The sequence below is a fragment of the Cryptomeria japonica genome, chromosome 5, assembly GCF_030272615.1.
Source record: "Cryptomeria japonica chromosome 5, Sugi_1.0, whole genome shotgun sequence".
NCBI classification, from domain to species: domain Eukaryota; kingdom Viridiplantae; phylum Streptophyta; class Pinopsida; order Cupressales; family Cupressaceae; genus Cryptomeria; species Cryptomeria japonica.
Window position 1 is genome coordinate 28,523,383 of NC_081409.1, and position 72,089 is coordinate 28,595,471.

The 72,089-nt window shown below is 37.6% G+C and overlaps 1 protein-coding gene across 1 annotated transcript; it reads right to left on the reverse strand.

Annotated features, from left to right (window-relative positions):
* Nucleotides 1-8,008: 8,008 nt before the first annotated feature.
* On the reverse strand, nucleotides 8,009-38,962 carry LOC131033668 (APO protein 2, chloroplastic). The gene is made up of 3 exons (XM_057964934.2): nucleotides 38,727-38,962; nucleotides 9,366-9,739; nucleotides 8,009-9,229 (listed from the first exon to the last, which is right to left on the reverse strand). Exons 1-3 carry the CDS (start codon nucleotides 38,847-38,849, stop codon nucleotides 8,398-8,400), a joined length of 1,329 nt encoding a protein of 442 aa, XP_057820917.2. The 5' UTR covers nucleotides 38,850-38,962; the 3' UTR covers nucleotides 8,009-8,397.
* Between the last annotated feature and the right edge of the window lie 33,127 nt (nucleotides 38,963-72,089).

Genomic DNA, 72,089 nt, shown 5'->3' on the forward strand with positions numbered 1-72,089 from the left:
TAGAATCAAACACAACTTGTTAAAATCTAGCTTAGATTGAAAACTCCATTTTCAAGAAACTTATGTGCACAACGAAAACGAGGAACTAATCAACAACAACTAATCATATGCATCCACAAAGAGAGTTCATGATTTGAGAGATGTAGAGGGGAAGGAAAGGCATTGATCACAAAAACAAATGGTTAAAAATGGCAAAACAATACAATAAAAAAGGCTTTCGCATGTTTAAGAAAAAAATGCAATAAACACTTAGTGACAAAGTAGAACATAAGTCAAATGCATTTTTGTAAAAATATGAACTCATTTTAAAGTTCCCCTTTGTTAATTTTTCAAAAACCAAAACTTGAGACACAATTTGCAAGTTTTGCTTATTTGCCATAAAGGTCTAAGCTTCCGCTTAGTTATACAAGCAAAAAAAAAGGAAGTCTATGAACAATTTGCAAAGATTGTTAAGTGAGAGCAAAAACTTAGTGCGTATTTAACAAGAGGTGGAGGTTAAGATGCAATTATGACAAAGTAGAATATAAGTCAAATGCATTTTTACAAAAATATGAACTCATTTTAAAGTTCCCCTTCGTTAATTTTTCAAAAACCAAAACTTGAGACACAATTTGCAAGTTTTTATTATTTGCCATAAAGGTCTAAGCTTCCGCTTAGTTATACTAGCAAAAAAAAAGGGAGTCTATGAACAATTTGCAAAGATCGTTAAGTGAGAGAAAAAAATCAGTGCGTATTTAACAAAAGGTAGAGGTTAAGATGCAATTTTTGCAAATTGCATATTTGCTTGAAAACTCCATACTCCACAATAAACTAAAACATTCACTTTTGATCCTTGAGACTCAATTTTTGCAACACTTAGAATCAATCCCAAGGCCTTAAGGATGGCATCATCCTTTTGACCCAAGGCGTGGAGAAGAATTCAAACGAAGGATTTTTCATGACTTGAACTCAATTGTGATGGACTTTGAAAATTTTGAGACTCCATGTAAAACAAAAGTGGAGATTACACTTCTCAAGCTTCAACAAGAAGTTTGCTTGATGTTAGGCTAAAGTTCATTAGTATATTGCCAAACAGTTTCTCCTCCTTTTATTACATGCTTACTTCATGGTCTGGAATTGTTGTGATGTAATCACACACAACCCCATTGCAAATGTGAACTCCCTCTTTTTTTTGCTTTTTAGGTTAGGGTTTTGGTCTCCAGTCTCTAAGACTAAAAAATGAGTCAAGTTTTGTGAAATTTGGGGAAGTTATCAGAGTAAAAAAATGAAGCAATGGTCAAAAGGACGTTTTGATGGTATAGAAAGTCTCAAATAGGCCGAAGGAGTAAAATAGCAATTTCTCGAGGTCAATTCTGACAACTTCCTATTTTTAGGAGTTTCTACTTTTAGCTTTTTTTCTAAATTTAGAAAATTTTGTTTTGGCATTTTGGGGCCAATCCAGGAACCTTCTTTTTTGGCCTATTTTTTTTCTAAAAATAGAAAGTTGTTTTTTTGCTTTTCAAGGTTTTGGATTGTTTCAAATTCAGAACAAGTGACAAGTCAGAGGAATTCATCCAGAATGCACCAGTTACGAAATAGTTTCAAATCTAGAAGATGCATTCCAAAAAAGATAAGTTGAAGATCATGGCGAAAGGCTAAGTCTGGAGTTAAAATCAAGAGTTCACTGTTCAAACTCCATAATCATTTGTTCATGGCAAAGAAATTTCAGTCAATATGAACTCTGCCATAGCATGATTAAATTCTTGTTTATGCTTGTGTCAATTATGCCCAAGAAGAGGTAATAGGGGTGATTGGATGTGGAAGAAAGGTTTGGAATTTTGTTTAAGTATAGCAACATCATGACAAATGCCTATCAAGAGAGCAAGTCCGCCATTGGCACATTGAAGTCTTCCCAAGGCATGGTGAAGTCCACCCTCAAGGGGGTAAAAACTTCCTTGCTCACTAGCATAGTCCACCCTCAAGATGGTATAGTCTTACCTGGTTAGAGGCAAAGTCCACCCCCCTCCCCTTGGTGATGTTTCCAAACCCTAAGTGAAGTCTTCCCTTGGCATCTGAAAATGTTCCTCAAGCCATCATCAAGTCCACCCTAGGGATGAGTATCAAAGTGATTAAGTATCGAGGGGTAAGAGTGTTGGTTAAGTATGGCAAGCATGGTGAAGGTTCCTTGGCAAGACCCCAAGTCCGCCCTAACTAGGTGGAAAACTTCCTAAACCAAGAACCAAGTCTGCTCATGTCAAGATAAAATGTTCCTTGACTACACACCAAGTCCGCCCTACCAACTGGAATCAACTTAGAATCAATGTTAAATCTGGTGAAAAGTGTTGGTATTTTGGAAGGAAGAAGGCATAAATAATTCTTAGTGTAGGGGGATTAAAGTGGAGATACATTGAAAATTTCCTAAAGCAAACATGAAGTTCGCCTCAAGCTAAGGAAAACTTTCCTAACCCAATGCCAAGTCCACCCTACCTAATGAAATACCTTTCCTAAGTGATGACCAAGTCCACTCATGGTAGACAAAGATTAGTTTTGAATAAAGGAAAAAGAAATTTGAACTCGGATGAGGTGAATAAAGCAAGGCAACAAAGCAAGAATTCAATCAAGCATGAAGAGATGATGAGGTGGATTAAAACCAATAAAGCAAAAAACCAGCACATGTGCAATTCACCCCACTTAGGAGAAATTCAATTTTTTTTGCACTTGGCAAAGTCAAATAAAGCAAAAAAGTTTGCCTAAGATGGAAAGGGGAAGATTGAGGAATTAAGGTGAATAAAGCACAAAAAAAGAAAGAAAAAATCAACTAACCATACAAAAGAATTTGCATAAGTCACGTGCGCTAAATTGGAAAGCAAAGAGTTTGAGAGCAAGAGATGAATAAAGAAAAAAGGAATTAAAGCCAAATTCGCCTATGAAGAAGGCTCTAGAAGGATGAAAAATAAGAAACTACAAGAAGCTTTAAATCCCCACAAAACAATAAAATAGGGAAAGTTCGATTTGGAAGCCAAATTGTGACTTAGTTCATTGCCTTCTAGAATTCATTAAAACAAAAAAAAAGTAGTACAAGGAGGAATTTGAATTCCCTATAAGATGTCAGTCTTGGTCATTCACTATTCACACTTCTTTCTTCATCTTTGGGAATTCAAACTTCTCTGAGCTTCTTTTCTGAGTTTTTCAGGCAATTTAGAAGTGTAAGTGCAAGTTTGCAGCTAGTTCAAAGGAAGAATTTAGGCATTGAAGTTCAAATCAAAGGCTTTTCTCTAAGATTTCTTCATTTCTTGTAGGTCTGAAGCACTTCCAAGACAAAATTATAAGATTTTGGCCTCCAAATTCCCTTCTTTCTTTCTAAATTCTCATTATCAGACAAATGCATGGCTTTTCCATATCAAAAATTTTGAATTTCATCAAAGGGACAGGGGTGCTTTTTGTGTTTTTTCTAACTATCATGCAAAGATGTCCTAAATCAAACTTAAATTTTTACAAAGTTGGGGGTTTTCAAGTCTGATTTTCATCTCTAAAAATTCAAATCAGAATGTATCCCATAATTTTCATAGTTTTCTAAGTTTGATTTTAAGTTTCTAGAATACCCCTGTATCTGATTTACAATTCTAAGTTCAAAATTAGACGTGAATTTCACTTATTCCTAGTTGATTTAGCTCTGATTTTTCGTTTCTCAGACCTTACTCAATTTGGTTTTGGGTTTGATTTCAAAGTTTAATAAGAAAATCAGAGTTATTGTTTGAAATATGTCAAGATGACACCATATTTGTCCCTCCTAACATGATTTTTTTTCTATATTTCAGATAGTAGATGTCAACACAAGAGGGAATTTCACGAAAAGTCCAGATAAAGTTCAACAACAAGAGCCCAAAGCTGGAATCCAAATTTCATACAAGGTGGAAGAAAGTCAATGACACTGACCTTGGCCATACTAACATTGAAGACTTCAGAAAGAGGATGTATGGGACAAATGATCGCTTTCCTTCATCACTTGCACGAAAAATGATGCGGAATGGGATTGTCCAAGCAACTAGATTTCCACCAGCAGTGCAATGTTGTGAGTTGATGGTAGTATGTGCGAAGAATTACAACGCTTAGGAGAGGCAAATTGTAGCTCTTGATGGCAAAGAGTGAGCTTAACTTGGAGAAGATGCAATCAAAGAGGCACTTGGCATTCCTAGTTATAATTCTACCATATACAAGACTAGGGGGGAAGCTTTGGCCATTTTTGAGGCCGATCCTATCACTTGCACCGAAAAACTCAATAAGTAATGGCTCTTGAAATCGAGACCACACTATCCAAAGTTCCAAAGAGACCCTCATGAAAGCCAACGATGCCTTCCTCATGTATATCACTAGGAAACGTCAAGGAGCTATCCATCAAAGATTGACACTTGAAGCAAAGGTGTTGATTATGAAGTTTGAGTCTTGGTACATACAATTCCCTAGATTAACATACCTGAGAATACAAGGATTCACAGGATGCCCTTATAAACTTCTCAAGTTTCCAACAAACAAGATGGTTTTGCTTGAAGTCATCAAGCAACTGGATACATTTGCAAAAATCCAGAGAGTTAAGCAGAAGACAGGAATTTCCTTTCCCCTTGTCATTAGTAGGATGCTAGAGTCATGTCCATCAGTCCAAGCAACATAGAATGCAAATGTTGAAATATAGTGGTACCCATTTTCATTCTACTGGTCAAGGTTTAACTTTGATCCCCATCACCATATCAAAAAGGCGAATGGGAAAAGGTATAGGCACAAAGTTGATCTTGAAGATTTCTAGGCAAATGCTAAAGATGAATATGATGTAAGGAAGAGAATGCTATCCATATTGCCAATCAACATGATCAGGACACTAGACCTCTTTCCAATACCAAATCAGCTGGAAGATGATGAAATCCTCACTCAGTCAGGCTACAAGGGAGAAAAAGACAAACCCCTTCCCATAATGAATTGGTCTACACCTAAGCTCGCTAATTTGGATACAATAATGAGACCAGTCTTGAAGTTTACCAATTGGTGGGTAGAACAACAAGTCCTCAAGTTGAAAGGAAAGAACATTATCTTAACATATGTTTTAATAAAGAATTTGGATTCTTGTTCTTCTGGAGGTGATGAGGCAACATAGGACATGAAGAGGCCCAAAAGTGGGAATCCCAAGAGACAGAAGGATGCAACAGAAAGTTCAAAGCAAAAGAAGCAAAAAACAAGTAAGGCAACTTCCACAATCATCATTTCTTTGGTAGAAGAAGTTGGTTCATCCACTAGTAGGGGCAAGGCTCCAGTTGTAGGGAATCGACAAATTGAAAGGGAAATGCCTCCTCCAATCCAAGAGGAAAAAAACATAGAACCTATCCAGTAGTAGGCCATTCATGATAATCCAATAACAATAGCAGATATGGACTTCAAAAACTTTGAAGTTGAAATTTTGGAAGAGGGTTCTCATGAAGGAATGATTTCCGCCCTCAAGGGAATTGGTGAGAGCGAAAAAAAATAAAGAAAATCAGGAGGACAAGGACATTGAGCAGCCAATAGTGCCAAGTTGGTTATTACAGAGAATGAAGAAAAAGACTATTGTAGAAGTCCAACTAGTGGATAATTCAACAAAGTTCTTAGCCAAACTGAACTAGCCTATAGAAGCAAAGAGGGAAAAGACATATTGCTTACTTCATAAGGATAGTACAGGATTCCATTCAGTGCAGGTGGTTGTCCCTAAAGTTGATTCCATTCAGTGCAGGTGGTTGTCCCTAAAGGTGATAAATCCAAAGAAGACATTGCACCTGAATATGAGGTGATGAATGTGGACATAGGTCCTACTACAAAGAGCGGGAGGTCCAAGAATTGGACATGTCAATCGGCAACATCAAGGAAAGGCTAAGAAAAGAAAAATAAATTTAAGGCAAAAAATGAACAATTGAAAGGTTACATCTAGCACCTGGTAAACCCAATCAACAAAGAAGCAACAATTGCTCCACCATTTATTCTCCCATGAGAGTCAATTGAAAATTTTGAAGGGATGAAGGTAGCATCTCAAGAGGCTAAGGAATGGATTGAGAAAATTGCAAATAGAGACACCAAATTTGTGGAAGAGCTAGCACAAGCTCATGGACAAGTCACTTCAATCATATTCAAAATTCAGTGCATAGCCAAATTTTGGGAGTTCCAGACCATTCGGAAGAAAACAATACCATGTTTGAAGGTGTTGAAGGGCATTCCTAAGACAATTTTAATCAGACAAAAGGTAGTTGATGCCAAGACATTTCATGATTTCAATGCATGGTATCATGCCTTGGTAGCCAAATGAGAGGTCTTGGAAAAGATGAAACATGATGTTACCAAGATTGAGGAGACAATCAAGGCTATCCAGGACAAGGTGTACATCATGATTGCTGATGTGCTTGAGCAAGAAGAAGTCTAAGACACAGACTCAGAGGTGGAAAACTTGAAAACCAAAGTTCAAAGCAACTTTTCCATTTCCTCAAATTTTGATTCAAGGATAACATTTCAGCAAGGCATCCTCTTTCTTAACCATTGAAGGTGGTTTTCGAAAGCTTGAACTTAATTGGATGACTACCTTTGCCACGTGATGATGGCATGGACCTGATGGAGTATAAACTTGACATCCCGCCACATGTCCCAATGGAAGAGTTGGGCCCCATACTGACCCTATTCGTTGAATTTGCTGCAAAGGAAAAGGATAAGGTATACCCGCTTCTAGAAGAAAGCTAGATTAGTTAGTTGTTCATTTCTTATTGTCCACTCTGGATAACTACAATAGTTTGCCCTAATTAGGTTATTTGAATAATCTTGGCCATTGATCTTAAATCAATCCGAGTCATTGCTTTGTAATAAAGGTGCCTATATAAACCCTTCCCCATTTCATTTATTTCAATATGAGAGATTGGAGAAATTGTTGTGGTGATACTTCATAAGTGCAAAGACAATTCGTTTTTCAATTGTTGGTGAACCTTATCTACTTTTGCGAGTTAGCAAGGTTTCTTTTCTCTCATTAGAGTGGAATTTATTTTCAAGTTATTAAATTGAATGAAGGATTTGATAGAAATTACTCAATGTGGAATAACGTGTTCATACTTTTGATGGTTGGATGATTTTCAATCATCATACAAAGTCAGTTTGAACTAATACTATGAAATTTAACTTCTATTACTTCATTCATTGTTCAAAATATTGGTGAATGGAAGTAGTATGAAAATCTTTTGAAATTCCACAAAAGATTGCACTGTTCTTGCTTAGTTGTTGAGTTTGGCAAAGCTAGAATTGGTTTTAATTCCGCATTTGCAATTTCCATCTCTTGAGTTCATAGGAATAGTTTAGGGTTAGAACTATCTTCCTCAACCCACATCTTTTGCCTTTTTTTTTACTAATCTAAGTATAAGTAGAATTTATTGAAAATTGTCCCAAAAAAAAGGATAAGTCGAAAATCAACATAATCTTTAGATTGATTAAAGCTCCTAGGACAATTTTGTAAGTCCCCCTTGAAATTACCAACATTTCACAACGAACCAACTAAGACTATCCGCATTGAATCGGGAACCTTGGAGTCGTCTTTGTGATCACACAAGCCATCTATTTAGCACTTAGAGGATTTTGATCAAGAGAGAATAGGATATCTCAAGGTATTTTATTCTGAGTTGTGTGTGCATAAAAAACACACCGATAGGAACATATCTAGATTTCAGTTCTTGTCAGTCACATCAAGTGGATAACCAACCCTTTGACAACTAAGAATGGTTCTCTCCTCCCTGTTACTTTAATATGTAAAATTTCTGCTTGGGAATAAAAACGGTTCCAGACATAGAAGTGTACGAGAGAAAAAAGCAAAGAATGGCATTCCAACTTCAGAGCCACCAGCAATGGTGAATAGCCTATAGGACCTTGCCAGTAGTTGAATCTAGAGGAATTGTTTATAGAAGCTCATGCATATTAAGGTTAAATCAACTACCCAAATCATATAATCAAACTTAAGAAAATCAAGAACCCAACAAACATATGATTCAAGTCTTGGTGCAGATGATAAATTACAAATAGATTTTGTTACATCAAGAATTGCTCATTCATCATAATATGCATTGTTAATAAAAAGCTTCTTTTAAGACTCTGAAATTTTAATTAACTATTGAGAACTCAACTTCTTAGTCAAACTACCAACCATTAATGTTTTCCCTGAGCTTATGTTATGATTCAAAACAGTTGCTTCTCATTCATCAACCGAAAGAAAATAAAGGATCTCTTTGATTGGCATGATGCCTGATCAGATGATTTATCTTGGTGTATAAGTTCTTGATTTACATTGCAAGGCTTTTCATTTCTGAGTAAATTGAGGAATCTATTTAAAATAACTGGACTGAACTTGCCTGTCAGGCTCTTACTGAAAATAAATTATGCAACCATTTCTATTTCTTTGTAGTCTGGAATCACAACATCCAGTCTCATCATGGGTTTGTATTCTTCAGGTATAGCAGCCCCTGCCTGCACGCAAAGCTCCACAATAGCAGGTGCCTGACCATAGAATCTCCTCAGCTCGTTCCTAAAAGGAGGTCCATGTGGATCAGGAACATGCCAGACATATTTTGGAGGTATCAGGTCCTCAATAGTTGCTGTTTGCCAGCCATGCATTCCATCACGCTGCTGATGCTTATATTCCCCGCAAAGCCGAGCTCTATGCCCGAAGGGACCAACATGCACTTCTGGACAATAACCACATACCTTAACAGGATATTTTTTCATCAGTTTATTAGCTCCCTGTCTCATGGTAAACCATGCTTGAAGGGTTTCTTCTGCTAAATTCTTAATTTCCTCTGAAGATGAGTATGCTGTGCTTGTTTGTTGGGTTGGCTCATATAGATCTAATATATCTGTTGATTCTGTTTTCTGCATATTATTGGCCGCTTCATCTTCATTAGGATCAACCATTTCCTTATGAAAATAATATATAGGTTCCACCCTCCTCCTAGTTGGATACTGAGGTAGATCTGAACCTGCTTGGATGCAAAGCTCCACAACTGATGGTATCCTCTGTATTGAAAACCTTTCTTCATGGGTCACACGTCTTCCAAGACGATCAAATAGATGAAATGATTCAAGAGGGACAAGAATGTCCTCAATGTAAGAATTTCCCCATTCATGAAGGGAGTTCCGAGCCCCAAAATTGAAACCGTGACAAGTTTTGAAAGGATGACCAACAGGACCAACGTGCACTTCTGAGCAGTGTCTGCATTACAAGTACAAACTTACTGCAGACAAACAAAATTATAGAAAATAAAGAAAAGTAGTATTACTGATTTTAAAAGATTAGCTGAATGTCAATGCAAGATATTTAACTTGAACCCAATGTTAGGACATTTTACCTGCAAGAACGGACATGTACCACTTTGAGCAATTCTGAAATACCATTTATTAATCTCATTCTTGCTTCAAAAACTTGATGTGCAACTGGGATAAGCCCTTGCACTAATAAACCATTTCTTGGAGGCCCAAGAGGTCTCTTTGGCTTTCCCTTATTATTCTTTTGTCTTTCCCTTGCAGCACGCCTCAGTTCTTTCACAGGAACAGGAAATGGTTTCTTTTTAGTTACTGGCAGGGAATATGGAAGGTCCACATTTTGAGGATACTCCCCTGTGATCACTAATTGTTTATAGAACTGGTGAACTTTTGAATCCAATGACCCAAAGAGTACAAGTCTTAATGTAATGTTTTGGGAATTGCTTGATATGCCCCACTTCTGTAAAAGAAGAAAGCATGAAACTAAGTATACAACAGCGATGCTCAAATGAAAACTACAAAGAGAAAAAATGAAGAAAACACACCACCTAAAGGCATTACAATATTTTTGTTAAGTATTTTGTAACCAATTTAAATCTCTTGCTTCAAATGAAATTTAAAAGATAAAACCTAGTAATGGAAAGATAACATGCAGAATAAACTTAAAGGCCGTGTGAATAAGTATAAAGTTAATAGTAATTAATCTTATTCCCGTCCTGCTTGAATCAACTAGACCTTTTAGGCCTGTATTCTGGGCATATTACGGAAAGGACACCCAGAGAATTTTCAAGTCTCCTAGGCATTCTTGCCAGTGAACTGCCCTCATAAAACCCAGGAATTCTTCCCCACTGTCAATAGTTAGGTTTTCACCTATCACTTCCCCTTCAAGAAAGTGTAGTAGAGTGATACGTATATTGGATAATGCACTTTAATCAAGTGGGGGTGTTATGTTAATATGTTTTCTTTGTCTTTCACCTCAGCTTCCATATGTCTCTATTCCTCGTTTGAACTCACGAAGAGAATGAATAGGAACAATACAAGGGTAATGACACGCCATTACAGGCCTGGCTGTATAAAACAAGGCTGTATAAAACAAATGGCACGGTTTGGCTTGATGTAGGTGAGAAACAGTTATAAAATTGTTTGATCTACATGTTAGCAGAGATGAGGTGCTGGAGATGGCATGTACAATACTGATAATGGATCATATAGAAGATGGCAGTGATGATCTTGTAGATGATGCCTTCATGTGGATCTGCCATAAAACTTTCCCTTGGAAGAGTGTTATCAGTCATAACATTAATTGTTGGAAATGTTTAGAAAAGCCAATATTAATTGTTGGAAATGTTTAGAAAAGCCAAACTATCCAGGGGATTTCCAAGACCAGTGCAAACTCAACGATGCAAGGATATTACATGGAAATCACTATGCAAATTTCAAATTAAATTGTAATGATGATTCAAGGAGAAATTATCCAGTTTATATGCACTCCTTTTGCATCTTCAGACTTTGATCAGGTACCTAGTCAGAGCATGTTGACAGAACAAGCAGCAGGAGCTAATGAACATGCAGAGGCAATGAAAAACAACCAGCAAATGGAGGACATAAGATAAATAGTAGGATAGAGATTGTTAAAAAAAGATTTTGACATTAGCTATAGGAAAATGAAATACAAGTGATACAAGAAAGCCATGGCGGCAGATGCAAGAAAACTTGCAAAAGACAAGTGAGCGGAATTAATAAAACAAGTGATGATTAAAGTGGTTTTTCCCACTTTAATCAGCAGAATAGGAAAAGTGAATTAACATTTGAAATGTCTCTGAGGAGAAATGAGTTGCACTTGGATTTGGAGAATGTTGCACCCCTACAAACCTGTTAATGTCGGGGTCCTCCTTACATGTTTCATTGTGTTCTTCTGTAAAATTGTTGTGTACTAAAGCTCAGTGTCATGATTATCAGTTTGTTGCTTGTCCTATTTTGAGCCAAGTTTGTTGTTTCTAATGGTTGTGTGGACAATTTTCCATGGTCATGTGTGAAAGAGAAGACTAGGGGAGTCATGGTTCAAGGCCTAATGCTTGTCTAACTGTATATCAGTCCAAGAGAGACCATGATTCAACAGATATCTTTGTCTGAGACAGAAATTGTTCCAAGTCAATGTAACATGACTAAGTACTGTTCATGCGACATGAGCACTAGAGAAGCATGCTTCCAAAGGGCTTTTCACAGCAATGAGACATGAAGAGTGCACCTGAGATGGCAGAGATCAGGCTAAGGCATGCCTACCGGGAAAGAACAGAGAAATTGAAAGTTTTGGCTAGGAATCAAAAGAGTGAAGGACTCATGAAAAGAATGCCTAGATGTTTCATGCTAAGTGATCAAATGGTGGAGGGTCTATAAATGCATGCTTCTCAATTAGCTGCCATGCTTTAAGCAGCTAAGACAAGTTGGGCATGTGCTTGACATGTACAAACCTAAGTTTTGTATTGGTGTAATGAATCATACCACATGCTTCATCAATTTTTGCCAATTTTATGTGGTAAAAACTGATGAACACTAAGAGGGGGGGGTGAATTAGTATGCCAAAAATCTTTGCACTTAAACACTTTGCAAGACTAACAGTAAACCGGTAAAGCAGTTTAGCAGACAAACCGGTTAGCACACATGCAAACCAAATAGCAAATAATGCATTCACCCATAGAAGCACAAACACCATAACACAAGAGATTTTGACATGGAAACCCAAATGGGAAAAACCACGGTGAGATGGAACTCACAAGTAACTATTTGTAGAATAGGAACCAGACCGGTTAAGGTCATACAATGTTCTTTACCAGAACAGATCCTGTTAGGAATCTCAATCTCTGTTAGGAGATAAGTCCGATTAAAGACTACCTTGCTAGAGGATTTTAGATCCACAGATGTGAACCACCTTGTTAGAGGATTTACAAAAGGCTTTTGGGCCTACCCGGTTAAGGGCTACAGACTTGTCGAAGATGTGAGTAATCAACAAGTGAGTGATCTAGCAAATAGCACAGATTGCTTGGTTAGATCCTTGATAGCTCGTTCCTAATGCATTCCAGCATTACTTCAGTCTTCTACACATTCATACTCTCTAACTCCTCAACCACCTTAAACCCTAGCAACAACATCAACAGCAACAACAACCTAAAACCCTAGACATGATGTCCTTATAAAGGAATCTGATTTCATGTCGGTCCAATAGAATTACATTACAGTTTCCTAGGTTCAATGCATCTAGACATATTCTGTAACACGACACAAAAAGCACTGTTAAAGTGTCGACACCGTCAAATAATCAGTGGATGGTAGCTCATCACAAAATGCCGGTTGGTAACTCATCACAAAGTATTACCGGTTCATACAAAATACCGGTTCAAGCAAAATGCTGGTTGCCGGTTTGACAAAATGAAGACTGGGAAATATGTGTTCTGTCGCTTTGATCCTTCGTACCGCTTGAGATCCTCGAACTGCCTGGGGTTAACATACCGCTTCAGATCGGTAATCACTTTCTGCAAAACACCAATAGTCTAAAGACTATAATGCATCATACTGGTTGAGCTTTAATTAATACATACAAAAATGATCTCAATGCAAGTGTGTGTCCATCAATGACAATCACAACATAATCATCAAAAATGCCAACAAAAACCTTTCAAATATGTGCTTAAAACTCAGCAGATTTGTGCTCAGTTTCAAAACACTAAGACAATCAGAGAGTGTGCTTGTAGATGTTATGCTTAAGTGGCAGTGATTGGAGGAAAGCATGCCTGCGAAGATCACGTCAAGTTGAAATTGGCTGCAACACTCAAGGAGTGCACCAACCAGGGAAATAGTCAAGTTAATGTGGCAGCAGTCTTCATAAAGTGCACCTAACAGGGTTGGAGTGCTCAAGGACATATGAGAATTGCATTGAAGGGTTCATCAGGCATCAGGGTTTGCTGTGTATGCAAGGTTTATCTGTTGAATGGGACATGTTACATTTCTTACCGTTGCCTTTAACCAGTTTGTAATAATTTACGAGAGGTTTTTATAAGATTTGCACGGTCTTCTAAGCACCATGATTGTTTAAGACAGCTTTTTGCCAATTTCAGATCGTAATTCCAAAAGTCCAGGGTTTTCCAAAAGAATTCTCAATGAAAATTTTCAGATTTTGTGAAACTCAGCTATGGTTTTGCCGATCTTACAAACTGCATTCCACAATTTTTCTTGCTGGCTAGTGTTTGAAGGTATTTTATGTTGATTCATTGATAAAATCTAGGGTTTTCAATGGCATACTTTGACCATACAACAACAGTGTTTGACAGTCATTCAAACCACATATGTAGGACTTGCAGAGTACTCAACGAGTTTTTAAAAACGCACAAGTTTTTTTGCTCTACGAGTTTTTTAGCTAAAAACTTGCAGAGAAAACTCGCCGAGTTTTTGGCGAAAAACCGGCGAGTCTCTAGTAAAATCTCGTCTGCATAAAAAAAAGGGCCCAGATGCATCAAAAAGTTATCTATTTTTTTCTTCTTCAAGTCAGTCTCATCATCTACATGAAATACAACATTTAAGTATAAGTCACATTTCAATATGTTTTTTTCCTTTCTTATACTTTAAGTTATATTTCATGTATATATTGGGAGGATGATTGAGAGTGGTTTAAGATCTCTAGGAGTTATAATGCAAATTCTAGGTTTTCAAAAATCTTATAAATTTTTAGATTTAGTCAAATTTTAGTATGTTTTTTTTTCCTTTCTTATACTTCAAGTTATATTTCATGCATATATTGGGAGGATGATTGAGAGTGGTTTCAGATCTCTAGGAGTTATAATGCAAATTCTAGGTTTACAAAAATCTTATAAATTTTCAGATTTAGTCAAATTTCACTCAATTTATCTGCCTTGAATTATAAAGCTATCTCCCTCCCTATCACTCTTCCTCTATCCCCTCTCTCTATTGCTCTGTATCTCACTCTCTCCTCTCTCCCCCAAGATCTGGACCTATCCCTCTACCTCTCTCTCTCTCTCACCGTCAGAACCCCACAAGGGGTGCTACTCTCAACCTTGTTTTGGCAAGGTGGAGGAGCTACAGAGAACTCCTAGGACTAGACCCTCTAGCTCTACCTCTCCCCTAGTTTTCACTAGAGCTGGGAAGAGGAAGATGTAAAACTTTTGATGTAGTATTTACATTAAGTTTTACAAAAACAATTTGCTATTTTCATTTTGTTTCAGACTATCAGTCATCAACATTCCTCTAATATCCCCTTTGGGGCTTTGAGACAATTATGCTTATGGACTCAACTGAAATTGTATAATGTCTCTAGACAAGGTTCAATTAGTAGACCTTAGATGAATGTTAGATGTTCTTCTTGACAATATGTAATATCCCTTATCTGGTTATTTCATGTTTTGTCCTCAGTCCAATTCATTAAATAGAGATATTTACAACTTATATAAAGAAACAACCCAACTTGGATTGATGGTCACATTTAAGTTTATTAAAAGAAGATAGAATGTAATTGTCTATCACAATAGGTAACTACACATCAAATGTAAAATTCTGATTTAGTGAAGTCCGATATAACTATTGACAAATATGCTTAGTTGCTGTTCCTGAATAAAGGCTTTAATATTGTGTGCTTGCATGTAAGAGGCTATGCCTTGGTCTGTTCGTTGTATCTGATCTTAGTCTTTATGTCTCTGCGATAATAGTGGACGCTGTTTCTGCTTGTCAAATCCTTCTTTTCATGCGTCTATGCCCTTGCAAAATGGTGGATATATCACCTTCACTGGGCTGTCTTAACACTCTGCCTTTGAAAGAACTTGTGACTACCCTTAAATACTCCACAATAGGGCATGATGTGAGAAGTAGTGTCTCAACTATCACAACCTTTGCAACCATTGCTTGATTTGTGCCTCTTCCTCTAACTTAATTTGTCATTAGTTAGTTAACTTAATGCAAATCGAGGTTATCCTTCTTGAGAGCGATAGTAAAGAAGACAATCTCTATCTGGGGGTTGATCTGAAATTACTCCCTTGAAAGCAATTGTTTAAAATACTATGGGCAGCCATAAGGAGTGATTTATACCTTGGTCTGATCCGTTTCTTCCTTCCCTTTGCATCGATCTTAAATTGTTAACTAATTAAAATAGAAACGTCCCTGGGCCTGCCACACTTGGACCATACAATACTCTTTTTACTTGTTTTGTGTTGGAACTTGGACGGGGATGTTGGCATTTGCAATTTGTTGGCATTTTGCATAAGAGATTGCATTAATGATATGTTGTCATTGATGTCAATTGAACCGGTAATGGTATTCATGTTATTGCTGATATTGTTGTTTTTGATATTGGCTAGTAACCGGTAAGAAGATGTAGTAAACCGGTATGTTAAGTTTGTGAGTTGAACCGGTAAACCGGTGTAAAGGCTTAAACCTTTCTATGCATTGTACCCGGTAAACCCTATCAGTTGTTAAACCCTAACCGATCAAGTTTGTTGGTTTATTATCTGATGAGCGGTAATGATGGAGACACGTGTGATCATTGTATGAGGATAAGTTCAAACTGTTTTGGCGCGTTTGTTTTCTAGGGAAGGAACAAAGTGGATTGCATCTAATGCACAACGCGTGATGAGTTACAAAGTCCAATGAAGCGGTGATCATGGAGCGGTTGGAATTTTCTTGAAGAATGTGAAGAGATTGTCATGATTTCTAATGGTCAAGATTGTACCGACTTGTTTGTAATCTCGATGATGAGAATTAGGTTTTTGTTGTGTTACCGACCTAATTGATTTGTATTTAAAGTCGATGAAGTTGTTTGTAAAAGTTGTTGGCAAGATTGGCAGAAACGTGTTGAGTGTGTAGTTGCCTAACCAGTGAATGGATCTGCACTTTGAGTGAAGGCAGATTGAAGCTTAAAAGGTCCGATCAAGCAAATGTAGTGCTACTTAGACAGATCAAGAAAACTTGTTGTTTTCTAACAATTACAGCAGAAGTTAAATCCCTTAACCGGGTAAGCTCTAACAAGCTTGGTTACTCATTAAATCCTCTAACAAGGGGGTCCATTAGCTTGGATTCTTAAATCCTCCAGCGAGGTTACTCCTAACAGGGTATTGTGCTTTTCATCAAGGCATATTTGTAAAATCCTCTAACCGGATGATTCCTAACCGGAATTAGTTCCTAACAGAACTTATTGTAAAGCTTTAACAGGATTGGGTTCTAACAGGGTGAACTTCAGAAGAGTTCAGATAGCTATCCTTGTGAGTCTCATCTCACCGTGGTTTTTACCTATTTGGGTTTTCCACGTATAAACATTTGTGTCAAGTGGTGAATGTTTTTGAGGTTATAATCTTATTTGTTGATTTGATTAATTTCTGACAAGGCATGGTAACTGGAAGTATTGAGAGATGAATATGTTGAGTTATGATTAAGCATTGTTGATGTTTAAAAGATTGAAGTTGTTTACTGTTAAGTTGTCATAACAGTTAAACCGGTTAATGTCAAGTATTCTTATGAATATTGATCTTGACTGGGATATGTTTACTTTGTGTGGTTAAATTTGAGTTTGGGAACTTTGTATCAGTTTTTCAATATACTGATTCACCCCCCCACCCCTCTCAGTATTCTACCGGATACTTATTCTTTCATCATACCATCAATTGGTATCAAAGCATCTCAGGTTCTTTTAATCTAAAAGCCTAACAGCTTGAGGAAAATATCTTGTAGATCATGATGAAGAAAGAAAGTCCTAAGTTCAACAAAGATAACTATAGAATATGGAGTGACAGAATGAAGATTTACATTAAGAGTCTTGGTAGTCAGTATTGGAATCATATAGAAACCAAGTATATTACACCGACAAGAACCCTAACTGACGATCAGAAGAAAGAACATCAAGAAAATTGTTTACCTCACTGGGTAAACAGGAAGAATACAAAAACTGAACAGTAATGCACAATGCAAATACAAGAGAAGTACCAGAATAAGCTTGCCATTAATGTCAAAGGATGTTCATATTATAATCTGTCGTCAATATTACATGTCCTCCAACACCCGGAGGTGGTACAATATATGACAGCCGAAGGGGTGCGACACAACCGTCGCAACTCCAACTACCTACCCGTCGGCTAACTAACTGACCGCCGTAACTCATTATTACCGACGACAACATAAACATAATATACCAACATAACATAATGATTATTCCCGTCAACATCATCCCCCCCAAGAAAAGAAGTCGACTCCGACGACTTAATACAAAATAGAGATGAACGGCAGGAACTACTGACGCCAGTCGGGCCCGGATCTTATACACTTGCTACGTCCTCGCCTGAAAACCCTTTTCTGCTACCATCTGATGCTCAAGTGCGGATTTCACCTATATTGCTTCCTTTGCCATCACAGTTCTCCTGGGCCTAACCCAAACTTGTCTGCAAAACACGTTTTTCAATCTCAGCTTCCACCAACTGCTACTCAAATGATTCTATCTCCCTAGCCAATTTGTCCTCGATAGCCACTCGTGCTGCTCTCTCGGCATCCAACTCCTGGGTACGCTGAACTAAGTCTCACGCGACTATTGCCTCCAACCTGGTGGTCAGCTCCTCCCGAGCCCTCTGTGCATCCACCACGGCAACCTCACGTCCCGCCGAGACATAGTCCGAGTTCCTCAAAGCGTACCAGTCATGCCTGGAGGTGGCCACAATCCGCTGGCACAGATACTAGGAGACACCTGAAATCCTCCATCACACTCCCTAAAGGCTAAAAACTGAACTGAATAACTCCCTGGTGTCATACAACTGAGCGGACCTGCAATGCCTTCCCTCAAACTCTGTTTGTTCGCAACCTCCAAATCCATCTCCCTCTACGGCTTATTTCTTCCCCGCCAATGGTTAGCTACAGGCTTCTTTCTCACAAGACGGACAACCACAACACTTCCCGTGGTCTTCTGTAGCTCAAAATAAACTGGGGGTCTGGGGGCAGCGCCCCCGCGGGGTCGAGGGGCAGCGCCCCCGCGGGGTCGAGGGGCAGCGCCCCTCGCGGGGTCCTGGGGCAGCGCATCATTCCTGTGATATTTTATGATGTCAAAACCCTTCTTCTACACTCCAATATTTTCAGTGTCCAGGCTCCAAATGTCAGCAAAACATTTTAAATTTGGTCGTCGTCGTTTTTTTTTTTTTTTTTAAGGGCACTGTAATGTCCCCGATGGCTACCCGGCCATACAACCTCCCTATACGATCAACAACAGCATTGGCACCTCCGATCGTGCGGCTGCTTGGTCTACCTGTGGCGGTCGGCCCGTGCTTTACCCTTCGCATCACGTGGTGGCGTGCTGGTGCGGTGTTCGGCGTCTTCTTCCCTTTACCCCTTGCTGTGCGGTGATGGCGGTGTGCGGGGTTGTTTTGTTCTTCGTCGCGGTGGTGTTGTGCGGCGTCTTTGATGTTTGGCGGCGTTTTATTCTTCCGCGGGCTGCTTGGTGACCGCCTTCGGTGGCTCCCACCGCACAGTGTGACCACCGCACAATGGTGCCACCGCACGGTGGTGCCACCGTCGGTGCTTCCACCGTCGGTGATGCCACCGCACGGTGGTGTCACCTTTGGTCCCACCGTACGGTGGCCATTTTCCCCTTCTTTTTCTTCTTTTTTTTTTTTTTTTTTGAAGTTGTCTAGAGAGTCTTCAGCTCGGGTCCCCTGTCTCTGGGATCGCCCTTCATCCTTCTCGGTTTTTCTCGCCCAAAAGTCTCCTGCTTTTGTCCCATGCCTCTCGAGTTGCTTGCCCGGCCTCTTAGGTCCCCTTCCATCCTCTCGGGTGTCCTTCCGGCCTCTCGGGTCCCCTGCGCGCTTCGCGTGGTAGGGTTTCAATTTGGGCCCGTTGGTGGCAAGTCTATTTTCAATGGCCATCAGAAGACCTGGAACCACAAATTCTATAGGGACCACGACCTCCTTCCCGTACATAAAAAGAAGAAGGATAATAAAGATTTTGAAGACTGCGGTCTTCCATACAGGGTTCCAATCGTTGCCGACACTCTTCGGATTATTTATGCCGCTAGGGTTTGGGGCGTCTCCCTTCCAATATTCTCTGTATTCCGGCAGGTGCACCTCTGTTGGTTGCTCTGGTTCCTCTACTTCGAGCCTGTAGCTTTGGAACATTTCGTAATCCTCCATTTGCCAGTGGAAGAGCCCGTTAGTCAAGCATACCTCATCTTCAGAACATCCCTCCAATTCTAGCACCCCTTCACTGTTCGGCTCCATCGCGTTCTTGCCCTTACTTTCATCGGGACCCCCTTCCCCTTTATTAGAGTCCTTCGAGTCGGAAGAGGCGAGCTCTTCGCCGACATTTTGGGTGTGTAGGTGTTGACGTGTATTTTGTACACGATCATACACAGAATAAAATACCCAAAGGCATCTTATCCTCTCTTGAATAAAGTCTCTAACTGCTGAAGATTCGCATGAAGGATCAGTTAGGATAACTCCAATGTTCTGGTTAGTAGGGTCTCTACGTGTGGACAAGCACCAGTGGTATGATGTGATTTGCTGTATCCTCGAGGGGTCTTACGCTTCCGAAAGCCTGAAATTTTACTAAACTAAGAAGCTTTTCAAAAAAATAACAAAAGGATAGGGTTTTGAAAGAAGTTTAATCTAGTCTAACCCTAAGAATGACTTTGTGTGAACAAGACTTGGTAAGATTCAACCAACTTCAATTTTGCCATAAGATAACAACTTAATTGAAATTGATGCGATCTTCTAAGGTAACAAATGATTTTCAACGCATCAAAGATCAAAGACACTACCACGAAGGTACATATCCAAGATACAATGATGATTGAAGGTTAAGTGATTCAGGTATTCTCCAGTCGACCACGCAAGGCGTTCCTACAATCAGCAAGAAGCTAGTGGTATGGAAAGCGAATCCTACCAAAGATCAAGTCTCACACTATGTCCTTCAAATTAACACACTACTTTGATTGAGCATGATTCAAGTAAATTGAACAACCATGAAGATAACCAAGAAAGTTGCAACAAAACACCATAACTTCAATATTTCATTGATTTCAAAGTCATCATGTACAACAATTGCTTGAATTCCTTTCCTCAAACTCAATCTTGCTACAAAAGTGAAAATTGCTTCTAATCTCTCTAATACATCAAACTTTCTCTCTTCTCTATTACATTACTATTCTATTATCAATGAAATGAAAAATGAGGGTATAAATAGCATCCTCAATTACAATGAAAGGTCCAGATTGAAAGTAGATCAACGGTCAAGATCATGACAAATGGCCTCCTTTTTACTGAACAATATTAAATGCATAGCCAAATATTAAATTTGGCACAAAAACCTAGGAGACATAAACCGATGACAATTAAGATGCCATGTCATCTATAACAACCTATCATCTAGAATCTTATTCCCTTTCCAATTCTCTTTTTTAGCATATGCAATGAATCTTGATACGATTCCTTCGATCTCTGCAATTGGAATCTCGGGAAGATTCTTCATACTTTCTTCCAAGTGGATGACCTGATCGAATGCATCTAGAAGAGTTGCGTCCCATGAAGATTCAAGTTCCTTTGTCCTTTCAATCAGGAGCATGGTGGCAAACATCTGATCATATTGCTCGTCTGTGATATTAGTGTCCTTGCAAAAGATGACCTTGATTCTATCCTCTAATTCCTGCATATCCACATCTGTCTCAACTTCGATCCTCCTGCCAAGAATGGTACGTAGTACCTCAAATACTCTGTCCTGGATCGGGTTGATCACCTCCTCAACATGACTGCATCTAGTACTGATGTCCTCGAAGAGAACTTCCTTCATCTGGAGTAAGGTGGACCACTGAAGCAAACTGTGAGATCCTCCATCCATGATCTTTTCTTGCGCTAAGACCTTCCTTGATGTGTGTCTAATTACTTTCAAGACAGGAATGATAACATCTTTGGTCTGAGCAAATGCGGCTACTGTTATCATCAAATTGTGGATTATCTCAAGAACCTGGATAGCTTGATGAATAGTCTTCATCATCCTTGTTACAAATTCTACGGCAACTGTATGAGATTTATCCATCCAAGTACTCGTACGCTGGACCATATTCCTGAATCTTTCTGCCTCATTAATTGATTGAAGTGGAAGTGCCTGCACTGGTGATCTAGCTGGATCCTGACATCCCAAAGGCTCATTGAGATGACTGAAATATGTCCTCCATGCACCGACCTCTCTCTCAAACTTTCTATTCTTATCCATTTCTTCTCTAAGCTTGTCTTTCAATGCCTCAAATGAATCTGTGGCATCATCTAGTGTCTGCTCAGCTGTGGATGGACCTAGCTCAAATGTCTCTACATCATATTCCTCTGCTAAGATCTCACCTTCATACTTGTCTACTGCCGGTGTAGCTATCTGTAATTTTCTGGATCCAGTCTCATCTCTAATCATCTTGGACATCTTGGTAGCCTTTCTCTTTTCTGTCACTTCCTAGGAATGTCCAACAAGGCTCTCTAAATCAATCACATTGTCCTCGTCCTCTATCACAATCACCTTCGTTAATCTTTCCTTCAACCAATCTGGGATGGCCGATCTTGTCTCTTGAACCTGAATTTCCTTATGCACTACTTCTTCTTCTCTGGGAGGAGATGTTACTTCGTTATCTTCTTTATCTTCATCTAGCTCATAATCTTGGAGAGATCCACCTGGTGACCTTTGCGGTGCCTGTCCTTCTTCCTGCCTATCGTTCTGTACCATCGACTCCATGGATTCTTCCACCTGAAATGTTCTCTTCTCTGGTCTAGAAGAAGTACCGGATGAACGATCTCGGTTGGCCTCTTGCTTCTTCTTGGAAGATTCCCTCTTTCCAGGTCTCTCTTTCCTCTTCGAACCTCTTGGATGGAGATCCCCTTCACTTGCACTTCGAAGGTTACCTTCACCTGAATTTCTAAGATTAGGATTGCCTTCGCTTACACTAGCTCCACCTTCGGCTGGTTTCTCTTCCAAAGTGAAAGTCATAGTTATGCCTTGCTCTCTCAACTTCTGATGCTGTACGTCAACCCATCTGCGAGTACAAGACAAGACTGGAGCCATCAAAGCATCCAAATCCACAACCTCGGGCTCATTCCAAACTAACCTTACTGACTTACTCTCTCGATCATAGGATGACTGGATATGTCTGCCACTGTCCTGAGCTTGGTCGGCTACTCTGTAAATCTTGCATTTCTTGATGAAATCCAAAGGCAATCTAGAATGCATTTTTCGTTTCACTTCAAGATCATCTAAGAGATTCATCATAAAATCTTCTATCTGAAACTCATGCTTAAACTTTCTACCGACTGTCTCCTCTAAATGTCCATGTGGATCAAAGCTTTCCCTCAAAGCAAAGGATGAAAAAGAATACAAGGCTAACTCCTTCTCTGCGTCATCCATAGCTAAAGCATTAGGACATACCTCAACTGAATTGCCCAATATAATAGGTACCGGAACTCCATTTCCATGTCTGTGTCTGAATGCCTTTGCATAAGCTGCCAACTGTCTCGTTACCTCAAGTAACACAATTCTGTCTGTCGGATATCTTGGCAACATGTATGGAGGTAAAGGACATCCATGTACTCTGATATAAGTAAACTTCGGAAATTGAATAAACCAAGCACCATACCTCTTTATTAATTTCTGTGCATCCTGAGATAATCTGTTGTGAATCCCACCTTGCAACATCCTTGTGATGTTCATAGTGAAGGTATCATTAACTAACTTGTAGTTGCTTCCTGGCGGATGATGCAAGTGGACATAAGAATCACAAACTCTGACCTCGCCGGGTCCTCTTCCAATCACTCCTCTGTGAGGTAGTCCTGCGTACTCAAAACTCCTGATCAATGCATAGATGACGTATGAACTCATGTGGAAGGACTTGGTAGCCTTGAGTCTCCTCAACTGTACGTCCAAGCAACGGCTAATCATTCTAGCCCAATGAATTGTTCCTTTACCCTGGACTATCACCTGGATGAAGTAGAACATCCACTTTTCAAAGTAAAAAGCTTGAGGTGCACCTGTGACTCGGTTGAGCATTGTAATCAAATCTTTGTACTCCTCCTGGAAATCAATCCTGTGTGGTGTGTTCGGTACCTTGCTCAGGCGAGGACGACTCTTGAGTAACCAGTTCTTGTTAATGATGCTTAGGCACGCATCTGGATCATCTTCATACATTGACCTGGCTCCTTCTATGCTCTTGTATATCATGTCTCTGTGCTCTGGAAGATGGAAAGCTTCACTTATAGCTTCCTCTGAAAGGTACGCTAAAGTGTTTCCTTCATTGGACACGATCGTTCTGGATTGAGGATCATAATGACGAGCACACTCGATCATCAACTCATGACACTGAACTGCTGGAGGGAAGCCGGCCGCCTTAATGATGCCACTTTCAATTATCCTCCAGGCGACAGGTGATGGCTTGCCAATGTAAGGGACATCTCGAAACTTCTTCGTGCTGAAGTTGCCCAAGTTAGTATCTCCAATGTTGCTCCACTTCGACACGATCTTGGTCTCCACTTCTTCAGTCTTCTGATCTTCTTTCATGAGAGCTGGACGACTGGTAGATGCTCCCGCCTTAGGGGTCGCCATACCTACACAACATTTCACAATAAGTAACTGGATTTTGCAATGCATAACATAGATTAGAGAGTAAATTTTAGGAAACTTCATGATGAGTCTTTGAGTTATCATTTCCTAAATAACGATTGAGCTAGGGGAATTCAAAATTCAAAATTCAAAATTCAAGCTATGACGATCAACGTTCAAAATCAAAACAATAAAACCATATCGCCATACCTTTCTCGACAGCTAACACTAGAATGCAAAATGAATAAAATCGCCTAGGCAAAATTTGATATTAGGTGGCTTTAACGTGATCTCCTCTTCAAAATAGCAACTTCGCCACCTTTTAAGTCTTTGACGTGATCTTCCAATATCTTTGGCAAGTTCGCTCAAATGAAACTAAGGTTCGCACTTCCTTTCGATGATACTTGCGCCTCCCTTGCTTGAACTAAAATTCGCACCTCAAAACACCACTCGCATTTCTCCTTTGTCTTCCTCAAATCGCACTTGAAATGGTAAAATGAGAATGTGAAAATACGATCTTCATCTCCCCTTTATAAGCGCTCACCTCAATTACCATTAGGCCGACTTGGTAATTAAAAACAAATTTTAAATAAAATATAAAGGCCGACCTCCATAAACCAAGCGCTTCATTTAATTTTTTAATTGATTAATAATTAATTATTAAATGCCTTTATTATTTAAATTGTCAAATTCGATTTTTACAAAGGCAAAAATAATTAATAAATATCAAACGCAATATTTAAATGCTAATTAATTGAATCTTTTAATTTATCGAATTTTAGCATTTAAAATAGATTCAAAAATATTTGCTTAAGCGCCAAATTTTGAAGATGAACAATACGTACCTCATCGCCCTGGTCCCTGACTGAGGGACAGGAGCGATCCATTAACTTTGTCTTGATCCTTGCATTTTTGACGTTCAAAGTCTTCATCTCCACGTTGAATTTGCCATTTTCGTTGGGTTCTTCGAGCTTGATTGATTTGCTTGTATGAACGGGTGCCCTTTATGACCATTATCGCCCTGGTCCCTTGGAGAGGGACAGGAGCGATCTAGATGTTTTCACTTAGATCTTGTATCTTTAATCTCCAATTTTCATCATAAGGCGAATAATAACATTATTTCTTCATTCTATGCTTGTTCCACTTGACTTCTACAAGGCGTTTTTGATGTTTGGAAGATCATCGCCTTGGTCCCTTGGAGAGGGACAGGAGCGATCCATGTGTTTTCTTCATTTCAAGCTTAAATTGGTAACATCTTAACGTTCACCTCCTTTGTATCGCCTTCCAAATGATGTTTTTAAACCTTGTGCAACTTCGCAAAACCTTGACGTGATCTTCAACGGATAACAAGTGACTTAACAAATATCGCCCTGGTCCCTTGGAGAGGGACAGGAGCGATCCTTATGTCTTGGTCTAAATTCACCACCTTTCAATCTTTGTTCTTCGTTCATTGCCTTCCAAATAACGTCCTTGATCTTGTTCAACCTTGCTTTGACATGCATTTGAAGGAAACTGAAGGTTTTAATAAAAATCGCTTTGGTCCTTGTCCAAAGGACAGGAGCGATATAGCTTCTTTGTACAAATTGGTATTCATTTGACGTTTAAAACCCTTGTATATCATCTTGTTAAGACGCCTTAGACCTTGTGCGACCTCGCAAAACCTTGACTTGGCATGAATTTTGTATGAATTGGCAAATATAGTAAATATCGCTCTGGTCCCTTGGAGAGGGACAGGAGCGAACTTCAAGGTTTTGAGTTCGTCCTTGTCTTCTTCAACTTGTCATTACCTTCATTGGGTAAAACGTAGTCCCTTGATCCTTCTTGGTTGCTCAATACTTGATAAACTTTCAAAATCTAGGCCCTTATAGGAATTTCGCTCTGGTCCCTTCCTGAGGGACAGGAGCGAATTAGGGTATTTTAATGCAAATCCTTCAATTTGGTGATCTTCGTAACTTTGTGTTTGATTGAGATGCCTCGAAATGTCCTTGCCACCTTATATCCGGACTTGGAGTGTCTTGAACTTGGAGGAAAAGCAACATAATCATTATATCGCCCTGGTCCCTTGGAGAGGAACAGGAGCGATTTTGCTCTTGTAGGCTTTGTCTCACTTTGCTAACTTCAAAAATTATCTTCAATGGTCTCGTCATACCTCCTTTCATTCATCCATGCCTTGGAATTCATTGTAACATGGCAATAAATTTGTCTAAGACAAAAATCGCTCTGGTCCCTGACTGAGGGACAGGAGCGAACTTGGGCATTTGGGTCCTTTGTTGGTGTTTGGTAATCTTCAATTTGTCTTCAACGGGTTCAAATCACTTCCCTTCTTGCCTTCAAACCTAAGACTTGCTTGATCTTTGCCCAAAACATGCCCTATGAAGGATTTCGCTCTGGTCCCTGGGAGAGGGACGGGAGCTACAATGGTTTTCGCCCTGGTCCCTGACTGAGGGACAGGAGCGATTTTGCATATTTGGGTCATTCTCCTTCACGACGGCACTTCAAGTTATATTCATTTGATAAAACACATCTCCTTGGACCTCTTCAAATCGTCAAGTCATTGAAATCCTGCAGGGACAAAATAATATTTGATTTTGAGCTCCGGTCCTTCACTGAGGGACAGGAGCGATTTTGCTCCCTAGGGCATTTCCGTGTTCGTGAAATTCTTCAATTTATATTCAACGGAAAGATCATGCCTTTCTCTATCACTTCCAATTCGAAATCCATCTTGACCCTGCAGAGACAGTAAGATTTTTGAAAACGAGCTCCGGTCCTTCACTGAGGGACAGGAGCGATTTTGCTCCTACAGGCCAAAATATCAAGTTTTCACACATTTAATTACTTCACAAGGCAAAAACAAATCATTCCCCATGCCTAGGATCAAAAATCAAAAAACTCAAAATTTAGTCAAAATTACTCAATTGGACAAAAATTCATATTTCATCATCAACACTTAGACAAATTAAGATTCTGCACCCAAAATTCCAATTGAAAATAGACCATTTTTGGCGAATTCATTTCATTCAAAATTGCATTCTACAAAAGGAAGCCCAAAAGCTCTCAAAACTGACTGGATTCTGGCCTGAAAAGACAGTAACGGAAACCCTAAGGCTTGACCCTAAATCCAGACAACTGACAAACTACCAAAACCCTAAAAAGAGCAGAGAAAAAGAACAAGCAGAACGAGCAAAAAGAGGGGGTCCCCATGTCAAATGGGGCGATGTGTGAAATGGTCACAACAGTAGGTCAATGGTATATTTTCGCCCTCCCTTCTCCATGGAAAGTGTATTTTTCTTCCAGTTGTGGTTTACCCTTGCATTGATCAACCACACTCTCCCCAGGATGGCGTCATAGCCTTTCTTCTTCGAGGGAATAACCACGAAATCTAACAAGAATGGTTGCGTACCAATTGTCACTTGCTGGGCCATCAACAGGCCGAGTGGCTTAATGCCGTGTTGGTCCGCTCCCACCAGGTTGAATGTGGGTGGCCACAGGGTGGGCTTCCCCAGCCAAATCCATGTTTCTTCTGGTAGTACATTCACCCCAGATCCTCCGTCCACAATGGTGTCCTTCAAAATGGTCCCACGGATACGCATTTCTACCACAGTTGGGTGTCTACCACTGCTCATGGCTAGTAACATCGGGTCAGTCGAAGGGCTGACGGAAACCTCCACCTGTGGTGTACTCTTCGTAGCGGTGGCGGGAACCCCTACCTGTGGTGCACTCGACGATGCGGTGCTTTGCACATTGGTGAGGATGGCAGTCCTAAATTGTGGCATAGAGTCTAGAAGGTCTTTTACCTTTATCGGCACCTCTATCTGCAAGATTTGCTCAATGATGTTATTTTCCGCTTCCGTACGGAATGATGTACTCACCACCTCATTGTCCCGTCGTTCGGTCGTCATCTCACGTTCAATATTGGCCTTTGCCTCCCGTAATCGCTCCTTCTCCGTACGGGGGTCGGGATAAGTGGCTTTTTTCGTCTGGGCGCGGGTGATCGCCAGTACTTCTTTCTCACCAGTCTTCTCAGCCTTCTCAATGTTGAGGAGATTAACCCCTGCCTGCGGGCAATTTGCGTCCTCATGGTCGCCTGGCCCACACCAACGGCAGAGGTGTTGAGGGGTGGCTTCCTTCGTGCAATCACGGGCGAAGTGCCCCCACTGATTACAGGCCCTACATTGGATAATCGGGCGTCCCTTCGCATCGTATTGGACCCTGTTTCTAGTGGAATTATTATTATTCCCCCGTTCGCCTTGTCGGTTTCCTCGGTAGCCTCCGGAAGATGCATTATTGTTTGAATCCGATGTGGAGGGCTGCTCCTGGGCAAAGAGCACTTGCTGGTTACGTGCCTTCAGATTGTATGGGCATTCCTTCGTAGAATGTCCCATGATCTGGCAGATGTCACAGAATGCCTTCTTGGGACAGACACCCTTTGTGTGGCCGCTCTCCTTACAATCCGTGCACCACAATTCATCATCCTTGCCTGTGGTCCCCTTCATTGTCTTAAACTCTTTTAACATTCGTTCCATATCCTTCTGAAGGGCCGTGACTTTCTTCTTCGGCTTCTCATCACTGCTACTCTCTTCTTCCGACGTATCATCTTCAGAGGATGACGAAGATCTATTCTTCTTCTTTTTGGCCGTCTTATTTTCACTTTCCAAGTCCATGGCCCGATTGTATGCATCATCGTAGGATGTCGGAGGCACAATTTTCATCTTTCGTCGTAGCTTAGGGTTCAGACCCTCGACAAACCACCGCTTCTTCAAGCCATCAGCCGATTGGCTTTCCATCTTTCCGACTAATTCCTTCAGCCGGCGGCCATATGCCCGTACGGTCTCCTCCTTTCCTTGCTTTGTTCCATAGATTTCCGAGACTATCTCATTATCATCTCGGAGAAGCCGAAATTCCTTCTCGAATGCTTTCTTCAATTCATCCCACGTAGTTACCCCGGTTTTATCCAAGTCTGAATACCAGTCAATAGCCACTCCTCTCAATGTGGCGAGGAACTGCTTCATCCATTCATCCTGGTCAGTCACCCCGTTGGCTGTCCAGATGGTTTCGCAGGTACGGCAATGCCGTGCGGGATCATCTTTGCTATCCCTGTTGAATTTAGGCAACTTCTGTTTGGTCGCCATTGATGGAAGTCGTCCACTTGGAGGTGGTTGTGGCCGTGTCTGCCCTCCGGCGCTGCTCCCTCCGATGCCGCTGATGTCTCTTGTGGTGGTGACCAAAGGTACGGTGTTCTGCCTTGTACCTACCGTGCGGTTAGCTTCCCCTTCGCCGTCACCCGTGCCCGGCTCCCTTCGGTGATCCTCCCTTTGTGGCGTGAGAGCGACTACTGTGCGGTTAGCTTCCCCTTCGCCGGTGCCCGGCTCCCTTCGGTGATCCTCCCTTTGTGGCGTGAGAGCGACTACCGTGCGGTTAGCTCCCCCTTCGCCGTCACCCGTGCCCGGCTCCCTTCGGTGATCCTCCCTTTGTGGCGTGAGAGATAAGTTTTTGAACCGATCTCAAGTCTCTTCAACTAGTTCTCTCCGTAACCTAGTTTCCTCCAGAAACTCTTCGAGGCTTCTCGCTCTACAGTAGTCTGGCGACGCGTAGAAATTCCCCTCGGCTTCTGCACCTTCCGTGACACCTCCTTGGTTCCCTTCGGGCAACCCTTCGGCAGGTCGTCCTTCGGCAAGTTGCCTCAGCCTCCGTCTACGTTCGACACGTTGTTCCAGAATCAAAGCCTTCTGCGCAGCCTCCCACTCGTCGGTTTCTAATTTCTTATTTCTGTCTTTATTCAATAAATTGGGCATTAATTGTGGTACAATTTCATGTTTCACAACACATAAACCAAAACACCACACGTCTTTATTAATTCATTCTTTTGTATACAATCAACATAATTCTTCTGCTTCTAACAGTGTTCTTTATTTCTCTCCCTTCACAATTTAAGGATTATTTGTCCTTCGTCGGTTTTCCCTACGTCCGTCATCCTGGCGCTCATGAAATTCTCGTAAGATTTGCTGTCGTCGGTTCTCACGGTAGGTGTCTTCTCTGCGGTTTTGAAGAGCCAAAAATGCTTGAGCTAGAAGGTTAGGCAAACTGCTCATTAACCGATTCACCGCCGGGCTTACACCAAGTGCGCTCCACACAGCATCCTCTGGAACAGCCTCAATGGTGGCTTCCCTCCGTACGTGTGTTTCGATGGCCGCTTGAAGGATGCAAGAGAAATCTTTTGTGAGTGCTCGTTCTCCTTCGAACAGTTCTTGGTGATCCTCGTCAGGGTTACTGCTCGTCCCCTCGGGCAATGGTTGTCCCATTATCCCTGTGCCATGTAGTATATTCCCGTCCCTTCCGAAATAATTTCGGCAACGGCGCCAAATGTTTACCTCACTGGGTAAACAGGAAGAATACAGAAATCGAACAGCAATGCACAATGCAAATACAAAAGAAGTACCAGGATGAGCTTGCCATTAATGTCAAAGGATGTTCATATTATAATCTGTCGTCAATATTACATGTCCTCCAACACCCGGAGGTGGTACAATATATGACAGCCGAAGGGGTGTGACACAACCGTCGCAACTCCAACTACCTACCCGTCGGCTAACTAACTGACCGCCGTAACTCATTATTACCGACGACAACGTAAACATAATATACCAACATAACATAATGATTATTCCCGTCAACAAAAATCACCAAGCATTAGAGGCTATTATCAGTTCCCTGTTTGATGCTGAATATGTAGATGTTCATGGTCTTGAAACTGCATATGAAGTGTGGAAAAAACTTGAAGATATTTATAGCGGTGATGAACATGTTAAGATTGCCAAAGAGGAGAGTTTAAGAGGAAAGTTTGATGATATGAGAATGTCTGAAGGTGAGAATATCCAGCAGTATGGTCAAAGGATTAAAGAGATAGTTGGCGAGATAAAGAGTGCAAGAGGGAAAGTGGAAGATGCCACTATAATCAGTAAGGTACTGAGAACCCTGCTACCGGTCTATGCTATCCGAGTTCCAACTATTCAGGAGCTAAAATCCATTGACAAGACAAAGGTAACTCTTGACTCTATTATTGGCAAACTTACTGCTTTTGAACTAAATGGCTATAATGGTAGTGTACAGAAATCAGAATCTGCATTCAGAGCTTTTGTCTCTAACCCATTTGTGAGAAGAAGTAGAGATACTGGCCATAGCTATGGATCTAGATCCAGCAGAGATGCTGATGATGAAGACAGCCTAGTGGAATTTAAAGCATTGTTGGCAAAACGACTGCCTAGAGGCACTGGTAAATATAGAGGTAAGCTACCTTTAAAATGTTTTGCATGCAACAAGATTGGTCATATAGCAGCTAATTGCCCTAATGGTGAAAATGAATACAAGAGAGACAAATTCAAGAAGTATAAGGGTAAAGGCAAGAGAGATTGTCTTGTAGCTATTGACAGTGGTATTATTGATGAAGAATCTGATGATGATGCTAGTGAAGACATTGTGTTTGCAGCTATTAAGGAAGAAATATCAGATCAGAAGGCACTAGTATCCAGAATGGATAACTCTGATGATTGGATCATTGATAGTGGTTGTTCACATCGCATGACCAATGATCGGAGCAAATTTCTTTCCCTAAAAGAATTTGATGGCGGTGTTGTCAGATTTGGCAATGACTCACCCTGTATGGTTAAAGGTAAGGGAGTTATTTCTCTTAATGGGAAGAGTAGTGCTGACGATGTCTATTGGGTTGAAGGCCTAAAGCACAATCTTTTGAGTGTGGCACAACTTAATGACAGAGGATACCCAGTGGAGTTTAGAAATGGCATGTGCAAAATCTTTGACAACAAAGGTGAATTGATTCCAACCGGGAAACAAACCAGAGGTAATCTATTTCATCTCAATCCTAAAGTTAGCAACTGTTTGATTGCAAAAATTGATGATAGCTGGCTTTGGCATAGGAGATTTTGCCATATAAATTTTGACAATATTGTTAAAGACTTAAAGTAAGCAAGTCTAAGACAGTAAGAGGTTTGCCTCAGCTAGACAAACCGGTTAATGCTCTTTGTAAAGAATGTCAACTTGGAAAGATGACTTCTTCAACTTTCAAGAGCAAGTCCTTCTCAACAGAGCACTTGTTAGATTTGGTTCATACAGATCTATGTGGACCAATAAGAACAAGAAGCATTCAAGGTGACAGATATTTCATGATCTTCACTGATGATTGTTCAAGGAGGATGTGGGTCACATTCTTGAAGGATAAGAATGAAGCTTTTGGTAAATTCAAGGCATTCGGAGCCTTAGCTGAGAAAGAGAGTGGCAAAAAGATAAAATGTCTAAGAACAGATAAAGGCGGTGAATTCACTTCTATGAAGTTCACTAAGTATTGTGATGATAATGGTATCAAGCGGCAGCTTTCTGCACTAAGGACACCATAGCAGAATGGTATAGCAGAGAGAAACAACCGGTCAGTGGTTGAAGCTGCTAGGACTATGTTGATACAAGGAGGTGTAGCAAAAACATTTTGGAAAGAAGCTGTAAGTACAGTTGTCTACACTATGAACCGAGTTCTGGTAAAAAGAGGTAAGGACAAAACCCCATCTAAATACTGGTATGGGAGGTCACATGATGTTAGCTATTTTAAGATATTTGGAAGCAAATGTTTTATTAAAAGGGTGATTACATAAGCAAGTTTGAAGCTAAGAGTGATGAAGGCATATTTCTTGGCTATTCCACCAAGAGTAAGGCCTATAAATGCTTCAACAACCGGACACAGAAAATTGTTGAGAGTGTTGATGTTCGTGTAGATGAATGTCCTGAAATTTCAGAAGGAACCAGTTCTGAAAAGAAGGATGAAGATCCTTGCATTTTGCTTTTGGAACCTGAAACTGTTAAATCAGAAACTGGTAAAGCAAATACTGATATACTTGTTCAACCGGAACAAATAAATTTAGAAGAAGATGATAATGAAGAAGCTGAACCTGGAGAGAATGATCATGTTATTCCTAGGTATGTGAGACTGAATCATAGTCCTGAACAGATAATTGGGGATAAGGATGCAGGTGTACTAACTAGAAGGAGAATAAGAGAGAACTCTTGCATGATCTCCACATTTGAACCTAAAAGTGCTAAGGAGGCATTTGGTGATGATCATTGGGTGAAAACTATGGAGGAGGAGTTGGATCAAATTGAGAAGAACAACACTTGGACCTTGGTACCCCGACTGGTAAACAAGAATGTTATAGGTACTAAATGGGTGTTTGGAAACAAGTTAAATGAAGATGTTGTAATTCGCAACAAGGCAAGGTTAGTATGCAAAGGTTATGCACAAGAAGAAGGAGAAGATTATGGAAAAACTTTTGCACCAATAGCAACACTGGAAGGTGTTAGAACATTGCTTGTATTTGCAGCTCATAAGAAGTTCAAGGTATACCAGATGGATGTCAAGTCTGCATTTTTTAATGAGATACTAGAAGAAGAGGTTTATAGAGCAGCCTGATGGTTATGCATTGACAAGTAAAGAAGACATGGTATGCAAATTGCATAAAGCTTTGTATGGATTAAAGCAAACACCTAGAGCATGGTATGAACGACTTCATACTCATCTGATGAAGATAGGCTTTGTTAGAACCAGTGATGACAACAACATTTATCTCAAGTCTGAAGGAGATAAAATATTGGTCAGTGAAGTATTTGTTGATGACATTATATTTGGAGGCAATGATGACATGAGTAATTGCTTTGCAGATGAAATGAAGAATGAATTTGAGATGTCATTAGTAGGGGAAATAAAAAGTTTCATAGGCTTACAGATACAACAGATGAAGAATGGTATTTTCATTACTCAATCCAAGTATGTGAAAGAAGTTTTGAAGACTTTCGGTATGAGTGACTGTAAACCAGTTGGAACACCAATGGTTACAAGATGTAAATTGTCCAAGGAAGATGCATCTAAGTCTGTAGATGAAAAGGAATACAAATCAATGATTGACAAATTGCACTATGTTGTTCACAGTCGACCGGATATTGCCCATGTAGTTGGTATTGTTGCTAGCTTTCAAAAGAATCCAAAGGAGGCACATCTGATGGCAACCAAGAGAATTTTTAGATATCTGAAAGGTACTATTGACTATGGGTTATGGTATCCCATATGGTGGAAATTTTGATTTGAAAGCATACACAGATGTTGATTGGGCAAGTAATATTGATGATCAAAAGAGTACTACCGGTGGAGCATTCTTTTTAGGAGGAAGGCTAGTCTCATGGAGTAGCAAATAGAAGAGTTGTACTTCACAATCTACTGCTGAAGCTGAGTATGTAGCAGCTTATATGAATTGCACACAAGCTATGTGGATGAGGCACATTTTGGAAGGTTTGAAGATGGAAATCTCAGAACCAATAAAGATTTTGTGTGATAATACAAGTGCAATAAACATTTCAAAAATCTTGTTTTGCACGCAAGGACTAAGCACATTGAATTGAAGTATCACTTCTTGATGGAAAAAGTTCAAAGTAAAAATGTTATCTTGGAGCATGTCTCTACCAATGAGCAGCTTGTGGATATCTTTACCAAACCTCTGCCTAAGACCACTTTCGAGTATCTTAGAAGTCAATTAGGGGTTGTCCCTTTTCATGAAGTTAATTGAGCATGATGCTAATTGCATCAGTCCTTGAATTACTTGTAGAATCTTACATCGATTGATGAAGAAGTGGATGTATTCCACAGGGGAGCATCAACATCACAGTGAGAGCAAAATTACATGTTTTTACTTTCACTTTGGCATTGCTGTCAAAGGGGGAGAAGAATTATGTGATTGAGGAGAAGAATTATGTGTCTGATTAGGTGAACCAACGGCAGGCTGAAGACAGACAGAGCAAGGTGAATATTTGGTAATGTAAACCAGGATTCCTATTCACCAATCTCAGCAACAATCAGAGGCGTTGATATTTGTATTGCCATCAATGTCAAAGGGGGAGTTGTTGGCATTTGCAGTTTGTTGGCATTTTGCATAAGAGATTGCATTAATGATATGTTGTCATTGATGTCAATTGAACCGATAATGGTATTCATGTTATTGCTAATATTGTTGTTTTTGATATTGGCTAGTAACCAGTAAGAAGATGTAGTAAACCGGTATGTTAAGTTTGTGAGTTGAACCGGTAAACCGGTGTAAAGGCTTAAACCTTTCTATGCATTGTACCCGGTAAACCCTATCAGTTGTTAAACCCTAACCGATCAAGTTTGTTGGTTTATTATCTGATGAGCGGTAATGATGGAGACACGTGTGATCATTGTATGAGGATAAGTTCAAACTGTTTTGGCACGTTTGTTTTCTAGGGAAGGAACAAAGTGGATTGCATCTAATGCACAACGCGTGATGAGTTACAAAGTCCGATGAAGCGGTGATCATGGAGCGGTTGGAATTTTCTTGAAGAATGTGAAGAGATTGTCATGATTTCTAATGGTCAAGTTTGTACCGACTTGTTTGTAATCTCGATGATGAGAATTAGGTTTTTGTTGTGTTACCGACCTAATTGATTTGTATTTAAAGTCGATCAAGTTGTTTGTAAAAGTTGTTGGCAAGATTGGCAGAAACGTGTTGAGTGTGTAGTTGCCTAACCAGTGAATGGATTTGCACTTTGAGTGAAGGCAGATTGAAGCTTAAAAGGTCCGATCAAGCAAATGTAGTGCTACTTAGACAGATCAAGAAAACTTGTTGTTTTCTAACAATTACAGAAGAAGTTAAATCCCTTAACCGGGTAAGCTCTAAAAAGCTTGGTTACTCATTAAATCCTCTAACAAGGTGGTCCATTAGCTTGGATTCTTAAATCCTCCAGCGAGGTTACTCCTAATAGGGTATTGTGCTTTTCATCAAGGCATATTTGTAAAATCCTCTAACCGGGTGATTTCTAACCGGAATTAGTTCGTAACAAGACTTATTGTAAAGCTTTAACAAACTTGGCTCCTAACAGGGCAAACTTCAAAAGAGTTCAGATAGCTATCCTTGTGAGTCTCATCTCACCGTGGTTTTTACCTATTTGGGTTTTCCACGTATAAACATTTGTGTCAAGTGGTGAATGTTTTTGTGGTTATGATCTTATTTGTTGATTTGATTAATTTCTGATAAGGCATTGTAACTGGAAGTATTGAGAGATGAATATGTTGAGTTATGATTAAGCATTGTTGATGTTTAAAAGATTGATATTGTTTACTGTTAAGTTGTCATAACAGTTAAACTGGTTAATGTCAAGTATTCTTAAGAATATTGATCTTGACTGAGATGTCTTTACTTTGTGTGGTTGAATTTGAGTTTGGGAACTTTGTATCAGTTTTTCAATATACCGATTCACCCCCCCCCCCCCCCTCTCGGTATTCTACTGGATACTTATTCTTTCATCATACCATCAGGGGATATTACAATTCCACATAAGGATGTCATTTTGTATCCAGTTTGCATTTAAATCAATCAAATACGACTAGACATATCTTGATTTTTTATGTACTCATTTATTGACTCATTGGATGCATCTCCTCATTGTTTTCTCCTCATTGAATTTTGCTAAACAAATGCATCACAAGAGTTGTCAGAGGCGGTGACCACCATTACAAAGATCATAGGAAGGAAATCAAGGAGATGCCAATTTTTTGATAGATGCAAGTTTCAAAGTGTGACATAACACCACTACCTTATATCCCGAAGCACCTTAGTGTTGAGCATTGCCTTGAGGAATGAACAAGGAGATGTGAAGGAGTCTTATTCCAAGACCAGTAGACAAATAAGTTGCAGAGATGGAAGAAGAAAATTTTCTATTTCCATATTAAGCCTTGTGGAACCAGAAGCCTCTCTAAGAAGGGAGGCGTGATCCATAAGGAACTACAAAAAAATGATAAAACGGTAAATGGAGTCAGTTCCAGATTTTCAGGTGCATAAATGCACCCCACAAACTAGCAATACAAAAACTCCAGTTCCCACTGGAGGTAGTTTTCAAAGCACTATTTCCCTAAGGGAACAGTTATGAAACTGCAGATCTACATGAAGGGATTGTTTCATCACAATAGCAGAAATGAGAGTGTCAAGCAAATTATTTGATATGTGCTCTTTCAATTCCCACACTATAGCATGGGGAGGAGTCTCTATCACCCATTTAAGGACATGAGGGGGTTGGATTGGATCAATTGAGGCGATTCATACTAAATATAACTTCAAACAGAAGATTGTGAATGAAATCTACCAAATTACAAAGCATAACACACATAAGTGAGAGTGTAACAAAGAAGGAAGGAATTGTAGGCAGAATAGACAAGCCATAAGGTTAAATTATTCAAAGCCATAGGGCACTACAAAGATAGGAAACACATTGGGTGACTTTCTCACACTTATAACTGATTCCAATTCAGAGGAAAGGCTAGGAAGATGTGCAATTGCCACTTCCAACCAATTTGGTTTCTAGGATAGAGAGAAAACCCATGTCTCTCTATGGTTTTTATTTATTTTTCATTTTTCGATTTTGTATACACATTCTGACTCTTAACTTGTGAAGAAATCCAATGTCATTTGAATGGAAATTCGAGTAGCATAAACGGACTAAAAGTTGTTTGACTGCTAATTTACACAAGCATAGTTTTGTAGTCAGTTGGGGATCATTTAGTTTCTGGTTAAGAACTAGCATCTATAGTTGTCTCTGTGTGGTTGCCTGTTGAGTGAGTTGTAGTGCAAAAGTTGCTTGCCAGGCTAAAGGGGTGTATTGTTCTGTAAGTCAACTGATTGTTGCATAAAACTACAAACTCCAAGAACAAGCAAGCACATGAGCACAGCTCTATACATCGACAAAGCTCCACTTCAGTATTGTTTTGAGGTCAATACCAGATTTAAGTTTGTCTTTCAAGACGCCAGTGGCAATATGCTTGCGGCTTGAATTTTTAGGCACTTCGGATGCCCCACATTAGAAGGCTGTGATGGAATTTAGTATATGGTGTAGGAGTAACCAAGGCTTCCTAGTACCCATGTGGGTCCTGAACATAATCATGGTAACCAGAATCAGAAAGACCAATACACCAAGCAGATTTGATCTAGGGAAATAAATTTCAGGAAAAGAAGATTACTACAAACAAGATAGTTGACTGGCAAAAGAAAGTTTTCACTTTTTTTAGGCGGCGGACTCTCATGCTAGTTCATTTTGAATTACTCACCACCCACACTTGAGATTTTTATGTTTGCCTAGAAGAATCTCGCAACTATGGTCCTGAACCCATCAGCGACTTTTTTCCTATTTTCCACTCAGATGCACTACCGTTGAAGTCTGGGGCATTAACTCTTTTAAATTCTGTAAACCTGAAACTAAAATCAAAACTTGAGGCAGGACATCTCATGACACCTAAATTTGTATTGTCCAGTCCAATGTATTATTTGCTTAAATCGATATCAAAAACTACCCTAACATATTTGAACTTGGAATTAGCATAACAGCTTATAACAGTGCATCTCTTCTCATGGCACCTAAATTGTATACTTCAGCATTACAGTACAGCTGAATTCATAATTCGGGGAGACTATCATCTTAATAGAAATTGAAACTTCCATTACCAATTGGCCAAACATTTCACTAAAAGGTGTGATTGAGGTTCACTTCAAAAAGAATCTTACAGTAGATTAGCTTTCAGCAATTGTATACATATTTGATGGGTGTGTTGCAAGTAACTCAAATCAACTGATTCTAACATGTCTTTAAATTGACCAGTTATTCTTACATCATAATCTACTTTGGTTTTGATTTTCAGTATGTCGCAATGTATCCATATTGCAGACCTTAGAAACGAACCAAAAAAAATGAAATCTAAGAAATCAATTTAAACAGGGATGATTTGGCAGAGGCAAACCTACCTTCCAATTTGGTGGTCCATGGAACTCACCGTAAAGAAGCCTCCCCGAAGAAAAATTGGTATACACAGGCTTATATGCAGGCCTAGAAAGGCCATTCACATAGGAAAAGGAGATGGTGCCCATCTTGTCTCATAATCGTACCAGCAACATTAAATTGAATGAATCAGCCTATATAGATATAGATATTGCTTAAAACCTTTCAATACACAGGATTTTTTCACAGTTTTATGTTTGCTTTGGCCCGACTTTCCATTGGATAAACGTGTGTTTAATTTTTGAAATTAGTCTGCCATTAATCAAATGTATTTAATATTTATTATGTGGATATTGATTTTTTTTTATTGAATCAATTGCAAGAAAGGAAGACAATAAAGGATTTGATATTTTTTAGTTGGGAGGATTTGATAGTGGTGCATTTTAATTTTAGTCGTTGTTGATATTTGAACTATCAAAATGTTTTAATTTAACTAATTAATATTGTGACACATTCTACTATTTTATGTGGATGTATTGAAAATACTACTACTTTTTTTAAAAAGGGAACGATTAAAAGTAATGTACATGGACTTTCAATTATTGACTAGGCTACACCCTTAACATGTTTATTTGGACTTGCATTATCAACACAATATCAAACATTTCAATGATATTTATTTATACATTAAAGTCACACCTTTGTCATTAACTTTTAGGTTACCACATTTATGCTTGGCACATACATGTTCGGTTCAAAGGAACCAACCTATAAAACAATTGCATGATAAATAATACAATACATCATATTTACCATGACACAAGGGTTTCAACCACTATGTATTTCGCAAGCCACAATATATTTGCAATTAAATGTTGTTTAATTATATGCTAGATTTATAGTGGTAACTAATAGAGGCAATGGCTAAGGAAGAAGGGTTTCAATAATCCTTCCCACAATACAACTTTACAATATGTTAAATGTCCACTCAATTGTTAAGAAAGAAACTATTTGCTCTCGTTTTATACAATAGAGTTTTTGAGGTATGCATGTTATATTTTCTTGAAGTTATATGTCAACTACAATAGCTTGTATGAGACAATAGATTGTTTTTTTTTCTATTAAATATAAAGTGAGCACAATACAAAATGACATAGTATCACACTAACTCCTTGATCAAAGCATGCAGCTTATCCCATACTAGAGAAGGATCATATCCTATAAACACTATCCTGAAAGAGTATCAAAATATAATTACAAGATAGAACCAGTGAGGTGACTGAACTGGTAACAATTTATACAGAGACATTCAAAACAATATAGCTGGCTAATCAAACATAATTTCTCCATCTGTAGAATTGGTATATCCTACTATCTCAATCCAAGGTGTCCAACCATGTGGTCCATCATTCCATAACAAGACCTTACCCCACATAATGGGGTCGAGATATGGGTGGATGAGAGGTTCAACAACAAGTATATTCTAGACCTGCTCCTGTGTATTCTTCTTCCTTTGTTCGTTTAGGTCATTCGTGAAATTTTCCAGCCCAATCTCAAACAAGGACCTTTCCTCAGTCTGCCTAGACCATGAGAAGCCGTGTGATATCTCCCACGTGAATATTCTTGTAGAACCATCTTGTAGCAACCTTTCAAGCTTCCTTCTAGCAAGCCTCATAGTCATTGTGATATGCATATCAATGTTATGAAAAATGAGTCTCCTCAAAGACTCGGTAAGAGATCTATCCCTACCACTGAACACATTATCATTCCTAAATTTCCAAATTAGCCAAAGTAATTCAAGAGAAAAGATAGACCAAAAAATATTAACATCTTTCTTGAGGCTCTGAACATAACCGGTTACAACATCAGAAACAACAATATTACTGCCCATGCAAATACCAAATATATTCCATACTTCCCTAGCATAAAGGTAGTAAAAAAGATATGAGAAACAAATTCAAGAACATGGCAAAAGGAGCAGATGTTGGGTTCGCCATTAGGCTTCTTTGTGGGAAGTTTCTGAAGGATAAGGTGTCATAGGAAAAACTTCTTTTTTGGTTTGGCAAGACAACCCCAAAGGGAATCAAACACTCTTTGCCACTGGGTCAATGTATGACTCAAGATCTAGTAGGCGTTAAGATGGAAAAAAATATTATCATTATCAACAAGGAGTTTATAAACAATTTTGGCTTTATGTTTGGTAACAGAGATCCATGAGACCACTTATAGGAAATAAATATGCAGTTATTCTCAACACAAGGTTTAGGGAGAACAAGACGGGTACAAGCCATTCTAAGCATATAATAGGTTCTCTGGTGAGTAATACGGATATCAAATTTTTGCACTATATCATTCCAGCTCAATAAACATCCATCCTTGATTATATTTGAGAACTTCTTTAGCCCCTTTGAGGCCCATACCTTAGCTGAGCATCCTTGGAGTAAGGCCAAAGGCTTGCCATTATGCTTTAGGTTCCACCAAATAGATCTCTCCCCACATATCTCATTATCCTCCCCTATAATGTCATTATGGGAGATGCATTTCCTCACAACCTCCCAGGCTTTGTAGATTGATTTGAATACAATAGCTAGTTTTAATAATGGAGGGTAAATTTTTTGTTTCCTTTTCCTTTTAACTATGAATTTGGGTTTTAAAAATATTTTTTGTTTGAAAATTTTCATTGATATATATTACAATGATTGAAAAGTGAATTGAGGGTTTACTTTTTTTTATTTGTGTATCTATTTTATAAAAAAAGGGTGTGGTTTTGAGTTAGATAATCCGTGTTTGTGGCCAACTCCCACCCTTAAATAATGGAGAGAATATACATATTGATTTTTTGGTCATCTTAAATTGAGTCATTTAGCTTCAATGCGAAAGTAAGGTTGTCATATCTATCGATGCAATGACCCACAAGCTTTATTTTTGTGTTTTGATTTGTTGTGTGTTTTATATCAACTACTTTGTTACTATGTGTTATTTATTATTTTTGATCCAAATGTCTTGTAGTGCTCCACTAGAAAATCCTTTGTTTGTGAAACTTGCTTTATTCTTGTAGGTTTTTAATATACATCCATTTAATTAATTTACATAAAAATATGTGTATTTGGTCTTGCCACTTATATTATTATTTAAATCTTAAGAATTATTAATTACTATATTATGTGCAATCACATATTCTCCTAATTGCATTTGCATTTTAAATATACAATAAAAATCATAGAACAATGCATGAACAAATATCATATTCTACACCTAGTTAAACTTTTGTAAACTAGAAAAGAATGTAACTCAACAATAAAAGATCAATGAATCTCTCTTATTAACACCCTCTTGATGTTATGGATGTGCCCAATATTTATTGATGGAAATGATGAATATAGTTGCACAAGAATATCAATAGCATAACCTTGATTTTCATCCAATTCCCATGCTTAGAAATGGCTTGAGCAATAGGAGATTTTATTGATTTGATGAGGATAAATGGATGGTGGAGATTGATTTAAAATGTGTAATATCCACCCTAGATTTTCTTTAAAAAAATTATCAATTGAAAGTAAGATGCAATGTATAATCCTTCCCACATTATGATCACTCAGATCCTGAAATGGGTAAGCTGAGAGCATGCAATATTTTAAAATACTATTAAATAGAGTGTAATGTTGAAAGTAAAGCATTAGGAAGCAAGCTAGCCAATACCACTTATTTAGTGGGGTGCATATGCTTTACTAAAAATTAAAATATGCATATTTCACTTATCCATTGGTGAGTGAAGGGGCATGTCCCCTTATTGAGTGGGAAATCTTATACAATATTGAAATGTGAAATACGATTCTTCTATTTATTTAGTGGTGAGCAATTGCAATAAAACATGTTTGTTTGGTGGGTGACTATATCAACAATGAACTAGGCCCAACTCATTGGCGGTACTACCATCTAGTGTTACAGTTTAGAATGCATGAAAAAATAGCTTTCAAAGGTGAGAACATTCAAAGCATACACAATTAGTACAATGGCATCATAATAATCAAAATAAGATTATAATCACATTTATAACAAATGTTAATGTTAAATAGAACAGTTAAAAACATCCCAATAAGTACCCATAATCATTAACAATTCACCCAACTTGAAATAACTACTATATACCTTGAAGGGATGAGTAAGAGGATTGATGTTGGTTTAATATACTCATTTTCTTACTAGAAAACCGGTAATACATATTTGATATAGTTATAGTGTTGATAAACTCTGCCCAACTCAATACACTCAAAACTCATGCAAATATAAGGAAATATACCTCCAAAATATTATAACTAGTTTTATTGTGCCTAAACATCATCAACCAAACAAGAGAGATAAATGAAAGGGAGACAATGCAGTTGTCTACCAATCACAATCAGACTCTTTCCTAGAGGTAGTATGACTTGTATCTGGTCATATAAATCTACAATATGTTAGAAGTGCAACTGTCATTGCACCAAATATCGACTTGTTTATGCTCTATACAACCACTAGACTTATAAAATCCATAGGAGGCAGTTAAGCCATGTCACAAACTCGAGTGTTGTGTTGCACAACACAAGGAGACCAAGGGCGCACACCTTGCAACAATCCCCCTAGCGCAAGCAAAGGGGTTTGAATCTGTGACCCAAGCTCTGATACCACTTGTTACAAGTATGGTTGTCATTGTACCAAAATATTGACCTGCTAATGCTTGATACAACCACTAGACTTATAGAATCCATAGGAGGCAGTTAAGCCATGTCACAAACTTGAGCATTGCACTACACAACACAAGGAGACCAAGGGTACACACCTTGCAACACAATATTCCCACTTCAACCTCTTCAAACTAGCAAATGGGTAATGTAATATGGGGCAGACAAGATTTTAGGGAAGTCTTGAACTGATTTACAAACTCATGGGATTGAATAGAACCCCTAGTATGCCATTGATAGTTGCAGGTATTATTTTTGAATGGTATGGCCCAATCAAAAATAAATAATAATTATCATCTTTTAATCTCACCAAAATTTCTTAAAAACACTCCAATAATAATGTAAAATACTAGCAACATATAAACACAACAAAGATCCTCATATTTACAACTCAAAACTAGAATTCCAATTTGTATAATGATGTTGACCTCTAAATGAAACTACACCAACCAGCTAATGGGGTTTTCATCCTCAAAACCAACAACTCCAAGAGGGTATTCATCATCAAGAATCTAGTTAATAACTCAAGTTCATTCTAGTAGCATAACTGTAACTAGGAATTTGGGAATAGGCATCAAAAGCACACAATTAGGCAACCACAAAACCTAATATGCTTATGAAATTGAATCCTAACACACTAATGAAAGAAAAACACTAAAACAAACATGCAAAACATCGCAAGGTGTTTCCTTCATTGACCTCCATTGGCTTTCTTTCTCCTTCAAATTTGATGTGTGGAACTCACCTACAAGTGCAAATGCAAGTGAAAAGCAAGATTGAGAGATGAAAATCGCAGCATAAGGATACTAGAAGTGTGGTTGAAAATGATGAGAAAAGTGCTCAATTTATAAAAAAAAAATTGGGATTGATTGGATGGCTAAGATTGAAAAGATTTTTGGTTAGATGGACGAACCTGATTGAGGGCACAACAAAGCTGCCATTCGGGGAAGGATGAAGATAGAAGAAAGCAAATGAGAAGATATTATGAGAATAAATAATAAAATCTTTAATTATCTTCTCATAAATACCAAATTAGCAAGTTGAAAATATCAGGAAGATTTTAATAATTAAAAATTATTAAATATCTTCATTCAAAAAGATGAATAGAAGAATTAAAAATAAATAAAATATCCTCTTATAAGAAAATTAATAAATAAGATTTATTAATTATGTCCTCACAATTTTTATTTTTTTTTGAAGATGCATATGATGAAATAGCTCTGATACCAATTGATGAAATAAGATAAACAATTGAGAGGGGATGGGGGGGTTGAATCAGTTGACACCAAAAACCTACACAACTTGAACTTGTTCTCAGTTCTGATAATTTAACATATCCCTAATCACATTAATCACAATCCAAATCTCCTCAATAGAAATAACTTTGTGCTTGTATGATGTAGGTAAGGATTGTAGCACTTTAGCAACAATCTTTGATTATTCCAATGTTCCACCAACACATCTAATATTACTCACAAGTTCATTCACTTTCTGCATGAAGGAAGTGACATTCTCATCTTCGCTCATATTCAACATCTCATATTTACCCTTAAGGCTCTACAACTTGGCTATCTTCACATAATTGTCGCCTTCATACAAAGTTCCCAACTTCTTCCAAATCTCATGAGTAGTTTTTAAATCCATAACATTTGTCATCTCAGAATCAGTCACAACACTTAACAATGCTTCCTCGGCCCTAATATTGTATTCAACTTCCTTTATATCATCTGGAATTGAAGGACCATTTTGAGGAATGGTATACTTGTCTTTGGTAACTGTCCAGTAAGATTCACCAATGCATCTCAAGTGACACTCCGTGTGATTCTTCCAAAGAGAGTAGTTAGTGTCATCAGATCTCGGACTATTATTCTTGTAGGTCGCCATCCCGAACCACCTCAAGCGGTCAAGCTTCTTTGAAGGAACCTGCTTTGATACCAATTGATGAAATAAGACAGACAACTGAGGAGGGGGGGGGGGGTGAATCAGTTGTCACCAAAAACCTACACAACTTGAACTTGCTCTCAAATCTGATAATGAAACATGAAAGCATAAATCAACAACACATCATAAACACACATAACACCAAGATTTTGACCTGGAAACCCTATTAAGGGAAAAACCACGGTGAGAGTGAACCCACAAAAGATATACTCTGTTAGAAGTATTACAATGGGGAATGCACTTGCCTTCAGGCACACTGCCTAGAGCTCACTACTCAAAATAAAAAGGGCTACAACCCAGGGAAGGCTCATTGCCTTACAAACAATCACGAATTACTTCTAGAAATCATGAATTGAGAAATAACATCCTTAATGCCTAGTTACAGTTCCGATTTAAGATCATATCAACTTTCATTTTCTTCTTCACACTTTGTCTCTGCTTCTAAAAGATCAATACAATATTTTCTCACATACTCACACTCATCCACTCTTCATTGGCTCACATAATATTATTACATTTATTTATACATGACATTGGCCTTAGAAAGATCAACAAGGTCGGCTCAACACACAGAACAATTAGAATGATATAGTTGTTGATCATATACAAATTATCACATGTGAACCAAAACAATGTCGACTAAGACATATCATGGACTTAAATCATCACCTCAAACACGAAACACCTCCAAGAGTTATTCCTTGAGCATCTACAACACGCTACAAGCACCCGACTGACCAATAACACGAAGAACACTAATATACTGAGGAAAATCATCAATTACCAGCTCAATGATCAATGCGGACCACCAACACAGAAGGAACACAATCCAAAAACATCCACAAGTATCATGAATTATCATAGCAACATCCACACCAACACAAATTACTAGAATCACCAACATCTTCATATTGAACCTCAGGAACACTAACTGTAATGACTATTAACCTTGAAAAATCACTTGCGGACCTCCAAACCACAAACCACTTGAATAGAGGATACAAACCAATATTCCAAACATACCATCAAATCCGCAAAACAAAATATTACAATGTGGAGCAAAATATTGTCATAATGACATCACCGAACAACTAAAAAATCAGCCACAACACAGATATTCATAACTCAATAAAATCTCCATGCATACCACTGAAACTTGAAATGAATCAACTATAGACACCCCTCTAAAAACCTTTTAATATGCAAACTTTGATCTTCAACATGCTGAACAAATTAACTCACTGTACTTCACTACATTACTGTCACAAATAGATAAATGTGTTTACATCAATGACAACACATCTCTCAAATATCTCTTAAGCACATATTTGCAGCACTCTTCCAACAATCTCCCCCTTTGGCATTGATGGAAACATATGATGTGAAAAATAATCAATGACAAAGAAAGAAGAAATGACTCTCTCCCTCTTATGGTTTTTCACATGACTCTCTCGCCCTTTGACATCAATAAAAAAGGCACATATTTGCAATCAAACTCACAAAACCAACTCTCAAAAATGAAACTGAACATCTGAATCACAAAAATGACTACCACCCCTGAGTAATAACCACCAACCATCAATTTGGGTCACAAGATATGAATGTGAAATGCACTGAAATGATGCATACCAAATGCATCTTAGTTCTAACTAGGAGGAGCAATCACCCCTAACTTGCTTCTAAGATACTCAAAAGTATCCTTAGGAAAAGGCTTGGTGAAAATATCTGCAATATGCTCCTTAGTTGACACATACTCCAGTCTGACCTTATTCTCATTTACCTTCCCTCTCAAAAAGTGGAACTTGATGGATGTGTTTTGTGTTTGAATGCAACACCGGATTCTTAGAAATGTTAATTGTGTAATACCCTAAAAATGGTCATCTAAACCATGGGCCCCTAATCTCGACTACATCACCAAGGTCCTAACCAAAGGTAATTAAATCAATCTTGAGAACCTAATTAATTAATTCTCAGTCATCAATGTCACATGGCAAATAAATCATTCTATATTAATTAAATATTTAATTAATTAATTAATCATTCCAAGAAAATCATTTTAATCAATTATCCTATTTATTTAATTAAATATCCTAGCATATTTAATTAATAAATCAATTTGCTATTAAATCATTAAAAATGAATTAATTTGAAAAAAAGAATTAAAATTGAGAAAAAAAATAAAAAAGGAATTAAATTAAAAAATCTTAGAAAAGCAATTAAATGAATTAAATATCAAAATTGAATAAAAATATAAAATATGAAATAAATCAGTTTTTTTGATTTTATCTTAAAATTAGTTCAATTTCCTTTAAAGCTGAGAAAAGCAACCAATCACATCAATTCACCTAGATTGTGCTTCCTCTTGGAGAATCTTTGTTGTTCATCATTGATCAATCTTGAGCGTTGGTGGATAAAAGTACAAACCTGTGTCACACTTTTACAAAGGAAAAGGCTAACACAACAATAATTGTTCAATTTTGTCGCCATAAAAGTGTCATTTGCATTTTGAATTTGAAGATGATGTAAACTGATGAAATGTGTAAAATTTGTCGAAGTTTAAGTCTACTATTTCTTGAAATTTTTTTGTCAATAATTTATATATATTTTTTAGCTTTAAAGTCCATTTTTTTATTGCTGAAAAACAGGGGGTTTGGTTCCCACCTCAAAAGTAAATGTAAATCAACCTTTTTTTTCTCATTTTGATATCAGTTATAGATCACATATTTATATAGTGCATGAAAAATAAATAAATAAAATTTGATGTATATTTTCTTTGTAATAGCATTTGGAAGTTGAATATACAAGAATTTGACAGTTTTTGTCTCCCACCACAATTTGTCTATTGAATTTATGATAATCCAAAAACTAAAAATACCCTTTTGGAGAAGACTCTCTCTTCTAGTGAACCACATTTTTTCAATTTTTTTTGAAGTGATTTGATATTTTTGTTTTGTTTTTCAAAGTAGACTCATATCGAACAAAAGAATACCTAGTTGTAGTATTTTTAATTTTTTATATATTAAATGTAATCAAAACATTAAAAAAATTATATGAGTAGAATTGTGACTTTGATCTCTAAAAAAGGGTATTTTAAATTTTTTTAATAAGTTTAATTTACCTATTGAATTTTGTTGCAGAAGTGACAAGTTTGAGAAAATCATCATTTTTGTTGATGTGGCTGCCACTTGGCATTCCACATAAGTCGTTCCGGCCGGAAACATTCCCGTTGAAAGGGTTACGGTGGGAACAATTCAAAAATAGTTCCGGTCGAAACCCTTCTGGCCGGAACTGTGAGGGCCGACGCGACTGATCGTACAAGCGACCGGTCGCTTGAACCACATATGAAAAAGAATTATTTTTTTCATTAAAAAAACCAAATCAATCAAGTGCAAAAATAATAAGAGTTATTTTTGCAAACAATCCTCTCTTTTTTTCAAATAAAGTGGCATTTTGGAGCGAGTAGGAAGATTATAAAGGGGCGAAGGTTTTGAATTTTTTTTCGGAAGGCGTCTACCCTTTCCAAGTATGTTCTTTGAAATTATTTTTTCAATCATGCTTAATTTACAATATTAGATGTTTTTTTGGAAATTAAATATTTTTTAGATTAACCATATTCTTTAGTCACTGCGATACGACGATAACCATTTCTTGGCCATATATCCAACACTATTTAGTACTGAATTATATAATATTTTATTTCCTAATACTTGACTCAAATTCTCTATATATTAGCTAAGTGATTTCAAGCAATTATTGTTATTAAATCACATTCATATGTACATTACATATAGTCAAATGTATCTAATTGAAGTATACCTAATTTCTTACTTTTTATCAATGCTCCTATATTTCTTGAGCCTTATTTTTTCATTTTCTAAATTATAAAAATTGGACTTCAAGTCAAATGATCTAAATGGATGAAATTTACACATGTTAAGCTTAAGAATGCAAAATTATTTATACATTTCACTAATTACATTTTTTTGGTTAAGAACCGACGAAAAGTTATTAGATATATAACCTTTTTAGTTCAAAGCACTAAATGTTGAAGATATGCATTTTTGCATGTGTTGTTTTTAGGTTCAAAGCACAAAATTTTGAAGATCTAAATATTTTTTGCAATGGGGAATAAGAGGACTAGATCAAGGTTGTATGATCGTAAAAGGGACGATAAGATGAAAGGTCATACAAAACGTAGTCAACAACAATTTGTTGTTGTTCAAGATCAACCTGATGATGTTCAAGAAACATCTACTCAGGTACGAGATGATTTTTTTTTTTTGGTATGAAAAATTTGATGGAAATGGATGAAGATAGTCTTATCAATGAAATTCCATCTAAAGATATGATACCTGAAAGCACATTAACATTGCATTGTAATAATTTGTGGGATGATTATTTTAAAAATAAGTCTATTGTTGGAAGAGTACAATTATTTGCTAAGTTATTTAGGAAAAGGGAAATGAAACCTGTTTTGGACTTGTTGGGTGTTGGTAATAAGAAAAGTTCAAGTGATACATTAGTAAAAGAAACTATAATTGAAAATTTACAAGAAGCATTGAATTGTATTGAGAACACAAGTCAAGGTGTTGATTTAAGTGTTGCACGTAGACCATTGATGACTATGATTACTAGTAAGGAATTGACTCGTAAAAAATAAGTTAATGCAATTTCTCAATTAATGAATGTATCTAGAAGAACTATTCAAAGATACATTAGGAAGAGAAATATGTTGGATGAAAACATCGAAAAGAATTGGGTAAATATCTGTAGGGTTCCTAGAAAAGACAAAATTTTTGAAGATGTAAAAAGACAGGTCATTGATTATTGGACCAACCAATCTCATGTGTCTTCCAATAGAAGGGATACTATACAGATGATAGATGAAGATGGTAAAAAGATTACACATCCAAAACATTTCTTAGATACAACACAAAGTGAATTGTTTGAAGCATTCAAGTAAGAATTTTCAGATGTAAAGATTTGCCAAAGGATGTTTGAGAGATTTCGTCCTTGCTTTGTACACATAAATAAGGTACGTGAAACTTGTTGTTGTCAAAATCATGTTGAATTTCATCTACACTTGCAATCATATAAGAAGTTCATGGCAACAATTAATCCAAATCTAGTCATTCCTACAAGTACAACACAATTTGTGAAGTCTATTCTATGTGAAAAATTAGAAGATTCCGATGAGTTCAAAATACAATGTATAAAAGGTGAATGCAATGATTGTGGATTTTTTAGTAAGTTTGTGTTGCAAACGGAGAATTTTGATATTCATGCACTAGTTATATGGAAGAGATTTGAATATGAGACATACCAAAGTAAGTCAGGAACTGAATCCAAAAAAATTATGTTGAAAGAGAGTGAATTGCCCTACATTCAGTTTATAGATAGATTTCGTAATATGATATATCCACATATCCAACATTGTCATGGTGCAAGATGGCAGGCTAAACAGTTTCGTGATTCAAAGAATTGTTTTCCACCAGGTTGTATTCTTTCAATTGTAGATTTCTCCGAGAACTATACATTTAGTCCTCACACAGAAATTCAAAGTCAATATTATCATTCTGATCAAGTTGCAATATTTGTACAAGTTTGCTATAGACATGCACAATTTCATGTGGATGGTATAGAGAGTACTGAAAATGAACGCATTATCATCAAGGAGGTCCATTTCTATATCAGTGATGATACGTGCCATGATAGGAGCTATGTAACACATTGTTTTGGAATGTTTTTTGAAGATATTAAAGATCGTGGGATAGAATGTACACAACATTGGATATGGTCAGTTGGATGTGTCGGTAAGTACATTAGATTTGAAATTGATTATTTAAGTTTTTTTTTTAATATGTATATGATTTGATTATATATAACAGGTCAAAAGTTTAAATATATATTTAATATATATGTTATTCATGTCAGGGCAATTTAAGTCTGCAAAAGCTTTTAACTGGTTATCCCTACAACATGCTCGACGTAGCATAAAGTTTTTGTTGAACTTCTTTGAGAGTGGACATGGAAAAGGAGTTCATGATGGAGCAGGAGCATGTGTGAAGCATGCACTTTGCCAACATGAACTTGCAGGTAAATTATCTTCATATATATATATATATATATATATATATATATATAGGTTGTCCAATTTTCTAAAGAAAGAGTTTTTGTGCATGTAACACCATACATAATTCTAATGATATTATTGAATGGTGCAAAAATCATTTTGTTGGTCATGATACAACTTACAACAAGCGTTATTTTTGGGAAGTTAAAGGTATATATATATTCTTAAACATTCTTGGTGTTCTTGAATTATTTTAAAAATTCAAGTGTATGTGTGTGTGTGTGTGTGTGTGTGTGTGTGTGTGTGTGTGTGTGTGTGTGTGAAATGAACAAAAATTGACTAAATTATTTTTGTATTATCAGATATTGATCGATCAAATCCTTATAATTGTCAATCAATTAATGGTATTAGAAATTTTCATCAAGTCATGACTACGGGATTTAGCAAGCCTCATGCTATTCTTGGAAGAGAAAAATCATGCTTTTGTGTTGATTGCATTGCAAACAACAAAGATACTCATTGTCAAAATATTGCTAATGGATATGTTTTGCAATGGGCTATGAAAGATTTTATCACAATGCCTCCTTACGAAGATAGTGACATTATTGATATTCATGATCCTCTATATTCAACTGATTATGAATGTGTTTCTGATTTAGTTGTTACAGGTGCGTGCATGCATATTTTGTAAATTACATATATGTACATGTACAAATTTTTAAATTCTTCACTAATTTAATATTGTTCAAAATTAATTTTAAAATGTGTAATGAACTAATATTGCTTGTAATATATATACATGCACGGTCTATTTTCACAGGTGATATTTTTGCAGTGATTGTTGATCCTAACAATACTAAAAGTGTAGATTATTATCTACTGAGATGCACACAACCAAAATGCAAGTTATTGGAATCAGTCAGTGATGATGATGGGCAACAATATCCCACTGGTTCAGTTGTTGTTAAAGGCACCTATTATCAACAAATAAAGATAGATACAAATGGTGTAACATTCATTGATTATATGTCTGGCCAAAAAGTTCTACACTACAGTCACTTGGTAATAGCGACAAGATTGCAGTTGGAGACATTGCCAAAAAGAGGACGTGGAAACAAAAAGTGGAGGTTGCCTATTGAAGATCATGAAAAAAATTTAAAAATTATAAAAGATAGGGAGGATCCAAATTATATGTACTACGAGCTTTAAGTTCACTTGTCATGTTTGAACAAGTAAAATATATTAGATAGGTCTTATTTTGATAAAATCATATATATATTTAGATATTTCTAGAAATGTGTAGCAATTTGGATAACTTGTGGAAATTTAGTTTTGTTGATGCATTTATTTTACGTTTTATACGTTGATTTTACATGTTTTATTCATCTATGTATTCATTTAATTTTGATTTACACATTTATAGTTTCATTTAATTATGTTGTGTATAGTTACGCATGTATTTATAGTTTCACTAAAATGAGCAACTAATTATGTTGTCTTAAGGTGTTTTAAGTGGTCTTAAGGGCATTTAAGGGGATATTTGCGTCATTGATTCTTTTATATTTTTACACATGCATGGATTCATTTTGTTCATCTATGTACATTCATTTCATTTATATTTACACATATATTGTTTCATTTAATTAGGTTGTTTGGATTCATCTAATTATGTTGACCTAAGGTGTTTTAAGTGGTCTTAAGGGCATTTAAGGGGATATTTGCGTCATTGATTCTTTTATATTTTTACACATGCATGGATTCCTTTTATTTATCTATGTACATTCATTTCATTTATATTTACACATATATTGTTTCATTTAATTAGGTTGTTTGGATTCATCTAATTATGTCGTCCTAAGGTGTTTTAAGTAGATTTAAGGGGATTGATTCTTTTATATTTTTACACATGGATTCATTTAATTCATCTATGTACATTCATTTCATTTATATTTACACATATATTGTTTCATTTAATTATGTTGTTTGGATTCATCTAATTATGTTGTCCTAAGGTGTTTTAAGTGGTCTTAAGGGGATATTTAAGGGGATTGATTCTTTTATATTTTTACACATGCATGGATTCGTTTTATTCATCTATGTACATTCATTTCATTTATATTTATACATATATTGTTTCATTTAATTATGTTGTTTGGATTCATCTAATTATGTTGTCCTAAGGTGTTTTAAGTGGTCTTAAGGGGATATTTATTGGGATATTAAATTTTTGAAGTAAGTTCATTAAACATGTACATAAACACTTAAATTTCACATACACATGTACAATTAACTAGAACACTTAACTAAATTCAAATATGACCCCTCGCGACAACATATGACCCCTCGCGACAACATTTGGTCTTTTGTGGTCCTAATAGGTCCTAAGGGGTGCACATGTTTCGCAAGGGGCCTTTAGTGGTCCTACGGGGTCACGCATGTGTTCTAACACATGCGTGACCCCTAGCGACAATATTTGGTCTTTTATGGTCCTAATAGATCCTAAGGGGTGCACATGTGTCGCAAGGGGCCTTAAGTGGTCCTAAGGGGTCACGCATGTGTCCTAACACATGTGTGACCCCTTAGGACCACATATGACCCCTTGCAACACCATTTAGTCCTATGTGGTCCTAATAGGTCCTAAGGGGTGCACATGTGTCACAAGGGGCCTTAAGTTGTCCTAAGGGGTCACGCATGTGTTAGAACACATGTGTGACCCCTTAGGACCACATATGACCCCTTGCAACAACATTTGGTCTTTTGTGGTCCTAATAGGTCCTAAGGGGTGCACATGTGTCGCAAGGGGCCTTTAGTGGTCCTAAGGGGTCACACATGTGTTCTAACACGTGTGATCCCTTAGGATCACATATGACCCCTTGCGACAACATTTGGTCTTTTGTTGTCCTGATAGGTCCTAAGGGGTGCACATGTGTCACAAGGCACCTTAAGTGGTCCTAAGGGGTCACACATCTGTGACCCCTTAGGACCACATATGACCCCTTGCTACACCATTTGGTCCTATGTGATCCTAATAGGTCCTAAGGGGTGCACATGTGTCGCAAGGGGCCTTAAGTGGTCCTAAGGGGTCACGCATGTGTTAGAACACATGCATGACCCCTTAGGACCACATATGACCCCTTGCGACACCATTTGGTCCTATGTGGTCCTAATAGGTCCTAAGGGGTGCACATGTGTCGCAAGGGGCCTTAAGTGGTCCTAAGGGGTCACGCATGTGTTAGAACACATGTGTGACCCCTTAGGACCACATATGACCCCTTGCGACACCATTTGGTCCTATGTGGTCCTAATAGGTCCTAAGGGGTGCACATGTGTTGCAAGGGGCCTTAAGTTGTCCTAAGGGGTCACACATGTGTTAGAACACATGCGTGACCCCTTAGAACCACATATGACCCCTTGTGACAACATTTGGTCTTTTGCGGTCCTAATAGGTCCTAAGGGGTGCACATGTTTCGCAAGGGGACTTTAGTGGTCCTAAGGGGTCACACAATTGTTTTAACACATACGTGACCCCTTAGGACCACATATGACCCCTTGCGACAACATTTGGTCTTTTGTGGTCCTAATAGGTCCTAAGGGGTGCACATGTGCCGCAAGGGGCCTTAAGTGGTCCTAAGGGGTCACGCATGTGTTATAACACATGTGTGACCCCTTAGGACCACATATGACCCCTTGCAACAACATTTGGTCCTATGTGGTCCTAATAGGTCCTGAGGGGTGCACATGTGTCACAAGGGGTCTTAAGTTGTCCTAAGGGGTCACGCATGTGTTAGAACACATGCATGACCCCTTAGGACCACATTGACCCCTTGCGATAATATTTGGTCTTTTGTGGTCCTAATAGGTCCTAAGCGGTGCACGTGTCACAAGGGGCCTTTAGTGGTCCTAAGGGGTCACACATGTGTTCTAACACATGCATGACCCCTTAGGACCACATATGACCCCTTACGACAACATTTGGTCTTTTGTGGTTCTAATAGGTCCTAAGAGGTGCACATGTGTTGCAAGGGGCCTTAAGTGGTCCTAAGGGGTCACGCATGTGTTCTAACACATGTGTGACCCCTTAGGACCACATATGACCCCTTGTGACACCATTTGGTCCTATGTGGTCCTAATAGGTCCTAAGGGGTGCACATGTGTCGCAAGGGGCCTTAAGTGGTCCTAAGGGGTCACGCATGTGTTAGAACACATGTGTGACCCCTTAGGACTACATATGACCCTTTGTGGCAACATTTGGTCTTTTGTGGTCCTAATAGGTCCCAAGGGGTGCACATGTGTCACAAGGGGCCTTAAACGGTCCTAAGGGGTCACGCATGTGTTCTAACACATGCATGACCCCTTAGGACCACATATGACTCCTTGTGACACCATTTGGTCCTATGTGGTCCTAATAGGTCCTAAGGGCTACACATGTGTCGCAAGGGGCCTTAAGTGGTCCTAAGGGGTGCACATGTGTCGCAAGGGGCCTTAAGTGGTCCTAAGGGGTCACGCATGTGTTAGAACACATGTGTGACCCCTTAGGACCACATATGACCCCTTGCGATACCATTTGGTCCTATGTGGTCCTAATAGGTCCTAAGGGGTGCATATGTGTCACAAGTGGCCTTAAGTGGTCCTAAGGGGTCACACATGTGTGACCCCTTGGGACCACATATGACCCCTTGCACAAAATTTGGTCTTTTGTGGTCCTAATAGGTCCTAAGGGGTGCACATGTGTCACAAGGGGCCTTAAGTGGTCCTAAGGGGTCACACATGTGTTCTAACACATGCGTGACCCCTTAGGACCACATATGACCCCTTGCGACACCATTTGGTCTTATGTGGTCCTAATAGGTCCTAAGGGGTGCACATGTGTCACAAGGGGCCTTAAGTGGTCCTAAGGGGTCACGCATGTGTTAGAACACATGCGTGACCCCTTAGAACCACATATGACCCCTTGCGACAACATTTGGTCTTTTGTGGTCCTAATAGGTCCTAAGGGGTGCACATGTGTTGCAAGGGGCCTTAAGTGGTCATAAGGGGTCACGCATGTGTTCTAACACATGCGTGACCCCTTAGGACCACATATGACCCCTTGCGATACCATTTGGTCCTATGTGGTCCTAATAGGTCCTAAGGGGTGCACATGTGTTGCAAGAGGCCTTAAGTGGTCCTAAGGTGTCACACATGTGTTAGAACACATGTGTGACCCCTTAGGATCACATATGACCCCTTGTGACACCATTTGGTCTTATGTGGTCATAATAGGTCCTAAGGGGTGCACATATGTAGCAAGGGGCCTTTAGTGGTCCTAAGGGGTCATATAAAATAGTTGTATACTCCTTAGAATGTATGCATACACATACATACATACATACACCTCAGGGCATGCTATGAGGGGTCGTGTGTGGTCTTGAGGGGTCACACACGTGTGTGACCCCTCAGGACCACACACGACCCCTCATAGCATGTCCTAAGGTGTATGTATGTCCTAAGGTGTATATAATTATTTTATGTGTATTAATGTATGTATGCACATATGTATTTATGTATGTGTATGTACATGTATGTGTGTATGTATGTATGTAGACATAGGTATGTAGGTGTATGTATTTTTATGTATGTGTATGTCCTAAGGTGTACATATAATTATTTTATATCTATGTATGTACATGTATGTAGGTATGTATGTATGTTTGTGTATGTTTGTATGTAGGTTTGTATGTATGTGTATGTAGGTGTATGTATGTATGTATGTGTACGTATTTATTTAGGTTTGTATGTATGTATGTGTATGTATTTACATATGTATGTGTGTATTTATTTTCTAATATTCTAAACTAATATGATAGAATATATACAAAAAAAAAAAAAAAAATTAAAAAACTAAAAAAAACTAATTTTCTATTAAAAATGATTTTTAAAAAAACAATATAAATTAATATGTTAAAATAAATACATAAAAAAAAAAAGGCACTTACCATCGAAACCCTTCCGGCCGGATCTCTGAGACTTTTTGCGCCCTCCTGCGTAACTCCAAGCCGCTCAATGCAAAATGAGCGGCTTGGGTGGATTTGGGCACCTATATAGGGCAAGGGCTTTCCGGCCATAAAGCCCTTGCCACGAGAGCGCAACATGGTTGCCAAATGGGGCCAAATCAGTCCGATCGAAATAGGCATTATTAGCCTAAAGTGTGACACAGATCCGTACGATCACTCTCAGATGGATTTTCTATAAATTCAGGCTCTCATCTCTCATTCAAAAAAAAAACCTGGAGATTATTGTTATTATGTTGTTTTTGCTCTAGGTCCATTGAGATTTTTTTGTGCATTGAGAATATTGCATTATCTTAATCATATTGTTTGAATCATGTTAGTTTGATTAAAATCATATAGATTGATAAATTGCTTAAATCATATTAGCTTAATCTTGTATATCTTGTATCCATTTAGCTCAATTTCATACTCATATAGATTAAATCCTTCGTTTAGGTGTCATCTAGTCACTGGTGTTGCATAAAGAAATCTGAGAACAAAACTAAACTCACATCTACTAGAATGCAATAGGTCACTTTATAATGGTTTTATTGTTCATTGATTATTGATTTACTAACCATGCATCTAATGACTTAATTGAAGTGTTGTGTATTTAGATACAGATACAGATACATGTCCACTTATCACACACACATTTTTGGTGCCCACCGTGGGGCTCGAGAATTCAATTTTCGGCCTTGCAAATCATTTTATTTTTATTTTTTAGGTTTCATCCGTACAACCTCTACAAAAAGTCATATGAGTTTTACAGCATATAAGACAAGTTCTGAGATTTGTCGTTCGGCTCTGTGGGAATCATCGTATGAGTATCTACTTTTGTTGTTTCCTTTTGGGGTTTACTCATTTGGTTCAATGAGAATACTCGTTCTGATTGGAGAGAATTGTCGTATGGATTTCTGCTTTGCTTGTCTTATAAACAATATACTTTTAGGGGGTTTTCTTGATTTGGCTTTAGATTTACTGACACTAACCCTAAACTGTCTTCTGTTTGCCTGAGATTTTCATAGCCTAACTGATTTTCTGTAGAACGTCTGTCAAAGAATTTATCAATCAAACTTACACATGTCAAAGAATCGAAAACAATATGACTACTAATGCGTTGGTTTTGCAGGTTGCCTAAGGAGAATTGACCAAATATTGTGTATTCTTTAATTCATTTTTAGGCATTTAAATTGCTATGTGGTAAATGAACAAATATGTCTTTTGTGTTTGAAAAAAAGTCTAAGAGGTAGGAGAGTATGCTCTTGTCTGCATAGACAATCACAAATCTAGACCCTTGAAGCTTTTTCTAAGTTTGAGATTTGTGTACCTTTTAGTGGGTCTGTCATAGTGGTAAAAAGTAATCACCCTGTGAGAATGACCCAAGTGAGTACAGCTAGACCCAAGCATTCCAACTCACTATAATAAATAGGCCTTTTGGGATTAAATTCTTGGATTATGGGATTATTTGAGTTTTCTTTTTGAGATCTCTCTGTTGGCATTTGCATGAAGATTGCATTATTGATATGTTATGTTGTCATTGATGTCAATTAACTAGTAATGACATTGTTGATATTGTTGTAATATTGTTACTGTAACCAGTAGGAAGAGTTTGTGAGGAGAACCAGTAACCAGTGTAAACCCTATCTATTGATGTAACCGGTAAACCCTACATGTTATTTTTGATAAACCCTAACCGATTAAGTTTGGGGAATTGGTTATATTGGTTTATGATATGATGATGAGCGGTAATGATTATGCCACATATGATTATTGTATGAAGATAGTTTGAAGTGATTTTTGGCGAGTTGATGTAACGGTTTTTGTCTAGGGAATGAGAAAATATATTGCATCTAATGCAAAGCATGTGATAAGTTACTAAGTTCGATGAAGCGGTGATCAAGGAGTGATCAAGGTTTTCTTGATTGATGTGCAGAGATTTCTATGTAATCCAACAGTCATACTTGAACCGATTTGTTTGTAATCTCTATGAGAATTAGGTTTTTGTTGTGTTACCAATCTAATTGATTTGTTTATAAGGTCGATGAAGTTGTTTAGTAGAAGAGTTGACAAAGAGTTGGAAAAGATTAGTTGAGTGTGTGGTTTCCAAACTGGATGATGTATCTGCAGTTTGAGTAAAGGCGGATAGGAGCATGAAATGGATCTGAACAGGAAAGTGTAGTGCTATTCAAATAGATCAGCAAACTCCTATTGTTTTCTAACAATTACAATAGAATTGAAATCCCCTAACTGGGTAAGCTCTAACAAGCTTGGTACTATTCAAATTCTCTAACAAGGTGATCCATTAGATTGGATTTTCAAATCCTCTATCGAGGTTACTCCTTACAGGGTATTGCTTCTAACAAGGCATTGTAGTCAATCCCTTAACTAGGTGATTCCTAACAGGATCAGTTCTTAACAGGACTTTTGTAAAGCTTTAACAGGCTAGGCTCCTAACAGGCCGAACTTCAGAAGAGTTCAGATAGTTATCTTGCGAGTCTCATCTCACCGTGGTTTTTACCTATTTGGGTTTCCACATCAAAATATTTGTGTCAAGTGGTGAATTTTTTTGTGGTTATATTTTTATGGTCGATTAACTTAACTACTTAACTATTTTGATAAGTCATGATAACCAGAAGCATTGAGATATGAAGAAGTTGTTTACTGTTAATTTGTTGTAATAGTCAGTCGGTTTATCTTATGAGTTTTTATCTTGACAGTGGTATTGCATTGATAGTTCTAAGTTTACTTTGAGAGATTGATTTGAGATTGGTGAAGTTTGTATCAGTTTTTCTATCTACTGATTCACCCCCCCCTCTCAGTAGTTAACCAGATACTTATTCTTTCATCATACCATCACTCTCATATCAGTCATTTTGTAGGGCCTCACGGTCTCAATCATGCTTGCATGACTACAACTTGTTTCGGTACCTTGTCGGGCTATAGGCCTCAATCACGCTTGCCCAACTTCAAGGGGTAATTTCGAATGAAAATCCTTACTACAACTTTAAAATAGCAGCTACTCGATTCACCTCTGAAAGGGGGATAATCTTTGTGCAAGAGAGATAGTAACTCTTCCAATATACTTCCATTTCAATCCCCCATTAGCGTTTGGAGTTGGTTAATATGACGTTGAGAATCCATTGAGTGAGACTCAGCGATCGTATTTTGATTAGCTATTGGTTGTGTACGTGAGTCTGCAAGCAAAGGTTTTCTGTCTCAACCAACTTCGTTAGAATTAGCATGTTGTGTTTGAAGTCACTTTGGATCTTACGTGTTTGTTGTGTTTTTTGTTTGAAACTGAAAACTGAAACTCTAAAAACTAGAAAAATTCAAAACAATTAAAAAAAAGTCAAATTCAGTGGTCAAAAAGTTAGTTTCCTTGTCAATAATTTGTCCCTGATCATAATTGTCGTACGAGCTTCCTAGTTCATCGTCCGAGTCTTATAAATTCTTGTACAAGTTACCTACATTTTCATTTGAGTCATACAGTTTGTCATTTTGTCTTCTCAAAATTGTCGTTCTGGTCTTTGAAGATTGTCATCTGGTCTTATAAACTCTATCGTATGAGTCACACTGGTCTATGAAAAATTGTCATCTGGTAAGCTTTAATTTGTCGATCGAGTATAGGTAGCAACTCATACGAGTATCTATATTTATCGTCTGGAAGTTACTAAATTGTCATCTGGGTTGTTATATTTTGTCGTACGACCCTCTGATTCTGCCAGTCCAAAAGCCTATCTTTTTGCATCCTTTTTAGATCTATTATACTTGCCTAATCAGTCTGCAGTGAGCATAAATCTGTTCATTTTAATCTTGAGCATAAATAGTCTTGATAGTGTACCCTTGTCATAGTGTTACACGACTTTGTCGATCATCTCCTGGCTAGTTCAATGAATCGCTTGTCAAACTTAATCAACCTAGGTTGCTTAGATCATGTCTTATATAGGATAGATCATTCCTGAAATGAGACTGAGTCTTAGTCACCTCTCTCAAATCACTATGTTAAACAAATAACTAGCTTTGATTTAATCTTGACATCTGTATCACATATAACTCTTGGTCATGTCGGTTGTAAATGCCTGTTCAAACTAGGAGCTCTTCTAAGAACAAGAATAAGAAAAAGGAAGAGACATAAACATTGCAAACTAATTCATTTTTCCAAGAACAACCAATTTTTGACGAACCTTTTGAACAACAAAACTCTGACAAACCTTCGTCTTCAGACAAACCACCTTTTGATCAATCCTTATCTTCTAATATGTTTGAAGGAATACAAGAAAAAGAGGTTGATAAACGTAAAGCTCATGGTAACCTTAGCATCCAGGATAATGACAATGATTCTTCTTCTAGTGATTCTGAAGTTTTCAAACCCAGAGAAGATACAATAGTAAAATGTCAAAAGGACAAAGAATTTAGAAAGATGATGAAGATTATCATGGCCCGAGAAAAAGAAGAATACTTTCTGGAATTGGTGAAACAAGGAGCCAAAATCCCCCTGATTACAATGTTGAAAGTCTTATCACTAAAGAAGATGATACTCCACTAGCATTGGTGACAAAAAAATTACAAGAACTACAAATCGAGATTAAAGAAATGAAAGACAAAGATGAATCTCCTATGAAATATTCCTTAAATACAATTTGCCCATTTCCATTTGACAAGAGTTTTTACATGCCTCTGTTTCCTTCCATAATAGAAATTCCTAAGTTTAATAAATATGATGGAAACTCAGATCCCCAAGACCATGTCCGAGAATTTTATGCTCTATGTATGGAGTTCATGCATGAACAAACTTATCTCATGTGCCTCTTTCAAAGAAGTTTAGGAGGACAAGCTATGGAATGGTTTTCAAGCCTGCATATAGGAATTAAATCATTTGAAGAACTGGTTGAATTGTTTCTACAACAATACTCCTATAACATTCATCATCTGGTCACAATGATCGAGCTTTGTAATACCAAACAGAAGACAGGAGAACCTTTTCTCACTTTCCTTCAGCGTTGGAGAAAGAGGTTTTGTAGATATTCACGACCCATTCCTGATTCTAAGAAAATGTACATCTTTGTCAATAATCTAATTTCTAAGTTGAAATATAATATCCAAATGCAAGTATACCCTTCATTCAACAAAATGGTGGATAGTGCTCTCAAAATGGAAGACGTGCTTGTAAGGAAAGGGGATATATCACTTTATAAAGAAACACATCAAGGCTCTAGTTCCAAAGAAAAGAACAAATATTGGAAGTACAACAAAGATAATAACAAAAATGTTGTTAATGACAGAGTGGTTGATAATGTCAAACCAAAATCAAAACCCGTAGTATTCAATCTGACTAGCGGAACACAAGCCCTCAAATCAGCTGAAAGCACTACAGAAAACCCACCTAAGAAATCAAAACAATGGTTTAAAGAGAAGCCTTGGGTTTCAAAACCTAAGCGTGATTTTACTCCCCTGGGAGAATCCTACAAGTCAGCTTTTAAGACTCTATTGGCAAACAAACTAGTCACATTGCTTGACAACTCTAAGCCATATGATCCTGAGGTCAAACCTAAATGGTGGAGGGAAAACGAGTACTATGAATATCATTGAAACAAGGGTCATACAACAAATAACTATATGAAACTCAAACATGAGATTCAAGATCTCATTGATGCTCGCAAAATTGTTGTTGGAAATCATGCAACCAATGCTGATCACAAATCTTACAAAGATCCCTTACCTGCTTATGAGTAGGGTGATTCCTCAAAATCCAAGGGATGTGCCAAAGTTAATTACACCTATGCCAACAATGACAATATGATCAACATGATTGAATCTTCCCAATCTAAATATTGCAATGTGACCATAGTCAAAGATAAGCAAAATAAAACGCAAATTGTGAATGTCGTAACCCGCGCTCAAAAAAAGGTTACTCTCAAAGGAACTAGCTCTTCCTCTCCTAGTCAAACATCATCAAATCCATTGACAATGTCAAACCTAGCAAATTCTTCAAACAAACAACCATATACGATCATGGCTAAATCCAAATAGTTGGCTTCATCATTTTCTTCTTGTTATAGCATTGTTGAACAATTAAAATGAACTACCGCTCAAATCTCCATTCTTGAACTACTTAAAATCTCTTCTACTCATAGAGAGATTCTAGGCAAATCTTTTCTCCCTACTAATGTACCTAAATACTTAGATTTGGATCAATTTCAATCTATGGTGGGTCACTTGACTTCACCTCACTACATGTCCTTCTCTGAAGAAGATGATAATTCATTTAATCATCTACATAACCAGCCATTGCACATTCAAGCTATGATCCATAAGCACCGAGTCAAGCGTGTTTTGATAGATGGAGGCGTTGGGTTGAATATTTGTACCTACAATTTACTAATACAGTTGATTTTTTCTGATAATGTCATTGATCCAACAAAGAAAATAACAATCAAAGCTTATGATGAAGAAGAAAGAACTTCTAAGGGTCTAGTACTATTATTGATCAGGGTGGGACCTGTAGAACGAGATGTTATTTGTCAGGTGCTTGATCTTCCTCTTTCCTACAACATCTTGCTGGGCAGACCATGGATTCACAAAATGCAAGCAGTGTCGTCTACTTACCATCAATGTTTGAAATTTCCCTACAATGGAGTTGAAGTCAGTGTTTCTGCTGATACAACCTACACCTATAATGCTATAAAATAGTGTGCCGATACCCTTGTTCCTCATAACAGAGTAGCCTTTGCGGCTGAAAGTTCATAAACTTTGATGAAAGACTTAGAAAGGAAATTGAAAATCACAGGTACTGGTATGGATGGATACACTATAGAACCTTTACTCGCATTGATGTCTCTTCCACCATCACCAAGATAGTCTAGAAAACCATCAGAGGCTATGTAGCCACAAACTTCAAATACAAATGCCATCTATGATGGTATTTTTGTACAGTCCTCTGCTTCCCTTGTTGATGAAATAGAAGAAGTGGTTGTTCTCAAATGGTTTTTCAAAGAAGAGAGTGAAAATAGAGAAGGGAAATACAATGATATTTCCCCTGACCAATATGGTTCAGGTTATAAGATGATTCAATGCATGGGATATTCAGGAACCGGTCATTTGGGAAAGCGCTAAGAAGGAATCATTGAACCTATCAAGTTACAAACTAAGTCTAAAAATGATAAGACTGGACTCAGATACCATCAAGAAGAGTCATCAAATCAAAAACACACTTCTCATCAACAACCTAATTGGAGGAAAAAGATACTACATCAAACATCACAAGAAGTAAATACTCAGCAAATTCAGGACGAGTATGAGAAAGAAGAAGAAGAAGAACTAGCAATCAAGAGAGAAGAAGTGACTTGTAATCAAGTTCCAACTGTATCAGCAATAACACTACAAGAAATAGGTGTTCCATAAGATATGAGAAAAGAAGTGGAAGGGATTAAAAACATGTTTGCACCACTAAACATTCATGTCACATATACGGGAAAAATGCAAGTAGAGGATTTAGAAATAGACTCGAATGAGTATGAATGGGGTCCAGAGCCTCTCTTAGATACATCTACCGAAGAAAATCCTAAAGAACCTAATGATATCATAAACAAAGCACAAGAGATAATAAACTTGAAGTTGCAAAAGGAAATAGAGGAAGTCACACTGAAAAGACAAGAAGATTATGAACAACAGTTGAAAGAAGGAAAATCACAGGAAAATTCTTCACCTACTATATCTCCCTCTAACGAGATAGAGAAAATCAGATATGGGACTACAAATGAAGAACTGGAGGCTATAGAAACAGGACCTGTCATCAGTCTAGATGAAGATGAATTGGAAAGACAACAGAGACTAACAGAGTCATCAAGGTTATGTCAATAGGTATGTCAACTACAAGTGATCATTGAACCAAATCATGAAGGAACTTGCAGCATAAAAGATGTTGATATTAATACTATACATGCTTTCACTAAGCCACTTGAAGAGGAGTCAGAGGCTTCATCTTTTGACTCTGATCACTCTGAAATAAGATCTATTAATGACATTACCTATTTGACACCAAACTATGACTACTTTGTCATGAATGTTGAAACTTTGTCTGATGAACCTGTTACTATTGAACCATAATATGTAGTCCAGTCTGAAGTAGAGGAAGGTGCTAGTGGTTGGTCTATTGGGTTAGATCCCCTAAATATTAACATAAACTTCGATAATTGTGTTCTAACTCTTCCTGGTCTCGAGATGCTTACGCAAGATAGTCTTCTATAACTCAACTTGTCAGCCCGAGGTTGTGATGACAATACCGTGAATTCCCTTAAACCTGTTGAATCTTTATCCCTAGTACATCCTAAGCTTATTGACTATACTCTCCAAGATCAACCCTTGAATATCCCTACCTTTGCCAATGACTATACATTAGCCTATTATCTTAATGCAGTCGAACAAATGAGCTCTTCCACCAGTGAACGAAGTGAGAATATGATAGAAGTAGATGTCAAGTATCTTAGTCTCAAAAAATCAAAAAAAGAAAAATAAGTGTTTTGATGGCGAAAACCACACTGTGGCGGTGTCAGAATCAAAAATAGTAAAAATAAAGGACGTACCTAATGGTGAAAACCTCTTTGAGGCACCTAAAGGTGAGATACTTGATATTTTTCGTAATAATTTTCAAGAGCGATCATCAGTGTTGATTGAACCTACACAACCAGTAAACATTGGAACAAAAGAAACTCATCATACCATACATGTAGCTCAATCCTTATCAGCAAAAGAACTAAAAGAATTTGTTGATTTCTTCACGGAGAAAAAGATCAATTTTGCATGGACATATGTTGATATGTCGAGTCTGGATCCTGACCTCATAATGCATCATCTTTCTATCGCTCCCAGAGTTAAACCTCTCAAGCAAAACTTTGAAAAATGCATCCTCATATTACATTACTTGTTAAGGTTGAGCTAGAAAAATTACTAAAAGCTGGATTCATCAGAGCAATTTATTACGCTAAGTGGATATCTAATATTGTACCTGTTTCTAAACCTGACAAATCAATATGTGTTTGCACAGATTTCAGAGATTTAAACAAAGCATGTCCAAAAGATAATTTTCTACTCCCAAACACAGACATGATAGTGGACATGATCACTGATTATGAAATGCACTCTCTGATGGATGGTTTTTCTGGATACAATCAGATCAAAATTGCACTTGAGGATCAAGAGAAAACAATGTTCACCTGTGCATGGGGAAATTTCTATTGGAATGTGATGCCCTTCGGCTTAAAGAATGTAGGCGCCACTTATCAAAGAGTTGTAACAACGATTTTTCATGATATGGTGCACAAAAACATGGAGGACTATGTTGATGATACTCTACTCAAATATATGAAAAGATCAACACATCTATCAGAAATGGGCCCAATCTTAGACAAGATGGAAAAATTTAAACTCAGACTAAATCCTAAGAAATGTGCATTTGGAGTTACATCTAGCAAGCTCCTGGGATACATTATTTTAGCTATAATGCAAATGCCACCTCCAAATAATATCAATCAAATCAGGACTCTACAAGGGCGGCTCCAATCAATAAAACACTTCATTTCTTAGCTCGCAGATAAAGCTCAACCATTCATAGAAGCTTTACTTAAAGGAGTTACATATAACTAGGATGAAGACTGTGAACAACATCTAAATTAGATCAAGGAATATCTTTCTAATCCACCTATCTTAATGCCACTGATTCAAGATAAATCCTTGATTCTCTACATATCAGCTATTGATACATCACTAGGGGCACTTTTGGCTCAACAGGATGAGAATAAAAAGAAAAGAGCTATATATTATATCAGGCGAGCATTGGTGTCCTATGAGAGGAGCTATACTATCATTGAGAAAGCTTTCTTGGCATTAGTCTTCGCATCATAGAAATTAAGACATTACATGCTAGAACATTCTATCAAATTGGTGGCTAAGATAGATCTACTCAAATATCTTCTCAGCAAGGGAACACTTACAGGGAGATTGGCTAAGTGGGTTATGATACTTATAGAATTTGACATTGAATATGTAGAACGCAAAGCTATCAAAGGACAAGTCATTATAGATCAACTTGATGATGCTCCGCTTGAAGACAATCAACCTTTGCACATAGAATTTCTAGATGAATCCATAATGCATCTTACTCAGTGATCTTGGAAAATATTCTTTGATGGGTCTTTTACTAAATAAGGTTCTGGTGCTGGGATTCTTTATATCACTCCTTAAAGATACTCAATCCCAAAGGCGTACAAGATCCTCTTTCCTTGTACAAATAATATTTCAGAATATTAAGCCTTGGTAAATGGAAAGTTGTTGAGTTATACATCTATGGTGACTCTCAGCTAATAATCAACCAAATCAATGAAATATATCAAACTCGAGATGAAAAACTCATTCCCTATAAAATAATGGTTGATGACTTTAAGAAATAATTTACCTTTATATCATTTTAGCAGATTCCTAGATTGGCAAATAGAGCAGCAAATGCTATGGCTACATTGGCATCTATACCACAGCTACAAGAATTTGAGTATCACTATGAATTCCTGGTGGAAGAGCCTCATTATCCTTCTTATGATTCCCTTGAGTCCCAAATGGTTTGTTCTATCATTGGACATGACTCATCTCACTATAGTCATCTCTACTCTTACTTACGTGACCAAATTATCCCTGATAACCTTAGACATAATGAGAAAAGAAACCTGATCCGAAATGCTACACGGTATGTCATCATTGCTAACAATTTGTATAGGCGAGGTTTGGATAGTACATTGCTTAGGTGTCTAGAACCTGAAGAGTCCCAACATGCATTATTTGAAGTCCATGAAGGTATTTGTGGATCTCACTCAAACGGTCTAACTTTAGCTTGAAAACTACTAAGGGCTGGCTACTATTGGCCAAATATGGAAAAAATGCTATAAAATTTGCTAAAACTTGTGAGAAATGTCAGCTACATGGGCATATCATACATTCTCTAGCAAGAGAGCTAATACCTCTTATCACACATTGGCCTTTTCAGCAATGGGCATTTGATCTCATTGGCCAAATCTATCCCGCATCATCTAATAGACACAAGTTTATCATAACTACCACTAAATACTTTACCAAGTGGGTTGAAGCAGTTCTACTAATCAAAGCAACTGACAAATAGGTAGATATGTTCATTCTTAACTATATCATATGCAGGTATGGAATACCTTCTTCGATTGTGACTAACAATGGAGGACAGTTCAAAAACAAGGATCTAGATGAGCTCTACGAAAAGTTCAAAATCAAACAACATTGGTCTTCTATATATTACCCTCAAGGTAATGACCAGGTTGAAGCATCTAATAAAAATCTTTTGACTATCTTGCATAGAACGCTCAACAAATCTAGAAAGGATTGGCATCTGCAGCTCAATCCAACACTATGGGCCTATTGAACAAGCATTAAAACACCTACAGGAGCTACCCCTTTTTCTTTGGTATATGGGGTTGAAGCAGTCTTTCCTATAGAGGTGGAAATCTCATCTTTAAGATTTTCTCTGCAAGGTCTTGTAACTGATGAAGATCACAAAATATTTATATTGGAAGAACTCAAATTGCTAGATGAATGTCGGCAAGTGGCGTTCGATCATTTGAGAGCTTATCAGAAGAGAATGTCTAGAGGTTATAACAAGAAAGTTCGACACAGAGAATTTTAGGATGGTGACCTTGTTTTAAGAGAGAATCCTAAAAATCAATAGTTTCAAGAACAAAAGGGGAAGTTTGAACCCAACTGGTTGGGTCTCTACATCGTTACTACAGCCTTTGGCTCTAGTGCTTATCAACTCTCAACATTGGAAGGAGAATAGCTCCCCTGAACTGATCAACACCATCCACTTGAAGAAATTCTACACCTAGCATTCTATGCTCCAACAATCTATATAGCTAAAAAGTCTTGAAGAAATTCTAAAAATCAGAAGAAGTCCCGAAGAAATCCTAAAAATCGGAAAAAGTCCAGAAAAAAATAAAAATCAAAATCAAAATATGAAAAAAAGAAGAAGAAAGAATCTTTGCCAAGTAGGTTAAAACCTGGTAAACAGGTGCATCTTGTACTGAAGTGCTCCATCTATCAATGCAACTTTGGCATTTCCTGCTTTATTTCCCATTTTTCTGCATCTTCGCTTTAGCTTGTATATATCCTTCAGTCACTTTCGTGACACCTTCATTTTTCTTGGAACCCTCATGGCTTGAAACTAATCAACATCCTAGTCTTAAGGTAATCAACTGCCAATTTAAATGTTCTGAGCAGTTTTACCAAGTCATCTTTTTGTCGGTAGCACCAGGTCGCCCAATCTGCGTCAGTCACCTATCTCCTATCCAATAAGTAAACACATAAAGAAAGAACAATGAAAACAATCACTAAAACTATTTGAGATATGATTGAAACTTTCTTTGGGTGTTGTCTTTTAAATTGGTTTTCAATTATTATTTCCTCTGAGAAACTGAAGGACGTCTATCTTGACTAAGAGGAGAAAGTGTTAGGTACAACTAGGAAAGCTAATGTACTGAGAGGGGAGGGGTGAATCAGTACTTCAAAACTTTTCTTCAAAAACAATCTTACTGATAAACATAAACTGTGTATAGTTGATCTCATAATATATAATGCTAAAACATAATCATAGAAATAACATTCATACACATTTCACTCCATAACTCAAATATTTTGGTTACGCAAAAACTCTTTGTTAGAGAGAAAAACTGCGGTGGGGATGGCACCCACAACTTCACTACTACAATAATAAAGGTTGCTCAGTTAGAGCTACATGTTTAGCTATTTCTTATAGCTTACCCTGTTAGGAGTATCAAGATCTTTAGATCTACCTTGCTAAAGGATTTTACAAACACTTTTACAAAATATTGTACCCGGTTAAAGGCTTTACAATTTATAGACTTTGTTAGAGTCTTTTACCTTGTTAAAGGTTTCTATTATGACTCAAATAATTCAATCAAAATCTTTACAAATATCTGCAACTTTACATCTGAAATGTTATAGCAGACTCTATGTGCTCAATATGAAATTACCTTGCTCATAGCATCCCTCGGTAATTGATAAATCAACTCAGTGACCTCTTCTGTATACTCTATCCCTTAAACTATTTTCTGAAAAACCTTCTCGGTGACCTCTAAATATCTCTGTCACTCTTTACATCTTATCTTCTCTCATGATTTCATTTTCAAATCATCAATTCATCAATCTTCCCTCTCTGTGTTAGATACTCAAATTACTCTGTATATATAGATCTCTGAGATGGTGATCTTGTTCATACATCGATCATACAAACATGTTTTATCGAATGAATAAACATAGAAATTATTTCATTGGATAAACTTCCTCAAAATCATACAAAATCTTTGAGTGCAATTCCCTATGTAATAACGGTTCTCTATTCTCGAATCTTGTATCACGTTTCCACATATGTGTCCAGGTTCATTGAATCTGGTAACACGTTTCAACTCGGTTCAGATTGACTCGGTTTACCTTCTTTACTGCTCAGTAGGCATAGGAACTTTACTCGGTAGGCAACTCGGTATCTCTCATCTCGGTGACTAGCCTTTCTTCTATAACTGACAGCCTTAGTACATACCGACTGAACATTTCGGTAGTATTAACCGACTAGAGTATATAGGATGACTTTGGACATAAAACTATTGATAACTTAGTAAATAGTAACAACAAGGACTGGGGGCATGATACTTTTTTTGTTTTTGGCTTGTAGGAAGGATTTCGATGATCTGAAAACATCTCATAAGTTGGGTGTCTGTGATAAGTGCTTTCACATCAAGGTGAGCTCGCCACACATACCTCGACTCTGTTTATTTGTATGCTACAGGGAGGTTGGAATCATTTCATTGTCTATTTTGAGTAAATCTCTTTATCATGCAATCCAGATACATGCTTAATCTGTCCTAGGATGTGAACAATACAAGGGTCATTGCGGACAAGGTAATCAATATTGCATATAACAAGAAAGGAACTCTTCTTTTTCTAGTGTATTTGCATGCAAGCAACATTCAGGTCATCCTGGCTCTTTATGCCTTCATGCTTATGTTCGCTTGCTATATTAAAAAGGACGTGACATTCAGGTCATCCTGGCTTTTCGTGCTTTGATGCTTATGTTTATTCGTACATTTTTCACTCAGTGATGATAAATAGAAAATTAAAATCCAGTGACTCAGTTTTAGGTTGCATTCATTCTTAATTTTGTGCATTACAAGTGATTTTAGCATAATACAATCTCTCTTTTTGTTCTTTGAATGAGAGCCTAACTTTGAAACAATCATCATTTATTTGCCAAGTGGTCAACTGACTTTATCGACACGATTGAGTTCTTGTGCGTCAAAATCTAAAAACTTACATGAGATGTTAGCTGCATTCATGAGAATATCATATATAGATCCATAAGTTCATCCAACATTCATTCACATTCATATTATTGCATGAAAAACAAAAAAAATATATATATATTTACATCATTAGCTCATCATTTTTATCATTTATTGTATATGAAAAAGAAACAAAAACTTCCATATTCATGTGCATTACATACATACTAAAAATAATTGCATTCATATAAGAACAACA

Coding starts and splice junctions, on each gene's coding strand:
- LOC131033668 (XM_057964934.2), bottom strand. CDS start 38,849: ATGGGCACCATCTCCTTTTCCTATGTGAATGGCCTTTCTAGGCCTGCA. Junction 9,740..38,726: donor ATGGACCACCAAATTGGAAG/GTAGGTTTGCCT, acceptor CTTCTTTTACAG/AAGTGGGGCATATCAAGCAA. Junction 9,230..9,365: donor GTACATGTCCGTTCTTGCAG/GTAAAATGTCCT, acceptor CTTGTAATGCAG/ACACTGCTCAGAAGTGCACG.